A 70,495-nucleotide genomic window follows, 5' to 3' on the forward strand; every position below is an offset into this window, starting at 1 on the left:
GTAACTGGTGGTCTCAGAGGGCCTGTTAAATGGATAGTTGTACCTTACTGCTCTGAATGTATTTTTGGTGTTGCTTTTGTTTTATAGTAAAGTATTTATTCGATCAGTTTTAGTATGTTTACTCATTATTGTGAGTGGGGTAAAACATTTTGATAGATAGATAGGTTTAACTTTTATTCACATTAGCATTGCATTCGTCACACTTTTTGTGGCTCCTGAAAGGCCGATTGTTCCAGGCTGCTTGGAACTGCCGGTACGACCATCTTTCATGCTATACTTTTCATTGTTGCGTCTGTGTTCACAGTGTGTCTACGACATGACCTATACTTCCCGTGTATTTATTTTAAAGAAAAGCCTTCTGTGCTTTTAGACTGCTGGGAGGTGAAATAAAACAATTTCATGAACATTTGGCACCTTTTGTTAGTTTTAGGTTTGGAATTAAAAAGAGGGGATGATATTTTGAGACGTCACCTTGACTATTGGTCGGGTACTCGGGCAAGCTGGCTACTCACCCGGGATGCTTGACGATCACTGCGGTCTTCTGTTGAGAGGCACCCTTGGCCAACCTTGTAACATCTGCTCTGACTGCCAGCCTCAACAGTTTGCGATTTTAGGTGGCATCCTTTCCTAACCCTCTCTGGAGATACTCTGGCAGCCACCCATCTTTTGCTTTAATCAGACCCAACCCTACTGAGTTTCCACAATCAGATGGAATTGGGACTTATTCAGAGCAGCACGGCGATTTACTGAGACTTAGGGTCCAATATCTGTGGAGAACACTGGGTGGGGGAAAGCAGCATCAACTCCCTCAAACAAACACACTGTGGGTGTGCATTCTCCGACACTTGAAATGTGTGGTGACGTGGACTCTGGTTCCGCAAGAAGCTATGGCTTAATCAGGTACTAATTTATTTTAAATTCTTGGTCCTATATTACAAGATACGTTTTACTCCTACCCTGTTTCTCCGAAAACAAGACCTAACCTGAAAATAAGCCCTAGTACGATTTTTCAGGATGCTCATCATATAAGCCCTACCCCAAAAATAAGCCCTAGTTAAGTGAAACCCTGCCCTCTATTTATTTATTTATTTATTTATTTATTTGATTTATACCCGGCCTATCTGGTCCGAAGGACCACTCTAGGCAGCTAACAACCATAAAAATAATATAAGACAACGAAAATAGACAATTCTAAAAGAAGAAAGCACTACATTAAATCATATAATACACAAAACAAAAAACAAAAACAGAAAAGAGGAGGGTTAAGAGGTGTATGATGGGAAGGCCTGCCGGAACAACCATGTCTTCAATTGCTTCTTGAAGACACCCAGCGAGGGAGACCTGCGGATCACAGGAGGTAAGTTGTTCCAGAGGCGAGGAGCCACCGCCGAGAAGGCCCGATTTCTTGTCTTCTCCTTCCGGGCCTCCCTCGGCGTCAGGCTCCTCAGCCTCACCTCCTGACTCGCACGAGTGACACGGGTAGATCTTGGTGGGAGTAGGCATTCCGCCAAGTATCGAGGCCCTAAACCGTTTAGGGCTTTGTACGTGAGCATCAGCACTTCGAAGTCGATGCAGAAACAAATGGGCAGCCAATGCAAGGCGGCCAGAGTGGGTGAAATATGTTGGTATTTTTTCACACCGCTGATTAATCTGGCCGCCGCATTCTGCACCACCTGTAGTTTCCGCAGCAACCCCAAAGGTAGCCCCACATAGAGCGCATTACAGTGGTCTAATCTCGAGATTACGAGCGCATGTACCCTTGTGCAGCAACCAGAAGAAGGTAACACGACTGTAAAATAAAATATCTCCTGAAAATAAGCCCCAATGTGTTCTTTGGAGCAAAAATTTAATATAAGACCCTGTCTTATTTTTGGGGAAACACAGTAATATAAAGCTGAGGATAAAGGCACTCCTCGTTTATCCCCAAATTTTATACCATCTTTGCCAGATGAAGACCTCTGAAAAACTCAACATTTTACCAGCGCAATAAAGGGATTACCCAAACCAGAACTGCTTCTACGGATGTCCCACGGCTTTCTTTTCTTCCTGAAGAGATGCAATTTAAAGGTGACAGTAGAACATAAAAGCTGGCCTTCGAACAGGATGCTACTGCCACCTGCTGGAACGTAAAACCAGCCAGCGGTGGACCCCACAGCCTCCGAACCTCCACCATCCTTCTCCCAGTATCCTCACCTACACCTCTCCAACTGTGGCACTTTGCTGGGGGAATCCCATCGAACCTGTCCTCCTTTAGGCAGGAAACAAAATAACCCAAGTTTTGATGCAGACACAAATCATCTTGCTATATTTTTTTAGTGGAAACTCTTCACCACCCCCATTTAGTTTTTAGATAGTTGGGAGTTTGTGGAGCCCTAAACTCATTCCTCCTCTGTGATCAAAGAAATGTTTGTATGGCATGAAATAATGAAAGAGCAGCAAAATATCTGCCCAGATATCCTTGGCTTCGGACAGCTTGGTCCACTCTATAAAGAACCACTGGACTGCACCAAGAGAGCCACAACCAGGTCTGACTCCTGCTGCCACCTAGTAGGCCCTCTTCAGAAGGAAGTTCATGACGTGGCAGATGTGTTCTGCCACAGTAGCCCCAGTTCCTTTCCTGCATGCGCTGGAGTGCCCACCAAACGTTTCCCTCTATGTACTATGCTTTCCTGCCTGATATTTATTCCACCCCGACCTTCATCCTTGGTGCCAAAACTTTATTCCTGCACACAAGTTGAAAAATGAGATACTAGTACAGTGTTCACCTTAATCACTCCTCGTTTTTTTTTTCCGAGTGCAACAATGCATGCCCTGGAACCCATAGGCGCTGTGAGGTGTAAAATGCATGGAATGTACCTGAACACGTGATAAAGGTCTGGAAAGAAGCCAGGACAGGAACTGTTTTCACCCTAATGGATTGGATGAGGGTGAACAAATTTAAACTTAATCCAGACAAGGCAGAGGTGCTCCCGGCCAGCTGAAAGGGAATATGGATTCAGCCTGTTTCGGATATAGTCTCCTGCCTCATGCTCCTTGAAGCAAGAGGTTCTGAGCCACTGCCGAGTTGGGTGTCCAGGGCTCAGAGGTAGCCGGAGTGCATCCGCTCTGTGAAAACTTGTGTTCCTGGCGATGCTTCATCTGGAGTTGCTGACATATGTCCATTACAGTAATCCAGATGAGATTCTACACACTCTTAGATCTGTGAAGATTCTCAGTCATATCCAGGTGAGGTTATCTGGAAGTCAAGGCATGGCAACTGGACTTCTTTCCTATTAAGTTGAAAAGTTTCGCTACTCGTCCAAGTAACTTCTTCAGTCTGAAGACCCACACTCTTATGTGGGCTTACCATTGAAGACAGTTTTAAACATTCAACTGATGTAAAATGCTGAAGCTGGGCTCCTAACCAGAGCAGGACGCAGGGAGCAGGGAGCTCCCTTGATACAACCACCACACTGGTTTCCAAGCCATTTCTGAGCCCAATTTAAAGTGGTGGTTTTGATGTATAAAACCTCAATGCAGCTTGGCTTCAGGCTACGGGGAAAAAACCAACAACTGTACTTCCATACATGAGCTTCCACAAGTGTCCAGGTCAACAGACTCACCACCTTCACTAATTCAGGTAGTAAGAACACAAGAAAGTTGGCGGCTTTGAGATTATGGAATACCTTCCCACAGGAGGCTCAGCTGGGCCCCTTCTTTGCTCTCTTTCCATTGGTATGCAAAAACATTTATTTATGTATTTATTTTAAAAATTTATTTGATTTTTACCCTGCCCCTCTAGCCCCTCCTTTCCAAACAGGCATTAGGCATCAAAATGTTGACTCTTTATGGGATGTTCGGTGGTGGTTACAGCATTTTAGTGTTCATATATCCTTCCATACGTCCAACTACAGTGGTGCCTTGCTAGACGATTCTTCGCATAACGATGAGTTCGCTTTACAAGGTTTTCGGAGCGATCTTGCGCTTCGTATAACGATGTTTCCTATGGCGATATTCGCTTTACGATGACAATCCGTTCTCATTGGAACGGATTATCAGGTTTTCAATACATTTCAATGGGAAAATGTGTTTCGCAAGACAATGTTTTCGCTTAACAGCAATTTTCCAGGAACGAATTAACATTGTCTTGCGAGGCACCACTGTATTTAATTGCATCCAAATGATTTATTATATTTCTTTTGCCTGTTTTTAAATACTGTAGGACCATCATATCTGTGGGACTGGTGTTTGTCGTATCCTGAAGCCCTAAGACACACAAGGGTGCCCCCTTGTGGCATCTATCCTGCCCCTTTGTACGTTGCATATAGGGTTCCCTCGTATCTGCAGTTTCAGGCATCCATGGAAGATCATGGAGCTGGTCCCCTTGTGGATACAGGGGTCCTTGCTGTATTGCAAACTGCCTGGAATTCCTCAGGTAACTAATAGGAACAAATAAAGGAAATCATAACAAGTACTGTACCCAGTTTGCAATGATTGCCAGAGACAAATAACACAAGCAGACAAGGATAAGCTCAGTCACGGTCCATTCTATTTCTTTTTGGTTAACAGCCATACACACTGATTTATTCTCAAACACTGGTTAACAAACAAAAGACCACGATCTGATGTGTATTGAGACACACTGGTAGCAACAGAGAAAAACCAGACACATGGCACACGTTTGGCCGATGGCTACAAGGCTTCTGTGCAAAAGAGGCAGTGCTCGGCAACCCATGCTAGCCCTTGCAGCACCCCCCCCCCAAACAAAAACGGCTGGCAGGAGCAGGGCTGACTCCCTGCAGTCCACCAATGCGGTTCCAAACAAAGTCCTGCCCTGCACAGTGCCAGATGGAAGGGGGGCATTAGCTGGCCTTGTGCGTTCTAAGCACCCCCCCCCCCAATCGCATCCATCAGGCAAGTTACTTGCTCGCACCAGGGCTTCTGGACAAACTATACCAAACATACCACAACGGAGGGTCCCCAAAGGCACGCCTACATGGTTCTTCCTCGGGAGGTAAATACTGGTGCCTTGAGTTGCGTTTGCAACCAGTCAGCGCAGCTGATAAGGAGCCACTGCTTTGGGTTCCTCTGGCCATGTGGTCTGCTATATTCTGCTGTTGCTGATGGAAAGGCCTAGGGCTGCTGGCAGCTGCTGACTGGGACAGCCACCCACGAACTGAACTCTTTTAGCCTCTCCTGCTGGAGAGGAACTACTGTATTGCTAAAGCTACTGCTTGTCTCCAGAAGCTGTGCCAAGCATCTGGTTCCAACCACACTTGTGGGAACTAAATCTAGTCCCCAGAAACAAAAGTACCCAGAATGGATGCCAATCATGGGGAGAGGAAGGAGAGAAAGGACCTGCTGTCAACAGTGTTCCAAGATGAGGGAACATCTCCACCATTTGAAAAATAGAAGATGATGGCTGTCTGGTCTCTGCTGACAATTAAACCAAGTGACTCGTAGCAGAACAGCTTCAGCGAGAAGGTCTGCTATCTGTCAAGAATGAAACCTGGAAAGGGCAAGCAGAGCATTTTCAGCCTTTTAATATTCTGGGTCTGCCTCCACAACAACTATGATTCTGCTTAGGAGGAGGAAAGATTTCTTCAGCGGAAACAATTCTTGAAAGGAGAACAGAGGGGTATTTGTTAGGAAGGAAATGCCACTCGGACTAAAGCTGGACAATCTTTCAGATCCTTAACAAACCCAGACAGAGCCAGAGTTATCATGGGCCGATTTGCAGGCCAGGACGAGGAGCAAGAGGTGTCTGGCAAGTGCAGTGATGTTTGAGAGAAACAAGGAGGTGCTTTTACTGATGCCAAACACGAGTAAGCTCTGATCCTTTTCAAATCAGTGTGATTGCTCCTGCCAAGATACCTCTGGGTTTGGCCTGCCTCTCAACTTTCAGCCTAAACATGGGGACATTCAGACTCTGAGCCCAGATGTATCAGGGACCAGAGAAAAATGGGCTTTGAGAGAAGCATGTGCCAAAGCAACTGAACCCGCAAGACTCTTGCCACAGGGCTGTCAAAAAGCAGCCCCGGAAACGGTTATCACCAGGCATCCTATATCAGATACATCGACACGAGGAGGTATATACGTATGTACATGCGTGCATAGCTGAAGAGGCCACCAGAGTAAGGCTCTAAGTTAAGGCGATGACAGGTGGCGCTAAACATTATTGGATGAGGTCCTCACGGAACGTGCGATCCATTTTGGTGAAGGAAAATCTGTCCACCAACATGAAAAGGTACAGGGAAGATCAGGTTGCAAACACAGAGTTAAAAGCTAACTACCCCACACAGCAGGTACTGATCCCAAGAGCTTAACTGCAATCGCATGTCCTCACGCAGTGAGAGCCAAGAAAAACACAGCCAGATCATGTTTGCCTTCCCAGAAAGAGAGCAGGGAGGTCTTTTCCAATACCTCCTCACGGGGTGGCGTGAGGTGAGTGGGTTGTTCTTTCCAGGTGAAGAAACACCAGGCAAGTCCTTCCTGCTGAACAAACAAAATGCAACTTGGGAGAGGCCAGATCTGTTGTCCTTTTTGCTTCACACAATGCTCTAGGAATTGGTTATTATGCCTACAGAGCAAGTGAAGCACAGCAAGACAATACTAATTCCGACTGGGAAATTCAGCGGGGTTCAAAAGAGAGGTGGGGAAAACAGGCAATTCTCCAGGAAATCTTTATAATCTGTGATACACAGTAAGGCAAAGATCTACTTTCTGAGAGTTTCATTTTCCACACTTTGCTGCTGGCTGGCCTCCCCTCAGTTTGGGGGGATGTCAAGTCACACCCCGTCTGAAAATGCAGAGACTGTGCATCATCCAAACCTTTTTTGGGGGAACTAGATTTTAGGGCATCCCTTAGTGCATGTAAACATATTAAAAGAATTAATCTCCCTCTTTCTCATCTATGCATGACCTCCCTCCCAGACATCTCAAATGCTCGATCTCCTTACTTCTAGCAGACGTCCAGTAATTGCATCATAGAGCAGGGCAAAAGACAGAGGACATATATTTACAAAACTACATGAGAGAAACACATTCTGGCCTTAAGAGATAATGAACTAGGATGCAGTCTGCTTGATCCATCCTACACTTGTTGGAACACGTACCACACTCCCACCCTCATCAAGGTGAACAAGTGCGAGCACACGAGATGCACCGCGTCCTCTAGAAGACAACACAGCCAATGGGGGGAAGGAGAGAGGCGTTGCTTCTGTTTCAAAGGGGGCAACGGAAAGAGAGCTGAGGGACAGGCGCTCACTGGCTCGTGTCACTGAAGTAGGTGCTGGCTTCCAGGAGCAGCCCCTTGACATAAACTCGCACGGTGTAGAAGAGCGTGAGGAAGTCCTGAGTGCTGAAGACTGTATCAGCAAGAGCAAAGGGGAGTGTGGACGGAATGAAGCCCCGACCGTACTCCACCATCCACGTGCCGGCGCTCCACTGCACTGATGTAGCTTCTCCAGACTGGTGCACAATGGTGTCTCCTATAAAGACAGACGGAAAGACAGCACGTAAGAGTCTCCCCTTGCCCCTCCCCCTCCCGCAGACACCTGAGTCTATAAGGAACACTCCACTCACCTGGGTAATAAATTTCACTTTTGGTTGTTCCCTCTTTCCACTGACGGAATGTCCCTGAAATGATTGTGTCGTAAATATCAGCCCAATATCGCCCTGTGAGGGGGGAAAAAAACCAGCATCATGAGCTCTGAAAAAGGCAAGTGGGGGGGGGGGAGGCCAGCCTGAGTCTGTAGCAGGCCATCGCCTGTTCTGAAGGATTTGCTCTGCTGTGACAGCTTCTCTCTTTTTCTGAGGCAGAGCCAATGACAAAAGTCCTGCTTTAGAGAATGGGAAAGTGCTTCACAATATCTCATGACTGCTGCTGAGCAAGAGACAGGGAACGCACAGGAAGCTGCATATGCTGAAAAAGTGAATCCTAGATTCTCGTGGAAGCCCTGCTTATGTCCACCTCTTCACAACATCTAAAATGATTTTTTCCATAGCCAGGTCGTGTGTGTGTGTGTGTGTGTGTGTGTGTGTGTGTGTGTGTGTGTGTGTGTGTGTGTGTGTGTGTGTGATGTCGCCATCCCCACCCAAAAAGAGACCACTGATATCTCACAATTCACAGGATGCCTTTCTGCCAAAACACACCACCTTGCACAAAACACCAAAACCACAATCCTATGTGCATTTACCCAGAAATAAGCTTCTTTCTTTATACAGGAACTTCTGTACGTGAGGATTTCAGGAAGTAGGTATTTGTTTTCATATGCAGTGGGAATGTGAAAATTTATTAAAATTCTACAAGTCAGTGTCCAAGGAAATAAATGAAATTAAGTTAAATGTAGAGGTTGGCCTCTGCATCGCTCTATTATTAATGTTCGACAAGCAGCAAGAGCAATGGAGAAGGGTAATGAGATAATTAATTCCAAATATATTAATAGCAGCAAGATTAACAATAGCTTGGAATTGGAAAGTGAAGTATGACTTTCTATTAGATGAATGGTGTAAAAAACTTTGGGATATAACTATTAACAATAAGTTAACATGTAACATCAAACTAAAAAAGGCTGTGATAAATAAGCACAATTTGTACTGATATTTTGGGAGACTTCATCAATTTTGTGTTAATAACAACAAAGAGTTGTGTGTCTTTGCAAGAATCAATGCAGTTTTGGAAGGGGAACAAGGCTTGGTAAAGAGGAAAAAACGGTCCTATCTCCAGATGGTCCTGGTGGAGGAGAGTACACTATGTATTATTGCATTCATTGTGTGATGTTGTTATTAATGCTTTTAAAAGCTGTTTTAATTTTTTCGTATTTTTCTGTGTCTTTTATAGGAACTAACCAACAAATGCGATTATGGAGAAGATGTCACAAGCCTAGATCCAAAAGCATTGTGATAAGAGCATCAAAGTTGCCAACATTTTAAATGAGCAATCACGTTTGTCTGATTTTTGTGGCTCCATGAAGACTATGAAGTTCTATCCAGCAAAAGATGGTGTCAACCTGTTGGCTTTGCATCTGAGGTTGCTTTAGTGAAAGAAACCTCATGCCAAACAAATCTTGCTAATCTTTAAGGTGCCACAAAGCTCCTTTGCTGTTTTCACTAGAACAGAATGGCAGCTGAGCTGAAAACACCACTGAGCTTCCAACAACAGGAGCTTCTTCTGGCCTACATATATGCAACAGAGAAATGTCACTCCTCTGCCTCAGCCCACATCAGCTCCTCAGATGGTTCACTTCAGCTTACCCGAGTGTCCTCCTGTGTCAACAGCTGTGCCAAAGAGCAGGACATACTCAGAGAACGAAGCATGGAGCAAGCACATGGAACCCATCCAGCCGCCAGCATTGACAAACACCCACTGCAAGTCCTCATCTGGCAGGATGTGTCCTGGATGCTTCTTGCGCAATTCCACTATGATCTTGGAAAAGGCCAGTTCATGGTCTAGACCTGCAAGGAGTAAAATTGTCACAGTGAATCAAAGGCTTCCCTTCCCTTTTTTGTTCCAAAAAAGAGCAAAAAATAGTGGGCAACTTAAGAAAATGGCAGCCCGAAAGCTCATTCTCCATCAGTGGGTTATCACGGCAATGCAACTTTTACAGTAGGATGGCTAGCAGACTGTCAACACCACCAGAGTATGACTTTATTTTTGCCTTTGTGGGCAGAAGGTCAGTACAGTTTTGAAAAAGCAATCAGGACAATACTAAAAGATCAGTCCCTCTCACTGCTCCCTGTAAGGGCAGCCAGCCAGTCTTGATTAAAACAGTCATTCCCTGATGAATGTCTTTAACAGTTGGCAGAGGTACGGTGCCACTGAACACAATGTTCTATTGTCACTGCCAATGCAATTATCTGGTGCTGCTACAAAGGTACTTTCTAACCTTATTACTAATACATATATCTTCTATGACTAAAACAATTGTGGGGATTTAATCTTTAGGTTACTACCTTGCTGCAGTTTGCAGAGCAAGGAGAAGTCTTAGAGAGAGATTGGAGAAGGTTTTGTATAATAAAAGGTTTTTGAAAAAGGGAGGAAACTTACTTTGCATGCTTTTGTTTGTGAGCGGTGCACATAAAAAAGATTAAACACTAAAAAGGCAATCAAATTAACATCCTTTTCTTCAGCAGAAGCCTTTGTTACACAAAACTTTCCTATCTCTTCAGGACTTTCAACATGAAGGCAGTAATGGACTAGTGACAGCCCAAACCAGCCAATGAAGAATAGAGATGTAGAATATTTGAAATCTTTTCAAAATGAAAATGCACGCCCGGTTGCCCACTGATGGGACTTTCAGAGGGAAGAGTAGAATCTTTGAAAATTAGGGAAACTCTTCCATTTGGATGAGCATTTAATTTCTGATCTGTTTTTGAAATTATAAACTCAGAAGCCACTGGACGGACAAATCTGTTAGAAAGAGACGTTTCTCCAAATAAGAACAATGCCACCAGCCAGATAGGTTTAGAAAGTCAACACCACTTCCCTCCTAAACTGGATCCTCTCTTTTACTCGCAAGGTAGCTGACCCGAATGTTTTTAACAGCTGTCCTCAAAGCAGGGAAGGAAGGACCACCTTGCCCCTCAAAAGATGCAGCACTATCAATAAAATACCACAACACACATGAATTAAGAAGAGAAACTTTAAAAATCCCAATCATTGAAACCATTGCTGAGAGACGGGTTTCTTCAGAGGGACGTTTCTTTCTTTAATTTGGTTATATTTATATCCCGCTTTTCCTCCAGTGAGTTTTAAGCTTTTTCCAGGATTTATGCTCACACCAGGCTGTGAGTGTGTGATGGGCCCAAGGTAATTTAATAAACGTGGCCGCCAGGCAGAGACTAGAACCCAGATCTCCGAGTCCCACTTCAATCATCTCAGCCACTGCTTTCCCCACACCCAGGTGTTCTTGGACTACAACTCCCAGAAACCCCGTCCAGCGCAGCGAGTCGTGGAGCCCCTTTTGGTAGGTGTAGTCCGAGAACACCTGGGGGGGGGACTCAAGGTGGGGGACCCAGAGGTCTTAAGCAGTGGGTCAGGTGGCTGACGACGGGCTTCTCCCCCGCCCCCCCAGTCCCGGAAGGAGAGGGAAGGGAGGGCGGCCGTCGTCCTCTTATGCTCAGGAAGAAGGGTCCCTTCCCTCCTCCGTCCTGTCCCGCCTCGTCGGGCGAGCTTGCGCCACAAGGCGGTTTGGCCAGCCAGAGGCTCGGGAGCCCATCCGGCCCGGCTCACCAGGCGAGGCTCTGGCAGGGCCCACCGGAACACTCCTCCCCCCCCCGGCCCCGACGGCGTGCTCCCTAGGGCAGGGCTTCCCCCGCCCGGGGCGGCTGGACTTCCAACTCCCAGGAGCCCCGGCCAGTCCAGCGAGGGGCGAAGGCTTCTGGGAGTTGTAGTCCGAGCATACTCACGGCGGGGAACCACAGGCCTGGAGGCAAAGAAGGCGCACAGAAGAGCCACCAACGGTTCGCCCCCCCCCCGCCAGGAACAGAGAAGGGCGGCGGAGGCAGCAGCAGTTGCCGAAATTTGGCAGCGTTCCTTTTCTTTCCTCCCCCCCCTCAAGGGAACCCCCCCTCCCTCTGGGCCCCGCGCATGCGCCCTCCGGGGAAGGCAGAGGCCGCGGCCTGCCCACTCCCCACCACCCGGAGGCTCGACGGGCGACCCCCTTTTCCCTCCCCCCCCCGACCGAGGCCGCGCTCACCGGCGTGGTGCTTGGCGAGGCGGGCGATCTCCTCCGGATCGAACTCGAACCGCCGTGAGGCCAGCCAGGCCGGGCTCAGCCAGCTCCGCACCGCCTGGATCAGCAGCGCCACCGCCGCCACGGCCAGGCCCGCGCGCAGGCCCCGCCCGGCCCAGCCGGCGCCCGACTCGGCGCCCGGCAGCCACCGCATCCTCGGAGACCCAGGTCCGAGCGGCGCGGGCGAGGCAGCGCTTGTGGGGAGCCCGGAGCCGGGAAACGGGGACGCTCTCTCTGCGCGCCAACGTCCCCTCACGGCCGCCTCACTCCGGCGGCCAATGGCGCGTCGTCTTCCCTCAGAGCGCCTGGCCAATGGCTCCCCGCGCTCCTCTCCGGCCCACCCCGCGTGAGCGGCGCGGCCAATCGCCAGCCCCGTGGCCGGAGGTCGACGCTCCGGAGCTCGACCAATGGCCGCAGACGCCCGATCGGCCTCGGGCTTCAAACCGGCCAATGAGGCGCCCGCCCGAGAATCACCCTCTCCCCGTCCTTCCCTATCACGTGAGACGTGAGCGTGGGCGGGGCCTGGGAGAGGCGACGGGAGGCCAGAGGCACCATGGAGCGAACGGCGAAGAAGTTCCAGCCCAGCGGTGAGGCGGCGAGGGGCCCTCAGGGAGCCCCGTCGCCCCTGGATACCGGGGAGGGGCGGGGCGTCGCTGAGGAGATCACGTGCCCACGGGGAAGGGAGGGGCCTGTGCACATGGTGGGCGGGGCCTGCCAGGGCCCGTTGAAGGGGGCCAACGGTGGAGGGAGGAGCTTGTCCCCTGGGTGGGAGGAGCTTGGCAAGGAGGGGAGGAGCTTCTCTCTGGGGGGCGGGGTCTAGAGGAGGGCTGGGGGCGTTCCCATTGATTGATTGATTAATTGATTGGCAGAGGGGCTCAGGGCAGCCCCACAGATGGTTGACACAGCCACAAAATTAGAAATACTGTAGATACTGAGGGGAAAATCTCATGAAATATGAAATTTATATTTCCTCATCCATTAAACTTCTAGGCCAGAGGGCCCCTCTGGGTGAGGTATGCAATGGTACGCCAAAAGATATAAAGATATAAATGCAGAATATACAGATATTCAGAGAGCTCAAGTTAAAGGAAGCCAGATTTCGGTTGAATAGTTTTCAGGAAAAAAAAACTTTCCTAATTCTTACGACAATGGAACCCGTGACCTCAGGAGGTGGCGAGCGGTTCCAACCCTGGAGGCCTTCAAGAGAAATTCAGACCTCCATCTGTCAGATCTGCTTTGATTGGGATTCCTGCCCTTGAACAGGGGGTTGAACTTGATGGCCTTGTAGGCCCCCTTCCAACTCACTGTTCTATGATTTAAAAAAAAGCAATCTGGAACAGCCTCTCCAAAATACCATTAAAATCAATCGGATGGCCACCGAAGGCTAAGCTCAGATGTTGTTATTCAGTCGTTTAGTCGTGTCCGACTCTTCGTGACCCCATGGACCAGAGAGCACGCCAGGAGTTGGGTCAGATTCATGTTGGTTGCTTCGATGACACTGTCCAACCATCTCGTCCTCTGTCGTCCCCTTCTCCTCTTGCCTTCACACTTTCCCAATATCAGGGTCTTTTCCAGGGAGTCTTCTCTTCTCATCAGATGGCCAAAATACTGGAGCCTCAGCTTCAGGATCTGTCCTTCCAGTGAGCACTCAGGGTTGATTTCCTTTAGAACTGATAGGTTTGTTCTCCTTGCAGTCCAAGGGACTCTCAAGAGCCTCCTCCAGCACCACAATTCAAAAGCAGCAATTCTTCGGCGATCAGCCTTCTTTATGGTCCAGCTCTCACTTCTGTACATCACTGCTGGAAAAACCATAGCTTTGACTATGCGGACTTTTGTTGCCAAGGTGATGTCTCTGCTTTTTAAGATGCTGTCAAGGTTTCCTTCCAAGAAGCAGGCATCTTTTAATTTCGTGGCTGCTGTCTCGATCTACAGTGATCATGGAGCCCAATAAAGTAAAATCTGTCACTGCCTCCATATCTTCCCCTTCTATTTCCCAGGAGGTGATGGGACCAGTGGCCATGATCTTAGTTTTTTTTGATGTTGAGTTTCAGACCATTTTTTGCACTCTCCTCTTTCACCCTCATTAAGAGGTTCTTTAATTCCTCCTCACTTTCTGCCATCAGAGTGGTATCATCTGCATATCGGAGGTTGTTGATATTTCTTCTGGCAATCTTAATTTCGGCTTGGGATTCATCCAGTCCAGCCTTTCGCATATGTATTCGCATATAAGTTAAATAAGCCGGGGGACAATATACAGCCTTGCCGTACTCCTTTCCCAATTTTGAACCACTCAGTTGTTCCATGACCAGTTCTAACTGTTGCTTCCTGTCCCAAATATAGGTTTCTCAGGAGGTAGATAAGGTTATCAGGCACTCCCATTTCTTTAAGGACTTGCCATAGCTTGCTGTGTTCCACAAGTCAAAGGCTTTTGCATAGTCAATGAAGCAGAAGTAGGTATTTTTCTGGAACTCTCTGGCTTTCTCCATAATCCAGCGCATGGTAGCAATTTGGTCTCTAGTTCCTCTGCCCCTTTGGAATCCAGCTTGTACTTCTGGGAGTTCTCGGTCCACATACTACTGAAGCCTACCATGTAGGATTATGAGCATAACCTTGCTAGCGTGTGAAATGAGTGCAATTGTCCGGTAGTTGGAGCATTCTTTGACACTGCCCTCTGTGGGATTGGGCAGTGTCTAAGGACACTGTGGCACTTTAAGGACTCACTGCTACAGCATATATGTGTACATCTGCTATAGCTGGCCAGCTCCGTGGATTCGGCAAGTGGCTGCAGCGCCAGAGGTTTGGAGGTTCAATTCCCCCACTGGGTCTCCCAAGAGAAGAGCCAGCCTGGGTAGCCTTGGGCCAGCTGCACAGGAGTCCCAGAGCTGCCTCCAGAAGAAGGGAAGGATAAACCGCTTCTGAGTATTCTTTATTTAGAAAACCCTGAAAAAGTTTTTCTTGCCATCAAGTCAATTCTGAGTCAGAATTGACTTGATGGCATGCAATTATTAGATTGGTTAGTCTTTAAACTGCCACGATATCTTTCTTTGCTTTTGTTTTGTTTTGGTGGTGGTTGTTGAAATAAACGTAAAAAGCACCTAAGGGCAGTAGACACAGGCGGGATCTTGCTGGGTTATAATATGAAAAGCTTGCCCAAGCCATTTCTCTTGTCTTGGAAAGGAGAAGCAAAAGAGAGCCAGCCAGCCAAGCTTCACGGGGCGGGGGGGGGTGTCTTCCGTAATCTGGGGGCAGCCCTGGAGACGGCCCTGCCGTTAGACCCGTGTCAGACCTACCTATGTCAGTGATGAGACCCAGAAGAGGGCTTGCCTGGAAGATCTTAAGATCTGAGGAGGGTTTTATGGGAAGTTTTGGCCTGCCCACTCGCCCAGACTGGAGCTATCTAGAGTAATATTTTTAATTTTCCCCTTCTTTGACCGTGATTCCTCCTATGGCTTTTCACACAGAGCACCAGCACCTCCGGTACAACCCCCTACGGGACGACTGGGTTCTGGTCTCTGCCCACCGCATGCGGCGCCCGTGGCAGGGGCAGGTGGAGAAGCCCCCCCAGGAGGACATTCTGCGCTGCGACCTGGCCAACCCCCTGTGCCCGGGAGCCACGAGAGCCAATGGCGAGGTGCGTTCCTGGCTGCAGAGATGGGGTGGGTGGGGTGGGTGGGGGGAAAGCAAGCCATGGGGCTTTCCTGCAGTCGTTCCCCAGACATGAAGCGGGCCACACTTTAGTTCACAACCTCGGGGAGCACAGACCTCTGAAGTGAACCTCACTGTGTTTGTGTGTGTGTGTTTTTTTGTTTGTGTGTTTGTTTGGTACAAAGCCCCTCCACTTTCCTTCCTTCCTCATCTTAGCAAAATGCTGTAGGAGGGACGAAGAGGCCAAGAGAGGGTGGCAAATGTTTTTTTTTAAAAAATTTTTGCTTGGGTACCAAGAGTTTGTAGTTCTGAAATGGACCAGTGTGTTGAAGCATTTTTTAAAAAAAGACCTGTTGCTCCTTCCTTTCCCCAGCAACTGAATTTCTAATCTCTCCCAGGCGGACCATATAAAATGGGTTAAAAATCCTCCAGATAGCACTCGGAGGTTTATGAGCAGTTCATTTCTGGAGAATTAGAGCAAGGTGCATTGAAGTTGGCCGTTCTTCTTCCCCAGGGGAACGTCGGAAGGGACGAAAGCATGTTAAACCACTAGCTCTTACGTGGTCTTTGCTCCTTATCACTTTCGTTGAGCGCCTTTTGCTGAATAATCATTTAAGCTGCCATTATATCAGCTGGATTAGCCTAGGGGGTGTATCTGTGTGGGGTGTGTTTCTCAGCGATGTTTGAAATTCATGGGAAGGTAAAGTAATCTGCAATGTGATTTTAGTAGCACTTACCACATGTGGCTGAGTCACAGTAACAGGTGTAGAAGGAATAGAGGACTGCGAAGACTGTGCAGTGGAGAGAAAAGCTGTAGCCCCAGGTGCTGTAGGTGTGGTTCCTGGAAGGCTTAAGCACCAAAAGTAGCCTTTCCAGATTATTTTATTAAGTGGCAGCTGGAATTTTGTCCTTTCCTGCTGAGAGCTCCTTGGTCTCTCTAATCGTTTTAATTTCTGCTCCTGCCCAAACCCTACCTTGCATCCTCTGCTTCTTTGGGAACGTATAGCTTCTCCTTTCCATTAAAGTTTGTAAACCTGGAGGTTCTTTGTAGTGGATAAAAATCTGAGCCATGTCACTGATATTATCCAGCAGGGTGGCAAAGTCTGGGAACTCAAAAGGCCTGGGTCTCACTCTGTCTTTTTTTCCACGCAGGTGAATCCTAACTATGAAGGTACATTTGTCTTTGACAATGACTTCCCTGCTCTGCAGCCGGATGCCCCTGAGCCTGGTAAGAGTTCCCTTTGCAAAGAAACACTAAGTTTATTTATTTTTATTTATTTAATCAAAATATTGTCACCCCGTCTTTCTACTTGAAAGGCCCAAGGTGGCCATTCATGAGCCGTTGGGGAAGCAGGAAGGAAAAACCAGCTTGGTGCCAGCTTCTTAGAGAACACTAGAATGAAAATCAGGGTAGGGGCGACGAGCAGGTTTGAGGGAGATTTCCATGGCTGTTGATTTTGCTTTTAACCAGGCTAACTGCAGAGTAGTAGGAATTTGAGCAGCAGAAGGTGTAGAATTCTGCTGGAGAGGGAAGAAGGCATGATAATGCCACTTGACATTTTCCCACAATCTGGGACATATGCTTTTGTGAGAGGATGTTGGCTGAACAGAAAGATGTGCACAGTCCTAGGATTTTAGAGATGTGGAGGAGAGGGATTAAAGGGGAAGGAAGAAGAGGCTCAAGTCTGAAGAAGTGTCATGGCTGGGATAGTTTTGGAGAGAGGTCCTGATATGTCAGATAGTCATAGTGAACTCCTGTCGTTAAACAGGGCGCCCGTTAAGCGAGGCACCACTGTATATATTTCTAAAGATGAAGTTACTAAAACTGGCCGCTAGAGGGAGCCAGAGACCATGCTATGCATAGTGTTTGCTAGAGAAATATATTTTCATGATGTGATGACCAGAACTGGCCACAAGAAGGAGCCAAACACCATTCTATACATAGCATTGATTGTTAAAACAACATTCATTGTAATTTGCATTTTTTTAGCATTCAAGGGGGCTTGTAACCAATCCCCTGAGGATATGGGGCCCCTAAATCTATAGACATACTTTTCTCCCCACTCCACACTTCCCCTCCTCAGTCGGAAATATTTTCTGGGCTGCAATTCCCAGAATACATTTCTCATGTGAGGTGCAGGTCCATCTGTGTCCATACACACATTGTTAGATGAATTAAGTCTCCCTACAATATTTGCGTTTTACTTGACACTTTCAAAGATCTCAGAAAGGTTTGTTCATTGTTGCTGATTATTGTTGTTATATCACTGTTTAATTCTGTTTTGCAAACCGCCCAGAGTGGCCTTGGCAGCCAGATGGGCAGTATAAAGTAAGTAAGTAAGTAAGTAAGTAAGTAAGTAAGTAAGTAAGTAAGTAAGTAAGTAAGTAAGTAAGTAAGTAAGTAAGTAAGTAAATAAATAAATATGTATGTATGTATGTATGTATGTATGTATGTATGTATGTATGTATGTATGTATGTATGCATGCATGCATACATACATACATACATACATACATACATACATACATACATACATACATACATACATACATACATACATACATACATACATACATACATACATACAGAAAATAAGTAAGTAATGGCTTGGACTATCCTAACACTCCAGCTATTTTTCTGCCTTGTCTTTTCAAGTAAAGCAACCCTGATGAGAATAATTGGGTAGTTGTTTCAACTGTGCCCTTCCTGTGCTGCGGAGAGCAACGCTTTGAGTCCGCGAAATAATAGGCACCACTCTGTCTGTTTTGATGCTCCTTAGAAACCAAACACGCCGTGGGCCCTGGCTCTCCATTCCTAATTTGGCAGGGCGCACCAGCACAGAAGTCGTGTGCGTGCGTGCGTGCGTGCGTGCGTGCGTGCGTGCGTGCGTGCGTGCGTGCGTGCGTGCGTGTGTTTGTTGGGGGGTGCAGATTGGCCACGGCTCCTGTTCATGGCTTTCTCATAAGTAGGGAAATTGAGTTACACCTGATTCATTTGTAGAACTGTCTCCCTTGATTCTGCCTGTCTTTGAAGTGGGTACTGGAGCTGAACGTCGCTCGGGAAATATCGCTGTTGGATGTTAGTGGTGATGGTGGGGAGGGCCAGAAGGAGAAGCGGTGGGGATCCTCCGGTCGGGGTACAGGTGACCACTGGGCAGATCTTAAGTGTGCTGAGCTGACTTCTAATTCATGCCTTTTGTTAGCTTCCTGCGTCACCGACTACATGCTTCTCACTGGGTTTCCTCTCCTTCCCCAGATGCTGGTGACCATCCCTTGTTCCGCGCAGCATCTGCTCGAGGCGTGTGGTAAATCTCGGTTTCCAGTCCCTCGCTGTCTCTCCTAAGCCAAGTTAGGACTGCCTGGCGCTGTTCTTTTTTTCTTTTCCCTTGTTCCTTTTGCACAGAACCCTTATCATCCTGGCTTCTTCTGCCGGCCCCTGCTTTTCAGAAAGCTGAGAGCAGCTTTTGTGGTACAGATATTCCCAGATATGGTTTGCCAGGCCTCCATGTTGATTCGATTTGAAACAAGAAGCCTGGCTTTCATTTCTATGGCTTTGCCACTAAAATTGCAGCAGTTATGGCTGCATCCGAAGGCGGTTTCAGGGCCCTATGCAAATTCTGGGTTTCGTGAGGCTTGGTGGCTCAGCTGTAGCCGGCCACAAATGTAGTCCATTGCAGAAATTCTTGCCATGTTCATTGGCGATCCGCTGAAGTTTTTCAGCCTCCAGCAGTACTTGAGTTCTCCACCTCTCAAGGCAGTGAATGGAGGTGGGCACCCCATTTTGGAAAACCTCAAATTGAGCTCTCTCTCCTGACCTGTCCCCTTTTTCCTGTTCCACTGTGCTTTGTGGTGATCTTTCTGGCGAGATGTCTGAAACAGCCGCCTTACTTTCCTTTGCCTCCCCTTTTGCCATATAGTGCGACTCTTGTACCCGCACGGGATCAGTTCCAAGCCCCCCTCGCAGGTACTGAAAAACGCAGATGATGGGAAACGCTATTTTAATACAGGCCCCATAAGTAGTATGGTGTCTTCTTCCATCTAGTGACCGGGTCTGGTAAATTCATTGTTAGAAATACATATTTCCAAGAATTCCTCTTTTGATATTTTTAATATTATCATACTGTGGATAAGTGAATCAGGGGATACCGATCCTTCAGATACGGGGGCTCCACTGTATTCTCCCCCTTCTTCTCTTAATAAAAGCTGATGGTCCATATTCATTAGATGCTAACGGAGGAGACAAGGGGTAGGCATAGCCGTCTGCCTTATTCTTTCTGCTGCTTGTCAAAGCGAGGGTCATCCGTTCCCTCACTGTCTTCTCTTCATTCAGAAGAACAAGAAACCCCGAGGAGGGATACCGTATTTTTCCGTGTATAAGACTATACTTTTGTCTAGAATCTTTAGACTAAAAATTGAGGGTGGTCTTATACACAGAAGTAAGCTGAAGTGAGAACAAACACAAGTGGAGGGGAAAGCAGGGATCAAAGCGATCCTGCAGTGCTTTGATCCCTTCCCCCCTACACTTGCTAGATTTCTTAATTTGGGGTTAGAAAAGTGGGGGCGTCTTATACACGGGGGCATCTTATACACTGAAAAATATGGTAATTGAGGAGGATGTGGGTGAGGAAACTGCAACTGTGGTGGCGTATAGGTCTTGGTGTGGTGCCTTGTTTTGGCATCACAGATGATCCCCTTTTCTCTCAACCCTGTCTTTTTGTTGTGTTATCCTTTGTGGCTCAGTTCTTGGAGGGGAGGTCTCTTTGTACGGCAGGCCCTGGTTTTACAAGGAGGGGGTTGCTTGATGGAAGCAAGGCCACTCCTTTAGCGCTCCATGCTAGGATGTTCTAATGATTTATACCTTGGAATAGTCATGTGGCCCCTGCAAGATGCGCTGGTTTTCGACAGAAGCGTGCTCCGGCTTCATGGTTTGTGTGGAACGGTGGGTTACAGGGACCGTGCAGGTGTTTGATGCTCCGGAGACTTTGGGGAAGCTGTTTCAGGGCAGGCCCAGGCAAATATTTATTGCCTGCCTTTCTCAAGCTTGTATCATTAAATTTGGTTGGTGGGCAAGACCCAGCATTTTCTCGCCACTGTCGTGCTGGAAGAGGCTGATGGGGAGCCCTCATCTCTCGGCATCTGGAAGATGTTCTCTGGGGTCAGGTGGGCCAGCTGCTCTGGGGGAACATATTGTTCACCCCCCACGTTCTGCAGCTATCTGTCACTGCGGGAGGTTTGATTTGGGGGCAGGGTTGGATTTGGGCAGCGTCCTGAATCCCTCCAGACTCTGGGCTTTGTGATTTGTTTTCTGCTTTTTTCCTTCCTCGCCCACCCATGCAGCAAAGTGATGTGCTTCCACCCTTGGTCCGATCTGACTCTGCCCCTCATGTCGCTGGCTGAGATCCGTGCCGTGATTGACAAATGGTCCGAGATCAACGTGGAGCTTGGCGCCAACCACGCCTGGGTGCAGGTCGGTATCTGCAAAGCCCTTGATTGATTGATGAGCCCTCCATGTGCGTCCCGCGGGGTGTCATTTGTTAGGAGGTGAGGGCCTCGGCAAGCCGGCTTTCAGTCTATGCAGAACTTTTGTTCCGCCGAGGTTATCCCTGTAGGAGAGGATTAGGAAGAGAATTGGGAGAGCAGCTGGTGCAGTTTTGGAAGAGTTCTGGAACAGGAGCCGGAGTATTCACTTCTGCCCGTGGTCGTGTTCTAGATCTCCATCCTTACAAATGCCTCTGCTCATCAATGAAGATGGGTATGCATTCCTCGGAAGTGGTTCTGTTGGAGTTCACAAAACCATATCTTGCTCTCACAGCCCCAGAGGACTGGTCTGTTATTTGGATGGTCTGGAAAGGACTCGATCTCAGAATCATTGCAGCATTGAATCATGGAGTCAGGAGGGGGCTAAAAGGCCATCGTGTCCAACCCCCTCCTCAAGGCAGGAATCCCAATCAAAGCAAATCGGACTGAGGGTAGCCCAGTTTTTCTCTTGAAGGCCTTCAGTGTTGGGAGTGCTTGCCACCTCCAGAGGTCTTTGCTTCCACTGACATACTGCTCTAACAGTCAAGAAGTTTTTCCTGATGTTCAGTCTAAATCAGGCTTCCTGTTGCTTTCAGCCCCTTCTTACATCTCCTGCACCCTGAGATGATCGAGAACAGATCCTGCCCTTCCTCTCTAGGACTGCCTTTCATTTCTTTGTCTGCTCTCCCCTCATTAGTCTTCTTTTCTCAAAGCTAAACAGGCCCATTTCTTTCAGTCTTTCCAAACAGGGCTTGGTTTCCAGTCCTCTAATCATCTTGGTTGCTATCCCCAGGCGAAAACTCCCCAAAGCCTTTACTCCACCCCTCGCTGTGCTGATCAGGATTTTCTGGGAGTTGTAGTCCAAGAACATTTGGGGTGACCCAGCATTGGGGACCCACTGAGCTGGAGCGATGATGCTGGGACCTAAACTTTGTTTGTGACCACCCTGTAACCCATTCATTCTCAGCCTATGATTCTCAGCTTCACTGGAAATGCTAGGCAGCCGCTGGTGGTCAGAGCGGATCCATTCTGTTTTCCGTAATGTTCTCACTAAAAGTGGAAGGAAATAAAGAGCTTGACTTCTGTTTGAAAGAGATTACAGCAGATGTTCCCAACCCCCGGTCTGTGGCCCGGAGCTGGTCTATGGCCTGAGCCGGACCGGGCCACGGAGACAGACCTCCCCCTGCCCGCACTCCCCCCCGCACAGATTGTAGATCACTTTGCGCCTGCATGCACACGCCTGTGCCCACATGAGCACTTCCCCCCTTTGCGCATGCACAGGAGCATGCCCGCACGAGCACCCTCCCACTCCTTTGCGCATGCGCACGAGCGCAGGGGTTCCTTCCCCAACCGGTCTGCGGGGTTAAAAAGATTGTGGACCGCTGCCTTACAGGACAGTGCCATTTAAAATGCTTGAAGGAAGAGCTCAGGATTCTGCCTAGGAGACCCGTTTCCTGCTTCAGTATCCATGCATTTCAAGAAGAAATGCGAGGGGAAGCCATGGATACGCTGAGAGATCCTTTCTTCTTTCCTTTCTGCAGATTTTTGAGAACAAAGGAGCCATGATGGGTTGTTCCAACCCCCATCCTCACTGCCAGGTAAGGAGGATCTCCTCACACGGCCAGCCGCAGAGTTTCGGGGCCAGACGAAGCTAATATGGGGCTGCCACCCACTGACGGTCCGGGAGAGAGAATATCCTGCATACACACAAAGGGAGACTTGTTGCTATAAGAACTGCTCAGTCAGGTCAGACATGGGGCTCCTGTCTGCGCAAGTCCTTGACCCCTTAAGGATCAGGCCCTGGTGTTCTTGCACAGCTGAGCAGTCCTCCACAAAGCCCGGCCTCTGGCTAGAAAATAGGAATCAGTTCAGGAAGAAGTAAACAGGTCTAGTCCTTGAAGGAGCCTTGTAGCACAATGGTTGAACTGCCGTACTGGCAGCCAATACTCTGCTCACAATCCCGGTTCGATCCTGGGTGGCCGACTCAAGGTTCTCTCAACCTTCCATCCTTCCGAGGTTGGTCCAACTGAGTTCCCAGTTCGCTGTGGAGGCAATGCATAGCCTGCGTAATTAAATTGTAGATCACCCCCGAGAGTGCTTTAAGCACAACGGGGCGATAACAGAAACAGAACACTGCTTTTTCTTTTTTGCTTTGATTTGGGGCCACTCTTTGCACTATGTATTTTAGGAAAGATTCAGTGACCTCTTTGGTTGGAAATGCAAACTGACGCGAACCTTTGGTTCCCTGTGGTCCAGAGGGCTTGACTGGCAGAGCTGTTTGACGTGTCTCCTGAAACCCAAGGCCCACACAGCTGACGGTTATAGGTACAGAATATTATAGGGTTTGAGGATTGGCTGTTAATGTCTTTTGTTTTGTGCTTGTGCTGCAATTCAGTTTGGATTGTGGTTGGTTGGAGGCGACAGTCATTTGGATGAACAGCTTGGAGAATAAACAGCCATAGAGTCCCGGGAACACTTTTGAGACCTGACTAGACTGGTTTACTTCTTTCTGAAATGCTTCTTCTGCCAAAGGTTCTATCCTGTTGTAATTTGCTGTCTGGCTTATGGAGAATTTGGTGCCAGCACCTGTATTCTGAGGTAGCTCAGCATTATTATCTGGAGGGGCTTTCTTGGTGGCTTTACCACAAGCCCAGAGAACATATACATCCTGTCCTTGAACAGGCGTCTAAAATAAGATCCTATTCACAGGGATTCCTCTGGCTGGGACCCTCCAGTGACTCGTCTCGTAAACGTACAGAGTCGTTAAGCAAACGAGAACAGCAGTTTTCTGACTGACCGGCAGCATCTCTTGACACCGGGAATGTCACAACACCTCTGTGATTTTGTACTAGGGGGTCTGGTATTCATCTTTTGGGGTGGCGGCTCTTAACTGCCAGGATTTTGGGAGTTCTAGCACACAGACACCCCCCTCCCCGCCCACAGACACCTACATTTCACTCACCTGAATGGGACCTAGCCTTGGAGGCTTCTGAGGCCTGTGTTTCCTGTTTTTAATGAAAAAGAAAACTTCCCCAGTGCTTCTTGGGAGGCCTCGGTCTTCATGGGAGGTGTAGTATCACTGACCATTCGGCTCTATAAAGGTGCAGCCCCATTGAATTACACCGCCCTCAACGGGGGCAATTTCCTTTTCAGCCTCCTGCTGTCTCTTAGCTTTGCCCCTCCGCCCCGAGGTGGGTTTCTGCAGTGGCAAAAGATCATGCACCCTGTTTCTGTCCAAAGGGGTCTTCATTGGGGGGGGGGTTAGGGTTCTTTTGGACCGTGCCCTCAAGCTGAGCAGCAGGAGGCAGGTGGGCCTGATCCAGGTGTGGATCGGTTATGGCGTGCCTGCCTCCTCTAAGCCTGGTTCTCATCTGCTCTCCAGTCTTCTGATGCTGATCGAGTAGGGACTGTCACAGCTGGGGAAAAGTCAGAATGAGCCTGTGGGTCCAGCACCCCCCCCACCCCCCCCGGGCCGAGCGTCTCCTCCTCTTTTCATGAGCAACATCTGAACAGGTCCAGAGAGGTTCCTACTGGATATAATCGGAATGTGTTCCTTGTAGTTAACCCGGTAGTCACAGGGTGGCAGTGTACCCTTGCAGGTAGCCTGCTGTGCTTCTCGGGGGACCCCACAAGCCGCTCATGTTTCTAAGTCAAGCTGGTGTGGTTGGATTTAGATCATCGTCACCCTCCTCCTCTTGGAACGGCAGAGCTGGAAGGGACCCCTAAGGATCATCAAGTCCACCCGTGGGGTGGGTGGGGTGGATTTGAACTGCCAACCTCTGTCTCTGCAGCCAGAGAGCTCCACCATGGAGCAGTCCAGCAGTTCCAGCCAAGTTTTTTGACCTGACCAGCCACCTAACAAGCCACTAACGCTTTATTTTCTGTTTTCCTTAAGGTCTGGGCCAGTAATTTCCTGCCCAACGAAGCCTCTCTGGAGGACCGGATGCAGCAGAAGTACCTTGGGGAACATGGCACTCCCTTGCTGCTGGAATATGCCAGGCTGGAGGCTGAGAGGAAGGCAAGTGATCTCAGGGATATGTGTGTGTGTGTCGGGGGGGGGGAAGGATGGCTCTCAGGTGCGTCGAGGGGGCTGATCCGTGTTGTGATTGCTTGCAGGAGCGGATTGTGGTTGAGAATGAGGACTGGCTGGTGGTGGTCCCTTACTGGGCCGTCTGGCCCTTCCAGACGCTCTTGTTGCCTCGGCGACACGTCTGCCGCCTCCAGGACCTACAGCATCACGAGAGAGACAGTAGGTGCTCCCCTTGTGAAGACACGTCCCTTCCACTCTGGCTTGTTTGCTGGACCACAGAGTTTTTGGTGGGAGAGAGAGAAAGGTGGCTGCCAAGGGTAGAGAATGCATAGGCTGAGCTGCCCTGTTATGAAGCCACGGCACCCTTTCCCCGCCTTTGTATCGCTGCTTGACAGTGGCTTAGCCCTACTGGTTTGGGGAGAAAAGTGGGAGAGGAGCTTTCTTGTTCCCAGGGTGAAGAGAGGGATGGAGCCTGGGCAGTAGGACCCCTGTCTCCATGGGGGACTGGTCCTGTGATCTACTGTGGATGCCTGAAACTGTGGATACAAGGGGACGCTATAAATAGCACACAAGGGGGCAGGACAAAGCCCAGAAAGGAACACCCTTCTGTGTTGCAGAGAGGGCTGCAGCACACCACAGAGGCCAAGCAGTGACCCTCCCCTTTCCCCCCCCCCCCCAGGGAAGCCCACATGTCAGTCACGACGGCCTCAGCAATGCCTGCCGTAGTGAGACTGAGGACGACCCCCCCTCTGGCGTGGGTGATCCTGAGAGCTGCGTGGAGCCTTTTTTGGTCACCACTAGTAGCCATCGGGAGGCAGTCTCCAGGAGGCAGTGGAAGACAGGAGGGCCTGGCGTGCTCTGGTCTATGGGGTCACAAAGAGTTGGACATGACTTAATAACAACAGTAGCCATCGGCAACCTCCTCCTCTTCCTCCCGTCTGTCCAGCGTCAGCCCATTCCGTAGGCGAAACCTTCCCTGGGTGAAGAGGTGCAGGTTTCCTATGAATGATGTTGTTGAAGCCGGCTGACCTCTCTGAATCCTCTCTCATATCCCCACAGGCTTGGCTTCCGTCATGAAGAGGCTTCTCACAAAGTATGACAATCTCTTCCAGATCTCCTTCCCTTACTCCATGGGATGGCACGGTAAGCCACGGGAGGGGGGGAACTGGTCCCTCTGTCCCTCTGGACGGCCCTTTGACGTCACTGGCCATGCAGGGGCTGCTTTCCTGGCCCCCCCTTCCATTCCCCCCCATTTCTTATACTTTCGAGGCTTCGTGTAGAGGCGGAGCAGCAGGCGGCCCACCCGATGCTGCTGGGCTCCCATCATCCTAGCTGCGCTCTGTCCTGTTGGCAGATTCCCCACCCCCTCCTCCATAGGTTCCGTAAGATGACTCCGTGGTCACTTCTGTGCTTGGGAGCCCACTCGTTCCAGGGACCCAGGGCACAGATTTTAGAAGAAAAAGCATTCCCCCTAAAGGGATCTTGCATGCTGGGTTCTTGCTGCTGAAATTTTCGGTAAGGAAAAGCCTTCAAGTTGGTTTGGACAGAAGATCTGTCTCATGCTAGTGGTCCGCTAGGTGCCTCTGGGAAACTCAGAGACAACGCTGGGAGCTGTTTTTTATAATCTTCAGCTTCTATGGAAAACTTCTTAACTGGTAGAGCAGTACGACAGCGGAACCCATGACCTCGGGAAGTTGGTGAGCTCTCCCAACAGTGGAGAGGCGCTCAAGGGAAACTCGGAGAACCCTCTGGCCGATCTGCTTTGACTGGGATTCCTGCCTTGAGCAAGAGGTTGGATTTGATGGCCCTTCCAGCTCCATCATTCTGGCCTGGAGGAGAGGGTGATTTCTCTGCTCTTGATGCCGGTCATTTGCCTTGCAGTTTTCAGCAGCAGGTCCTGGGAGGGACCTCCAGCTCTCTGTGCCCCTTTCCTAACGTCTCTCTCTGTCTGGCTTTATTCAAGCAGATCAAGGAACTGCCTCCTCCTCCTCCTCCTCCTCAGCTTGTCTTTGTTTTGCAAGCCCCCCTGAACCTTGAAAAAAGCAATCCTGCTGAGGCTGTTTGAGAACCCTGTCCTCCACGTTTCCCTTTTGCATTTCTTGTTTGGCTGGCTGTGTGTGTGTGTGTGTGTGTGTGTGTGTGTGTGTGTCTTTGCCCGGCCCCTTGGGGATCCCTCTCCTAAGCCTTCTCACTGTATGGAAATCCTCCCTGCTGTCGCCTCCCTGGTGAGGCCCCAGCTTCTCATTCTGGCCCTGCTCCACCTCAGTGGCCTCCCTGTCTCATTACTTTCCCCTTTTCTCTGACAGGGGCACCTACGGGGTCGTTCCTGGATGCGGACTGCCACCACTGGCAGCTGCACGCCCATTACTATCCTCCGTTGCTGCGCTCGGCCACGGTGCGCAAATTCATGGTTGGGTACGAAATGCTGGCTCAGGCCCAGAGGGACTTGACTCCAGAGCAGGTGAGCAGAGCTGGTGGGGCTGGGGGGGTGGCGTGATCCCTGGAGGAAACTCCCAGACCGGTGGCCCTCCAGAGCAGGGAATGAGACCCTGCCCTTCCTTCCTTCCTTCCTTCCTTCCTTCCGTCCTTCCGTCCTTCCGTCCTTCCGTCCGTCCATCCATCCATCCATCCATCCATCCATCCATCCATCCATCCATCCATCCATCCATCCATCCATCCATCCATCCATCCATCCATCCATCAGCAACTCCTTCCCTCCCTCCCTCAGGCTGGTCTGAGCTGACGGTAAGGGTCCCGGAAGGGAGGGAGGGAGGGCAGGGTCTCATTCCCGGCTCTGGAGGGCCACCAGTCTGGGAGTGGGTGGTGGGAAGGAAGATGGTCTGTGTCCCAGTCCAGATCTTCCAAGGAGGCCTTGTTCTGTGGCCTTCCTTGGCCTTGGCACCTGTGTTTAACACAGTGATCCATGAACGTTTGTGCTGCCGGTGATGTTCCCAGAAGGGATTTGCTGACGGTCACTCCAAAAGCGTGGTGTTCGTGAGATGCCACAAGACGAGGGCAAAGCTTTCGTTGAAATGATAAAGGCAAGAGGGGGAAGGGGGTTTGAGGAACAGACTTGTCCTGAGGCTCCTTTTCTTCAGGCTTTGCTGAAATTCACTTGTGGCCTTGCTGGGTCCCCCCCCCCCCCGATTCTCCTTTCAATTGAGGTGCCCATCCATCCATCCATCCTGCTCTTCTCTCCGCAGGCTGCCGAGCGACTGAGGAACCTGCCTGAGGAACACTATCGGCTGAAAACGAGGGATGCTTCGTAGGGCGGCTTCTGTGGAGCCTGTTCTGTTTCTGGTCTCCTCTGATGCCCTGCACAAGCCCCCTTGCTTCAATAAATGGAAACTGGGGCAGGGGAATGACTCCTGGCCCGGTGCCCACGTTGAACCCTTCCACGGACGGACCACTTCTTCTCAACGGTTGCCTTCCCAGCCGTGGGAGCGCGCGGCCTTGAGACGAACCGCCATCAAGGAGGGAGGCTATGGGATCTTGGTGGACCCCCCGGTTCTCCTGTGGCCTCCCAAGGTAACGACCACGGCAGGGTTGTTTCCATGGTCAGTTTATGGGAGGATTGCCTTTGCTCCATTCCATCCCTTTTGAGTTGAAGATCTCTGTGGCCCTTGACACTAGTCTCATGTTATGAAGATCCTTTGGAAGGAGGGCAGGAGATTGGCTGAAGGTGCCGGCCAAAGAACGGCTGTTGTGCGGTGGCCAGACGGGAACTGGAGCATGGCTGGTCTGATCCCAGGGTTCTGCTGTCTTATTTCATGACCTGTGCCTTATCCTGTGCTGAAAAGTCATCCTCTTTGCCTGGATTGTGTTGACTTGTATGCTTCCCACCAAGGCCAGTGGAGAGGTCGCCTTGGTCACTCACTCACGACGAGAGGGTGCCGGCAGGTCTCCTGATTAAAAGTCAGACGGCCTTGTTTATCCCCCCCCCCCTCCGCGGACCTTCAGATTCGTGGGATCCGGCGTTTCCTGCCTGCTGTTCTTGGTGCTTTTGTGACGGAGAAGGTCGTTCTTGGATCCCTCGCACTCTTTCCTCTCTCCGTCTCCCTTCGCGTGGTGTTGCTGGTTCACAAGAAAGGCCAGCGTGAGCAAAATGAGGTGCCTTTCCGTGGAAGGCCTTCCACCCCTTGGAGTCAAGCAGAAGCTCTGCGGGAAGAGGGCTTGGGCATTTTGGCCACGGGTCGGGGTGGGCCTCTGTGCACAGCCTGATGGCAGGATGCAGCCCTGCTCATCATCCCCTGCCTCCCACTTTGGACCTTTTTAAAATATAGTGTTTGCTTAGAAGAGATCCCTGGTGGGTGTAGGAGACCCTTTTGCCCTGTTGGGGAGGAGCACTCCTGCGCCTTTCCTCACCCCCCCCCCCAATATTTGTAATTTTTAAAAAATATTTTTTCTGGCCACTAGAGGGCATGAAGGGACTTTTCCTATTCATTAAAAAAGCCATTAATCTGTACGTATGTTTGTAGGTAGATAGGTATGTATACGGTATGTATTTGGGCTGGACAGGGTATGGGGGTGGGTGCACCCTGCCTGCCAAGGTCTGGGGCAGGTGAGGGTGGCCTCAGAGCTCTGTAGGTGGCCCACCCTAGTCGTAAACACTGTTTCCCTCTATTGTCCCCCCATCCCCCCCAGTTTAATGGTCCAAATCTATTCAAACAGTAAATAAAGGCAATCTGTTTGACTCCATTTAGCTGCTCCCGTTGCTTTCTTTCACTCAGTTCCGGCAGGAGCCAGGGCTGGAATCGGTGGGTCCTGTCCACTTTCTGTGGACGGCCTTTGCTTCAGAGGGGTACCCCATTTTTGTGTCTGGATTCACCTTCTTTCATCCCCTTCCCCCAGCTGAGTTTACTTTTTGGGAAGGGATGCTTTTCTTGGGCTTGTTAAATTAATGATTAGTTGCACGACGGTTAGCAAACCGATGTGTACCTTTAAAAGATATGCAGAATTCCCCAGCAGCCTCCAAGGCCCCATAGTGGTGTTTCCCTTTTTTGGGATAATGCATTCCTGGTAGCAAACGCTCTCGTAGAAGATGCATTTCCCTTTGTGGGTGAGGGAAGAGGCAATGCCTCTCCCCATAGCATCCTTGTAAGCATTCTGCTTCGAAATGGTGGCGTCTGACACTCAGCGGGAACTGTACTCCGTGGATCTCCAGCAAGAATGCTGCGTGAGCCAAAGACAGAGGTGCAAAAAAACACAACAGTGGGACTTCCCTGGACACCCTCGGGCAGTGAACATCCTCTTGTGCAGTGGTTCTTAACCTTTGTTACTCAGATGCTTTTGAACTGCAACTCCCAGAAACCCCAGTCAGCACAGCGTGTGGTGAAGGCTTCTGGGAGTTGCAGTCCAAAACTCCTGAGTAACCCAAGGTTAAGAACCAGTGTTCTTGTGCACATCCTCCAGAAAAGCACAACTGATCGTGCAATGAACTTTTGTATGGACAGGAGAACTGAAGAGAGAGAGTGTGTGTGCGAGCATCTGTCTGTCTGTCTGTCTGTCTGTCTATGTATCTATCTATCTATCTATCCATCCTATCTATCTATCCTATCTATCTAATCTATCTATCTAATCTATCTATCTAATCTATCTATCTTGCCTGTTCAATCAGAAACAACTTTTAGTTGTTCAAAGTGTCTTCAGTTAATGTAGCTGATGACAAAACACTGTGGTCCTTAAAAATAAAATAAAATCTACGGATGTCTTTAAGGAGTCCTTTAAGGAGCTGGAAACTAGGTATATAAATCTTGGCTGACTTTGCTCTTGCCAATGAGAGGGGAGGAAAAAAACTCTCAAAAGTTTTGCTCCTGCATATCTCGGCCTTTATTGCCAAAAAAAAGTGGGTTTTTTTGCACAAAAATCTTGTCGTGTGTGCAAAACGCAAGGCTTTCTAGGGCAAAGTACAAGGTTCTACACAGAAACCATTAGTTTGTTTTTTAATCTTCTGCTAATGTTGCTGCTACCAACAAAAATTGGTCTGTTTGCTCGTGGTGATGTTACGTGCTGTCATCTTGCCTCCGACTTCTGGTGACCGTAGGAGTGGGCAGTCGCCATAATGTTGAGGCTGTCCTCCACAGCCCTGCTTATTAACTCTTGCAAATGTCAAGCTTGCGGCTTCCTTTGGGGAGTGAGTCCATCCCTGATTTGGTCTCCCTCTTTTCCTGCTGCCTTCCACTTTTTCCAGCATGATTGTCTTTTCCAGAGAACCCTTTGCCTTCTGAGGATGGGCCCAAAGGAGGACGGCCTCAGCTTCAACATTTTTGCCTCCAGAGATAGTTCAGGCTTGATTTGCTCTAGAACTTGTGTGTCTTTCTGACCGCCGAGGGTATCCACAGAGCTCTCCTCCAGCCCTATATTTCAAATGAATCAGTTCTTTTGCTTCATCTTTCTTTACTGTCTGGCTTTCGCACCTGTACATGGTGATCTGGAAGATGAGAGTGTGAATGAAATCATCAAAAAATCTTGCAGCCGTTAGCTGCTTTCTCAAGGGAATATCTGCCTTGAGGTATGACGCCATTGCCTTTCATCAAGGATGAGAAAAGTGGTGAATGCAGCTGCTATTCCCAGGCCTTCTCAAGCTCGCCCCTTCCGGGTGCCCGGTCCCTCTTCCTCTGCTTCGACTCTACACGATGCCTTTCTCCGTGGCTTCTGCTGCTGATCACTGGACAGAACAGCAGAGCGTTGGTACTGCAACAGTGTGAAGAAGAGATCCAAGGGGGTCTCCATGCTGGGCCAACACCGGGGCCTTCGGCATCAGTCACGCACCCCTCCCCCTTGTGATCTACCTGGGGCCACCTTGTCTCTGGAACGTGGCTGTTCTGCTGGCACTGAACTTGCTGCCCCCCTCCCCCCTGTGTTGCTTATGGGTGCTGGAGGCTTTGGCAGGAGGGATTCACCCTGAAGGTGCACAGGGCGAGGGACCTTCCAGAAAGGATGAGACACGGAAGGTGGAAGGCTCTGGAATCGAGGAGGGGGAACCCCCAAGGGTATGGAAAGCGGAGGGAAAGAGCAGAAAGAGGGGAGGACCAATGGCCATAGACAGTCGAGGAGCAGAAGGGCATGGGAGAGGATGATAAAAGGGAGACCTGGGGGAAGGCGTAGGCATGGCCCCAGACTCAGTGGTCTGAGGAGACCCTGGAAGGCTTGGGTTTCAGCTGCAGGACTGCACTTTAACCACTGCATCATGAGGCTCCAGTAGTACTCTAGTGGTAGCAAGCCGTTCAAATGGGGCATCTTGTGTGCATGTGTTTGTGGGCTGAATGTTCCAGAAATGCACACGTGGCCCCAAACTGGGGTCTCCTTCTTGATGTCCTTCGAGGTGAGCAAGAGGCTGGGAAGTCCAGGAGAGATCCAGAGCGGTTTTCTCTGCCGCTTGGCATCCGATTCATTACGTCAGTCGCCTGACCTGTGCATGGCTCCCCCCCCCCGGTGTCCTCTAGCCTCCTCTGCTTTCCCACCCCCTTGAGGCAGCCGGCCTGGCTGTTAACACAGTGTGTTTAGAAGTCATCTGGTTCCTAATGGGAGTCACAGCTTTATTTCTCCCTCCCCTGCCTCTGCATCTAAATTGTCAAATTTATTTTTAAAGGCTCATTTGTAATTAATCTTTACACCGCCTGGAGGAATAGAGATTCTGTTCCTGCGTCCGAACTATTGCTTTCCAGCAGAAACAGATGCCTGGTGTGGAGAGACACCCCCCCCCCGGGTGCAGGGAGGCTTAAAACTTTGGGGACGTAAAACAGCTAAAGGGGTGATGAGGGAGTTGGGTGGGTGTGCATGGGTGGGAAGAACCAAAATAGATTCGTTTGACCGTGAAGAAGTCCTAGACAGGCTGTAGCCATGCGAGCAAAGAGCAACGCAGGAGGATGTGGTTCAGGGACCAGCCTGCAGCAAAATGGGTTTATCAAAATCCTGGCCAACCCGTTTGAAAAACGGGGGTCCAGAAAAGGTCCTCCCCCACCGAGGTTTCATTTGCATCAACCTTTGCTTCTTATATATATGGTTTATTCCAGTCTTGTTCCTGCCTTATACTTATATATAGTATAAGGCAGGAACAAGACTGGAATAAAACATAAATAGTCCAGAAAGTGCAAAAATCGTAAAATATCAAAGCATTAAGGCAAGCAATTAAAAAGAATACCAATAGGTTGAGGTCTTTCCCCTCAACCTATTAAGTTCAACCATAGGTGTCGTTCCAAAGTGTTTGTCTACCTATTTAAAACCATAAGAGCCAATGACAGCTAATTTGCTTCTTGAAATAAAAATTAAAAAACATATGTTTTTTAATGAAACAGTGATTTTGCAAACACGTCATTTCTCCTGCAAATTAGTATGACTTGACCCTTTGGTTTGCCCCTAAGCATAAGTGTTGCTGAGAAATAAGAAATGCAGTATTAGAAGGATAACAGTTACTGCCTATGTTTACACAAGTTTAAAAACGCAGAGGATCTGATTCAACACTTGAAAGAATAAAACATTCAACAGAATGAATGCAAACAGCTTTCGAGTCTTTGCCGCCTTGACGTATGTTCCTGGATTGAAAGCACATGGAGGCTGTGTGTAGGTTGCTGAGGGATACGCATACAAAGCAGCAACGAAAACCATTTTGCATGATGCACAGCGTGGGGGCTGCATTCATCTGCATGTGTTTTCCATGCGCGCGCTCTGCACGCAGCAGGTCGGGTTCACTACCAAAGCCAACAAATCCTTCATGTAAAGGTGGAGAATTGGTGCCAGCCAGATGTTTTTAGATGGTACCCCCCCTCCCCGTACCCCTCGTCGTTGCCTGCAGGGCGAGGGCTGCTAGGAGCTGAAAGCAAAAAAACCCCAACTGTGCATTGAGGTGTACGGTGTAGATCAAACAAGTATAGAAAGCTGCCCCTATGCCAGGGTAGGGCATCTTCCAGAGATTCAAGGGCCCCACCTGCCCACCTCTGGAGTGTGGAGGGCTGTATACATTCTCACACCACCCTTCATTTTTTTAAAAAAGTTTTTTTTAACAGTGCAAAATGCTCTCTTGCTCCCTCTAGTGGCAAATTATTTTTTTAACAAAAATAATTTTGAGTTGCGAGGCCTCTGGAGGTGCAGCGGTTCCCCAGGGTCTCAGGTAGAATTCTATCCCAGCCCTGCCTGGAGATCCCTTGGGATGAGACCCAGAACCAACTGTGGGCAAAGCTACCAGGAGTGGCCGCCCTCCCCTATTCAGCAGCAGGTCAGTTTGCAGCAGCTGCCCCTTGACCTGACCCCCCTACCAGGTCCCCCAAAACCTTGAGTGCCCTCTGCAACTGAGGAGAGGGCCCGCTGGCCCTTTCGCTGTCTTGCCCATCATGCCTTGAAGCTCCAGCCCGTGTTGCCAGCTGGAGGGGATTGTGGGAGCTGTAGTCCAACACATTTAGCAAGCCAAGGTGAGGCCACCTCAAGGGGGAGAATCCCCTGCGTCTTCCCTGGATGGACACTCCACCTGCCAATGTTTCTTCTGAGTGGAAAGAAGCATGCCCTGATCCCTGCTGTGCCTTCTGTTTTGATTTGTGATCCCTTTTCACCCTTGAACGGCTGCCGTGCGATTCTGCTACTTGTTGTACTGTATCAGTCTTTTGGAGCAACTGGAGCTGCGTATTCCCTCCTCTTCACTGCTCTGACCCACCAGGCACCTTTTCTTTCTGCTTGTGTTTTCTGAAAAGGAAGCCACCACCACTACGTACTTGAGAGGCTCTTGGGAAGACGGTCTTCCCCAGGCACCTTTTTCTGCATGCGAGGAGAGAATGCACAGCGATTTTCATTTTCAATTAGCTGCTTCGAAAAACAGCACACAGTTCCGAAAGTAGGATCGTAGACTTGTCGTGCTAGAAGGAATGTCCTCCGGGGCGCATCTTGTCCAGCCCCGAGCAAGTACGAGAAAGGCAGGACACGTGGGAGGGGAGATCCTGAAAGTGATGCCACGGGCAGCAAAGAGGGCTGATGTCATTCTGCACGGCATCAAGCGATGCAGAAAAATAAAGAGTCCCCCCGTCTTCCGCTTTGGCCAGACTTCACCTGGGGTGGCTTGTCCAGTTCTGGACAGCACAATGTTCAGAAGAAAACCAAGAAGCTGGGATGGGGTCAAGAGGAGGCCAACCGAGACCATCAAGACCTGTGAGGAATGGCTCACCAACCTGCAAATGCTGAGTCTGGAGAACAGAGCAGAAGGCTGACAGTTGCTATGGTAGCCATTTTAGAAGATGGAGCAGGCTTCTTTTCTGCTCGTCGAGAGGGTTCAGAGAGTCCTCAAAATGGCCAAATGAAAACGATTGTAACTGAACCCTCGGAAGGGCTTCTTGAGTAAGATGCTCTTCAGCCACGGGAGAAAGTGCCTTGGGAACTGGTGGACTCTCCTTCATTTAAAGGGTTTGAAGAAGATGGTCGTTGTAGGTTTTTTGGGCTGTTTGGCCACGTTCTGAAACATCCCCAAAAAACCTACAACAACCCTTGGATCCCGGCCGTAGAAAGCCTTCGAGAATACGTTTAAAGAAGAGTTTGGATGATCCCCTGCAAGGCTAAGCTTTCTAGTTCTGTGATTCTCTGGAGAGTGGTAGAAGGGCATAAGGAGCGGATATATCTGGTTGGGAGCAAAAGCCGGAGTGGGGTTTTTGCAGCCCTAGCCTAGGAGGCCTGGACCTCTGGCCTTGGAAGGCCCTCTTTGCCACCACCTGACTTCATGCATCTATCATGGTGGCTGGCTTAGGCCCTTTTGGGAATCCATCCACTCTTGGTTTATGATGCCGGTCTGCTCCACGACTTTGCTGAATCTGTGGAGGAAACCCAAAGGATGAACAGGGGCGATTTAGCCTTACATTTCCTGCTTCTGTAGCTTAGAGACAAATCTCTCAACAAACGTTCTTCTCGAAGGCCTCGGCTAGAACGTCCTGAATCTAGCTGAGCTGCCAAATCCGATCTCCACAGTGCTCAGGGCCGTTTTGGGTCTTGTGGCTGAAGCACAGAAGCCAATAGTGTTTTTTTTGCAGTAGATCCAGTCCCAGATGTTTTGATCGGCTCTGTGTTGTGGCATTGTCTGTCATCATCATCGTCACCTTAGAACGGCAGAGCTGGAAGAGACCCTATGGCTAATTGAGTCCAGCCTTTCTCAAGGAGGACCAGTGGAGAATCAAAGGGCCAACCTCTGGGTCCACAGCCAGAGATGTGAACCCTGGAGCCCTCCGGCTGTTCTAGGGCTTGCACCCCCTCCGCCACTTCCAGGACTTTGCAACTGTGTGGGCCACTTATCAGAACCTTCCTAAGTAGCCAACTAGCGACCTATCCAGGATTTCAGGTTAACTAGGGGGGGAGGAACTCTGCTTCCAGGGCCCATTATAGGGGGGACATAGGGTGAAAGGTCTTCTTGATGGTGGCACCCATGTTTTGGAACTCCCTTCCACGAGACCTCTAGTTGTTCTTTATACTCTTATCTTTCAGCCGCCAGTTAAGAAGACATTCGTTTGTACACGTTTTGGTGGAAGAAGTAACGTGGCCTGCCTTTTATTACTGCTTGCAAGTATTATGTTTCGTTGCGTTTTGGCAGATATTTGCAATTTATGATTTGGGGTATTTTGAATTTCGGGCTTTCGTGGCATGTTTTCGTTTGGATTGCTGCTCCCTCCCATTTCTTATGAAGAAGGGTGGGGTGTAAGTTGTTTAATTGAAGAAGAAGGAGATGACAATGCTGTCGAAGGAGAAAAAACAAGAGCCGACCTCGAGACACGGGACTCTCTTAAGTATTCTTATTTCTGGGCTCTCCCCCACCCCTTTGGAGAATAGTAGAGATGTGCAGATGTATGTTTTTCTGGTCTACAACTCCCAGAATTCTTCGGGAAGTATAGCTTGCTGGGGAATTCTGGGAGTGGAAGTCCCAAGGACACAGAACGGCACACCTCTGAGAGAAAATACGGTCCCTGAGGAAATAACAAGCTCACCACGTAGGGTCTGGCGTAACCAGCCTGGTTGTGTCTCCTTAGCAGTTCTGTATCAAGTTGGGATTCTCTTGGGGTGAATGGTTAGGCTTCTTGCTTACGTGTAAAGGGAGGATAAGAAGCACCCGTCGCTGACTATGAAAGCAAGGGGACCCCTCTCTCTTCTGTTGTTGTTGTTGTTGTTGTTGTTGTTGTTGTTGTTGTTGTTGTTGTTGTTGTTGTTGTTGTTGTTGTTGTTGTTGTTGTTGTTGTTGTTGTTGTTGTTGTTATTGTGCCATCAAGTCACCTCCAAAAGGTCCTTTCATCTGGCCAGCTCTTGTAAACTCAAGCCTGTGGCTTCCGTTACTGAGTCAGTGCACTTCATGTTGGGTCTTCCTCTTTTCCCGCTGCCTTCCAACTTTTCCCACTCCCCATTGTCTTCCCCAGAGAATCCTGCCTTCTCAGGAGGTGCCCAAAGTAGGACTGCTTCCGTTTCTGCTTTTTATTCCTGGAGAGAAAGAGTTTGGTCTAATTCCTTCCTTGCTGCTCTTCCGAGTCTCCATCTTCTGGCTTCTTGGCTGCCCTCTCCCTTTGGAGTGATGATTGAACCAAGGTAGGAAAAAAAAACACCTTGAACTCCTTCACTTTCCACCCTGTCCTCCTTGAAGCTGTATCGTTCTTCTGTAGTCATGATGATGTCTGTCTTCTTAATGCCCAACTGCAGTCCTCCGTTGGCCCTTTTCTCAAACGCCGGGCTTAGATCATGCTCTGAAAACTCAAGCACTATCCCACCAGAAGGCCATTTAGGTACAATTCATCAGAGTTATTAAGAAGGAGCAGAAGTGGAATAGAATGGGGAAGGGAAGGGGAAAATGGTAATGAGTTTTACTCGAAACCAAAGAACCCCCAAACTGCAAAGAGAGCGAAAAAAAAAAGGATAACTCTCTAACTGGGGCCTCCTCACCAGGTATATCCAGAGCAGAGCTGAAGAACAACCTTCATTTCTCAGAGCCCCATTTGTAAACATACCTCATCACGACGTTGTGTGGCTTCTGTCAAAACTCAACTGTTATAGGAGGATCTGAAGGATTGTGGGTCCATTGAAAAGGAAACTTAGCATGCGCCTGGCCTGTCCGTGAGGTGATCCGTCTTTTATCCTGTCTCCATGACCATGGATGGATCTCGGCCAGTGGTTCCCAGATGTTCTCGGACTACAGTCCCCAGAAGCCTTCACCCTTTGCTGTGCTGGCCAGGGTTTCTGGGAGTTGTAGGACACTTGGGTGACCCAAGGCTGGGAACCATAACTCGAGGGGAGTACCGACGGCCACTTTGACTTACCCAAATGCTTGGTTCAAACCGGTTTGGGGACTCAGGATCCCAAAGGCCTGGGTCCCAGACTGGCTTGAGTGTGAGAGGTTTACCGCCCTGAGCAAATTGGCAGACGTGACCCTTGTGCAGGCTGGCGGGTGGTTGCTTTGCCTGCCACCTCTGCAGGTTTTCCGGGCCCCAGGCTAGAACACTGGCGTAAGTTACCGGACCAGCGTGAGACCATCAGGATCAATTAAAAATGGACAGATCAAATTCTAACGTGGCCAGCCTGCGCCGTCTCCCCAGGGGTGCTTTCCAAGTCTTGCTACATAAGGCGTGTTTTTCATCTCCTCGTTCTACATCTGTCATCAAGGAGATTTTCACCTGTTCCTTAATCAGAATTGCGTTATTGTATCTAATTGGTCTCTCGGAGGGTGGGAGTATTCTCCAAGGACACAAAGAACGGGGCCAGTACAAAGCAATTGGCTCCCCTCTAAAAATGAGAAATGCAAATCGTCCTTTCCTCCACCTACTTCACTTTACAACTTCTGCCAGGTTTCGAAGGGAGAACTCAAAATCTGGATTTTGGGAGAGCGAGCAAGCCGGATATCTGCAACATTCAAGAGTTGTTCATTTTGGGGAACTTTTTAAGGAGAAAAGTGAGATAGGCTGATCGGACACAGTCTATTACAAGGTCAAGATGCTTTTGAATTGTGGTGCTGGAGGAGGCTCTTGAGAGTCCCCTGGACTGCAAGGAGAACAAACCTATCCATTCTGAAGGAAATCAACCCTGAGTGCTCGCTGGAAGGACAGGTCCTGAAGCTGAGGCTCCAATACTTTGGCCATCTCATGAGAAGAGAAGACTCCTTGGAAAAGACCCTGATGTTGAGAAAGAGTGAAGGCAGGAGGAGAAGGGGATGACCGAGGACGGGATGGCTGGACAGTGTCTGTGAAGCAACCAAGATGAAATTGATCCAACTCCAGGAGGCAGTGGAAGATAGGAGGGCCTGGCATGCTCTGGTTCATGGGGTCATGAAGAACTGGACATAACTAAATGACTAAACAACAACAACATTACAAGGTCATAGAACTGTAGAGTTAGAAGAGATTTCCAAGAGGCATCTTGTCCGGCAACAGTTTGTAGCTAAAGCATCCCTGGCCGATGGCCATCCAGCTCCTACTTCAAAAGGAACAAGAGTGAAGTTGCATTAACCCAGCTGGGCATCATCCATAGAGGCCTTTACACAACCGAACCTTACGACAGAAGCGAAATTCTTAAGATATAAAGATTTATTTAAAAAAGGATTGTGCTTTAAGGTCCAAAGAAGAGTTAGAAGTGCAAAATATATATCTAGCCTGGGGGGGGGGTTTGCAAATGTAATCTAGGTACACAAAAGACAAAATAGAGGGCATCTACACAGAATAGCAATATTTGATAAACTTCTGTTGGGTTCAAATAAAAAAAGCAATTAAGATGTATGATTATCTCCTTGAAACTAAAAGGTAAGAATGTATGATCAAGTGGGCACAAAATATAGGACATAATATTGATCAATAGTTGCAAATATGGAAAAATAATATAAAGCTCACAAAATCGGTAAATTTTAAGGAGAACATATATAAGATGTTTTATAGGTGGTCTATGACTCCGAAAAAATGGTCAGAGATTTATACAGAGGTGCCAAATGTGTGTTGGAAGTGTGAAGCACAAGAGGGAAGTTTTTATGATTTGATGACAGTATCTTTTATATTCTCCTCCTCCTCCTCCTTGCATTTCTCTGTCCATTCCCCTTACTTCTGTACCCCTTACCATATTCCTAGCTTTTAAAAAAAAAAATAAAAAAAGAGAGAGTGAAGTTGCATTACCGTTCCACTACCCTCAGCCTCTTCTGGGGAAAACAGAAGTTGTAATCCAGTGCATCTTGAGGAGGCTTTAGAAAAGACAGATGGTTTCATTTTTCCATGCTGCCTAGTGCTATGCTTCACTGAGCAGCCATTTTCTGTACGGAAAAAGTGTGACAGCTTTTGCAAAGTGATGTCTGCCATAAATGCTCACACTTTCCAAGCCTTTGGTGAGGTTGTGTGATGTCAGGTCCTCTTCACAACCTATTTCTTTGGCTGAAAGTTGGCCCTTTGAAAGTCCGCTAACATCACTTGCACCTGTTGATTGTGGTGCTGATCTTGTAACTAGATTACTTGATTCAGCCCAACGGATACAGTAGCATGGAAGAAAAAGGAACCAAGAGATTTTTGAGCCACTGTGGTTACCAAGCCGTGTGTGCCTTATAAGGAAAGCTATGCGGGATTGTGAGTTGTGTGCTTTTCCATGAATTTTTAAAGTGTTTGATGATGTTATTGGGCTTCACAGGAAACTCTATGCACTTCATTGCCAAGTAAAACTGCATAGAGTAGGAACCCCTTATCCGTTGGATCAATATACACTGATTGACATATCCACAGTCTGAAAATATTAAAAATATTGAAAGAAAAAATCTAGAAATATACTGTATATCTGTAAAGGTGAAGCTTCTAGAACTGTCCACTAGAGGAAGCAAGAGGATCAGGATTAGCCATTCTTCAGTTCCTAGAGAGATTATGGTGAAGTGCTCTGAATGGAGGACTTGGAACAGCGTCTAGTGTGGCTGAGAAGGCCAATGCAAGAGTGACAATCTCTTCCACACTGAAGAGAAATACAGTCTGTACCCTGTCTGCCTCCCTGATTTTGCTGCTTTTGGGACTTCCTCTTTGCCTCGGCCTGCTGGACAAGGGTCTCTTCAAAATGAGAGAGGCCGTGATGCACCGCCTGCCTCCAGGCTGAATGCTCAGATGTCAGGGTTTCCCATCTGTGGAGGTCCATTCCTAAGGCCTTCAGATCTCGCTTGCAGATATCCTTGTATCGCAGCTGTGGTCTCTCTCTGGGGCGAATTCCCTGCACTCATTCTCCACCCAGGAGATATTTTGGAATCCAACTGTCAGCCATTCTCACGACATGCCCAAGCCAACGTAGACGTTGCTATCATGCCATGTATAGTGTTCACTAGAGAAATATATTTTCACAATGTCATTACCAGAACTGGCCACTGGGAGGAGGGAGAGACCCATGCTATGTAGAGTTCATTATTAAAATAGTGTTTGCTTTTACAGTATCTGCATTTCCCAGCATGTACGGGGGTGGGGGCTTGGAAACGATGCCCCCACAGATGCAGGGAGTCCAACGGTGAACATTTTAAGATGGCAGCTGGGGAAGGGGGAGGACAACAAGAAAGAATCCCAAACAGAGGAATCCCTCCGCCTGGCAGAGGGATTATGGGAGATGTAGTCCAAAACAATAACAACACCTTAATGTTTCCAAGCTTTGGTGATGAGAATGGCCAGATCCAGCCCAGGAACGTCCTCGCTCAGGCTCTTGGCTCTTCCGCCGTACCAGCAAACAAGAAAGAAAAGGTTTTGTTGAGGGAAGGAAACGAGATGTTGAATTGCTGGAGCATCCTGTCCCTGCACTGCCAAGGGGTGAACGGGGAAAATGTCAGCCAACTTTCTCGGTGGCCAAGAGATTTGGATGTGGACTCAGCTGCTCCATCTGTGTGTAGGAGATGTGGGCCGAGGTGGAGCAGGGCGGGCGGCTGTTCGCTCCCGTTCTTCTCGGTGGCCTTTCGGTGCCCTCAGAATGCCCTCCTTCCCTTGGCTGCTCGCTTGGGCATGCCTCCCTGGGGGGCCATCCTGCAGGCCTCCCAAACAGTTCTCCCTGGGGAGGAGAAAGAAACCTCGCTGGCTGGCCAGCCGTGGTCCCTCCTTCCCCACCGCAGATGCGCTCTCTGGGAAGAAAAGACATCTCTCCTCCGTTCTGCCATCTTGCACCTGCAGAGCACCAACCTTCCCTTCAGGTGAGGGTGAGGGAGCTGGGGGGGGGCAGGCAGTGGTTTCTTTTGTGACCCTAAACCAGACGCAAGAGGGCATTCTCTCTGTCAAAGTTGGATGGGTGTGATTGCAGGAGTCAGTGGAAGCTACTGCATGCTTTAAGCATCTTCCTGTCAGTGCTTGGCAATATTCTCTCTCTCTCTCTTTTAAGGTTGTGTGTGTTTAAATACCATGTGGGCTGGAGGACTGGGAGTTGTTGTTGTTTAGTTGTTGTGTCCGATTCTTCGTGACCCCATGGACCAGAGCATGCCAGGCCCTCCTGTCTTCCACTGCCTCCCAGAGTTGGGTCAAATTCATGTTGGTCGCTTTGATGACCCTGTCCAACCATCTTATCTTCTGTCATCCCCTTCTCCAGCCACACTATCTGGGTTGTCCGGAACATCCACATCTTTCTGGTATAATTCCTCTGTGTATTCTTGCCACCTCTTCTTGATGTCTTCTGCTTCTGTAAGGTCCCTACTATTTTCGTCCTTTATCATGTCCATCTTTCACAAAACTTTCCTTTAACTTCCGCAGTTTTCTTGAACAGATCTCTGGTTTTCCCCTTTCTATTATTTTCCTTTATTTCTTTGCACTGTCCATTTAAAAAGGCCCTCTTGTCTCTCCTTGCTATTCTTTGGAAGTCTGCATTCCATTTTCTGTAACTTTCCCTATCTCCCATATATTTTATTTCCCTTCTCTCCTATTTGTAAGGCCTCGTTGGGCAGCCACTTTGCTTTCTTGCATTTCCCTTTCTTTGGGATGGTTTTTGTTGCTGCCTCCTGTACAATGTTATGAGCCTCCATCCATAATTTTTCAGGCACTCTGTCCACCTAATCTAGTTCCTTAAATCTGTTCTTCACTTCCACTGTGTATACATAAGGGATTCGGTTTAGATTATACCTGACTAGCCCAGTGGTTTTTCCTACTTTCTTCAGTTTAAGCTTGAGTTTTGCTGTAAGAAGCTGATGATCAGAGCCAGGTCTTGTTTTTGCTGACTGTATAGAGCTTCTCCATCTTTGGCTGCAGAGAATATAGTCAATCTGATTTCGATGTTGCCCATCTGGTGATGTCCATGTGTAGAGTCGCCTCTTGTGTTGTTGGAAAAGAGTGTTTGTGATGACCAGCTTGTTCTCTTGACAAAACTCTATTAGCCTTTGTCCTGCTTCATTCTGAACTCCAAGGCCAAACTTACCTGTTGTTCCTTTTACTGCTTGACTCCCTACTTTAGCATTCCAGTCCCTTATAATGAGAACATCTTTCTTTGGTGTCAGTTCTCGAAGGTGTTATAAGTCCTCATAGAATTGGTCAATTTCAGTCTCTTCAGCACTGGTGGTTGGTGCATAAACGTGGATTACTGTGATGTTGAAAGGTCTGCCTTGGATACGTATTGACATCATTCTATCATTTTTTGAGATTATGTCCCAGTACAGCTTTTCCCACTCTTTTGTTGACTATCAGGGCTATTCCATTTCTTCTATGGGATTCTTGCCTACAATAGTAGATATGGTAATCGTCTGAATTGAATTTGCGCATTCCCGTCCATTTTAGTTCCCTGACCGATGTCCAGGATGTCGATGTTTATTCTTGCCATCTCCTGTTTGACCACCTCCAGCTTCCCAAGGTTCATAGATCTTACATTCCAGGTTCCTATGCAGTATTTTTCTTTCCAGCATCGGACTTTCCTTCCACTTCCAGGTGCCTCCGCAGCTGAGCGTCCTTTCGGCTTTGGCCCAACCACTTCATGAGCTCTGGAGCTACTTGTCCTTGTCCTCCGCTCTTCCTCAGTAGCCTGTTGGACGCCTTTTGACCTGAGGATCCCATCTTCCAGCATCATATCTTCTAGCCTTTTGTTTCTGTTCATGGGGTATTCATGGCAAAGATACTGGAGTGGCATTGCCAGTTCCTACTCCAGATGGATCGTGTTTAACTCTCCACTATGACCTGTCTGTCTTGGGTGTCTCTGCATAGCATAAGCCCATAGCTTCTCTCTGAATATGAGATGGGCTGACTCCCTCAAGGAAGCCACAGTCTTACGTTTGCAAGAGCTCAGTTGGGCCGTTCAGGACAGGAGGTATTTCAGATATTTCGCTCATTCATAGAGTCCGCAAATGTCAGAGTTGACTTGACGACACAGAACAACAAGGACATGTCTCGGTTGGTGTCGTGGCGTCACCCCCTCCCCTCTTTTATCCACACTGAGTGATCCCTTCCTGAACCTGTCATTTCTTGCCCTCCCCACTTTCAGAGAAACAGAAGCACTGTCCTGATCCGTCATGTGGACTGAAAAAAGGGCCTAATCGGTCAACCCAGGGCTGAAATCCAATCGTAAGTCGTCACTTAAGTTGGCGTGTTGACTCCGTGGAGCTTCCATAAGTGTCAACTCACCAAATCTCCACCAATTCTTCAGCAGTCTGACTCGAGTTGGGACATCCTTCTGGATTTCAGCCATTGCATTAACCATCACGTCTAATCAAGTGTCTCTGAGCATGCAGAGAGTATCCCATCCCCTTCCTCCCTTGAGTGACTGGAAACCGTCACCCCATTTCCAGTCTGCTCCTTCACCAAGGTGTGGTCCCGGTCGGGGCAGCTGTCCAGCTCCTCTCCCTGAAACCCAACGGATCCCAAACTCCCTCTTGAGGCCGAGGGAGAGCTGAAGGGCTCCCCATGGACGGTCAGGTTCGAAGGGAAAGGGGGCAAATGGGCTTCGCCTTGAGGTTCCGGGCTTCTGGTCTCTTCCAGGGTGCAATTCAAAGCCTGCCCTGTTTTAAATTGCTTTAAATTGCTTTCAGGCTCTTTGGCGTGCTCCAGATTTTTCACTCTCCTTTGCCTTCTGCACCCTGCTGGGATAGCTTTTCATATTTGCTGGAATACAAATATTTACGTTCACAAAGCAAATGCTGGTTATGACCTGCAAATGTTAAGATGTTAAGATCTCCAGGAGAGGCCCTCCCCACCCAATGCCACCCTGTGCAGTGGATCATCCAACAGGCCCAGGGAAAAGGGGTCTCCCCCCCACCTGCCCCCCCAGCCTGTGGAATGCCACCCCTTGCCCCACCCGGAAAACACTCTTCTTTCTTTCAGGAAGGGGGTGAACAGTTAAAGACCTGTCTTCTTGGACTGGCTTAGGGTCGTGTTGAATTGGGATGATTTTAACGATCTATAGATGTATTGATTTCATGGGTTTTTATCTCTGGTTCACTGCCCACTGGAAGGACAGATTCTGAAGCTGAGGCTCCAATATTTTGGCCATCTGATGAGAAGAGAAGACTCCCTGGAAAAGACCTTGATGTTGGAGAAGAAGGGAAGGGGACGACAGAGGATGAGATGGCTGGACAGGGTCATCGAAGCGACCAGCATGAACTTGACACAACTCCGGGAGGCAGTGGAAGACAGGAGGGCCTGGCATGCTCTGGTCCATGGGGCCACGAAGAGTCGGATACCACTTAACAACTAAACAACAACAACAACAATCTCTGGTTCATTTCTTTTTTTGATTTTTTTATGATTTTATGATTTGATCCCTATTGTTCTTACATTTTATGAATGTAAGACACCTTGAGCCCTGCCGAGCATTTGAAAGGTAGGGTGTAAATGTTGTTGTTGCTGTTAATATGCTGAGTGGAGAGAAAGGGTTGGACTCAGGAGACCGGAGTTCCAATCCCTGCCTGGCCATGGACATCTCCGGGTGGCTGGCAATGTTAAGTTACGTCACCGTAATGTCCGAAGTGATTTGACTGGTTGGGTGCAGATGACGGGAAGAATCGCCTTCTCCCGTTCGATGCTCTCCTGCATTGGAGAGTGTCAGAGGAGGCCTTTCTCCCACTTCCGCTACTCTCCCCAGGAAGAACCCGTTGCTCCATTTTTATGATGGTGTTTGAGATGGAGATTCAGATGCATTTTTAGGTTTTAACAGCCTTTCTATTTTCAACCGAATTTTGTTATTTGTAGGCTGCCTCAAATACCATTTTCGACAATAAGGCAATCTGTAAAATTAATGTCTAAGGACAGAAACACATGGGACATCAATGGGACAGTTAGGGGCTAAACCATCATCTCTCCAAACCCAGGTCAGCTTTGTTTCCCTGCTGCTCTGTCTTCTGTACCCACCAGCTCACCAACTAATTAAGGAGGACAGGAGTATTTTACCTCCCAAAGAAGTCTCAGTTCTAAGGGTGTGTGTGTGTCTCAGTCCAATGTGGGGGTGGGCAACCTGGCCTGGTGGCTAAGTTTTGCCTAAAGAGCTGCTGCAGGCCACTCTGGCCCGACAAATGAATGGTTTCAGCAACCTTTTGAGATCTGTTTTGTTTGTTTGTTTGCTTTTTTTGGAGAGAGGGGGAACGAGTGATTCCTGGGAGTATTGTCCTGGGAGCACATACTGCTCTTCTTGGAGGCCTCCTGGCAGAGAAACAGATTTTGAAGCTCCTTCTCCCATGCCTGGTGGCCTTGAGGGCTACCACCATGTCCTTGGCAGACCATATGTGGTCGGTGGATGGCATGAACGCCAGTGTGGGATAGAAGGGGTGTAACTCTTTGCCCCATACTAACTTAACACAGCAAGAAATGCCTGATGTTCAAGCTGGATCCTGAAAAGGAAGAGACCCACGAGGTCATATTGCAAATATCTGCTGGCTGCTGGAGCATGCCAAAGAATTCTAGGAGAAGATTAGTCCTTGCTTTATAGACGACAGCAAAGCCTTTGATTGTGTGGATCATGAGAAGCAGTGGGTTCTTCTGAAAAGAATGGGTGTCCAAATATCCACAAGCCATTTTGGAAACAGCTCCCTCATAGGCGCGCCATAAGTTGGAGGTGGCTCGACAACATGTAACAGCAACAACGGCCAGCTTAACTTACGCTGATGAGTATCAGCCATTCATTGCCAACATTGCAACCATTGTACTTCTTCCTTATTCTGAACAGAACTTGGACATTTTACTTGCTGACAAATAAAACCCCCTAGGGATGGAAAATAAAGAACTGATAAGGTTTATAATTATTGTTCAGGGCCACTGTTAGACTTCCTGTTTATTGGAAGCAGAGCTTGGAAAACTTCTGTTGCCTGGAGAATTCTGGGAGTTGCATTCCAAAAAATGTTCGCAAGCCCTGATTCCGAATCATTCCTTGACTTCTATTTCTCACCAATAGCATATTCTGAAGGATCAAAATGGCACATGGCGATGGCTCCCTTATTAGCCCACGAATGCATCTCATCAAAGGCAAACCATCTGTAATGAGTTTGATGACACATATTTCTATCTGGGTGTTGGGGCTTGGAATCATATGTTTTTGATCCTCTGCCCTGTAATGTTTTTTTTTATATTGCGAGTAATCTCAGTCTTTCATGATGAACGCTCTGCATCAACAGTTCATGGGTTTCCAGTCGTGTCAATACATGTTTACTGTTTGAAGAGTCTGAGCTTTCCGTGGCCAGATCCTTGCGCCATCTTCGTCTGAGAGGGCAAGATACCAATGCAAACAAAGCTAACCTTAAATACAACAGGATGCAATCAAAACCAGCTGAGTTAACATTCAGACCAAACTCAGGCAAATTAATGTCAACGAGCCAGTCCCCCATGCTGGTGAGTACTATTATTTAAGGGCAACCTGGACAAGTATGTCCAGTTTACAAACCAGAGGCTTCCAGCAAGCACTGTTGATGGAATGTGGCTCAAATTTTATTGAGAGAGTCTCAATAATAATTCTGTCCCAGAATTGACTGGTAATTGTACCCCATGCTATTGGGGCTGATGACCATCCTTGATACAATATTCAGCCAGTCCAGATTTTTCAAGCTGTTGTAATCTAATATATTGTAAATGTTCAGATATTCTCTCTGTAACAGATCTTCCAGTCTGGCTGATGTAGGCTTGATCACAGCAACATGGAAGGAAGAATGATGGGAGGAAATCGATATTCTACTAGGGACATTAATTGGGCGTTGGATAACAACAACAGAAAAGTGAAACAAAGGGATGATGATGAAGAAGAAGAAATAAAAGGAGTGGTCATTCTTCCTTTTAAAGGACACATTTCAGCAAAGATAGGAAGATAGGCTCGTGAGATTATTTTCAAATCTGTTTTCCATCCAATTAGCAAAATCAAACAAATGATCCATCAAATTAGACCCTCTGGGACTCAAATCCCCAGGCATTTATTGAGTACCATGCTGTTGTAGTCAAGACGGCCAGACTGGAGGATCTGTTACAGAGAGAATATCTGGACATTGACGATGGATTACAACAGCTGGAAAAATCTGGACTGGCTGAATGTTGTATCAAGGATGGTCACCAGCCCCCAATGGCATGGGGCATAGGTACTGGCCCAAACCAGTCATCTCTGGGAGAGAATTATTATCAAGGCTGTCTTGACAAAACGGGAGCCACATTCCATCAACAGAGAGAGAGAGTGGCGTTACTTTTAGTGCTTGCTGGACACCTTTGTTTTGTAAACCGGATTTAAGGGCAGGTTGTCCTTCAATAATACTGGCCAGCTTGGGGTACTGACTCTTCAATGTTAATTTGCCTGAGTTTGGTCTGAATATTTACTCAGCTAGTTCTGATTGTACCCTGTTGTATTTAAGGTTAGCTTTGTTTGCGTTGATATCTTGCCTTCCCAGACGAAGACGGTGTATGATATGGCCGTTGAAAGTTTGGACTCTTTAAACAATAAACATGTATTGACATGACTGGAACCCTGGGAGGTGTTTATGGAGTTTTGATATTGTGCTGTGCTCTGTGGAAAGCAGTCCAGGTCTCCGGTGGATAAAATATACCTGGGAAGCAGGCACCACACCGTTAACCCATTAACAAATCCACCATGCCATGAGGTGTGCAATCATAGGTGAAAAGTATATGACAAATTGAGGTCTGTCCCCAGCCAGGTCAAGGGAAGGAGGTGAGGAAAAGAGGCTGCGATGGGACCGCAGCGAACATCACTCAGAAACCCACTCCACTGAGGACACAGAAGGCAAAAGGTTTCCTCTGAGCAGAGCCGGGAAAAGGTGCTTTTAAAGACTCACATTCCCAGAATCCATCAGCGGTTTTTCATTTGAGACACACGGATGACATTTCGTGCTCATTATTTGGGAGGGAAAAGAAAGACAATGACATAGGTGGGGTCGATTTATTTCCAGTATGTATGCCTGTTGTTCTATGACAATATTTAAGGCAATGAACAGGGTGACATTGCAAAAATAAAACGAAATTTCACTGTCATTAAAAAAAAAAAAACCATTAGAAGTTCATTTGAATTGGCTTGAAAATCCCCAAAGTTAAAAACAGTGGTCAAAGTTTCCTTCCTTCCTTCCTTCCTTCCTTCCTTCCTTCCTTCTTCAAAAAGAGCATTACCCCCACAGCCTTTGTTCCTTGTTGAACAGTGAGCAGGAATGTAGCCGTTTCTCTTGCAAAAGTGTCCCAACTTTGAGTTTTCAACCATTCAAAGGTGTAACAAGAAAAACAAAACAAAACAACAAACCTCGCAGAATTGCAGCGTTGCAGTGGTTCTGTGGCCCTCCAAGATCATCTAGTCCAGCCCTCTGCCAATGCAGAAACCCTGGACGTCCCTGCCTGGAGCAGCCATGTAGCAAAGCCACTTTTCTTTCTCCCTTTAAAGTCTTCTTCAAAAGCCCTCATTTGGTGCAACTCGGAAGGACATGTGCCAATGAAGAAAGCTGCACTTTCTTCTTTCATCATCATCATCATCATCATCATCATCATCATCATCATCATCATCATCATCATCATCATCATCATCATCATCATCATCATCATCATTTTTCCTGGAGCAGGGGACATCTTTCCTTCCTCCTCCTCTGTTTCTTCTCTTGCATCTGTTTCGGTTTGCAGAGCACCCGAAGGTGCAGCCCTAAACGCAGGAATAACAGATCCCGGTGGGGTGCCCTGGACCGCTTCCGCAGCAGCCAGCCAACGCCCAGGAGAAGACGCGGTTCCCCTTTCGGTCCTTCCCGTTGCCTCTTCTGGGGAAGTTCTCCCGGAGTAGACTTTGGGCCCATTGCCTTGTTTTCTTGTTAACAAATTACACGGCCACTGGAGGACGTCAAAAACAAGTCTCTGAAGTTTACCTGCTCCTGACCAGTCATTGAGTTCTCCTCCTGGCGGAGGCAGCTGAATTTAATTAGACCTGGAGGATTGACAAAAGAGTTAATATATTGCAGATCCACTTATTTTATTAAGCAGCGGATTAACAGGGGTGTTCATAATACAAAGCATTCTATGTAGCTGTTCCAAAGGCCTTTGTTCTGTAATAGAGCAGCCCAATTACGCCAGCTGCCCTTTCTCCAAAAAGCGTTTTAAATCTGCCTAAAATCTAGAGTCCTTTAGATGCTTGACAACCTCAGCTGAGTATGCTCTGGATGGCCTGGTTTTCTTTTGGTAAAATCCAGGAAACCCTTTATTTCATGGCATTTACAATCTCTGGGCTTGTCTACACCAGTCCTTGTGGACAGGCTGGTGTAGGCTAAACAGACTCGGTTTGGGAGTTGGTTTGAGCTGCGATAGGCCAATTTTTATTTATTTATATTTATTTATTAAACTTATATACCATGGTTGTTCTGGGTTTTTCGGGCTCTTTGGCCGTGTTCTGAAGGTTGTTCTTCCTGACATTTCGCCAGTGTGGCTGGCATCTTCAAAGGACAGCAACCTGTGCTCTGACCAGCTCTGTGCTCTATGTTCTGGATCATCTGAAGCTTCCGCATCAGTCTCAAAGGAAGCCCTATGTAGAGAGCATTACAGTAGTCTATTCTTGGGACTATGAGTCCATGGATCAATGTGGTGAGTGCCCCTGCGTCTAGATAGGGATGCAGCTGGGCAATCCGCCGAAAATGTAAGTGGGCAGACCGAGCCACGGATGCTACCTGGGTCTCCATGGTAAGAGCCGGGTCAAGATGAACCCCCAGACTGTGAACCGAATTCTTTGTGGTGAGAGTCATTCCCCCAAAAAAGAGGGAGTTCCTCAAACTGCTGACATTGGGGGCCCCCACCCGCAGGACCTCCGTCTTGTCCGGGTTCAACCTCAGTCCATTCAACTGCATCCCTTGCAGGACGGCCTCTAGACAGCACCCAGGGGATGGAACGGCATCCACTGCAGGTGGAAAAAAGGAGATGTAGAGCTGGGTGTCATCAGTGTATTGCTGACACGAAGCTCCATGTCCCCGGATGACCCCCCCACGGCCTCATATAGATGTTAAGCAGCATTGGGGAGATGATCGAACCCCCAAGGACCCCACAATTGAGGCTCCACGGGGCCGATCCATTCTCCCCAAGCTGAATTCTTTGGGGACGGCCCTCTAAGAAGGACCAGACCCAAGCAACAGCCGGGCTACCGATCCGCAACTCAGAGAGCCTCACCAGGAGGAGACCGTGGTCGACGGCATCAAAGGTGGCTGAGATATCAAGGAGGACCAGCAAGGACGTTTTGCCCCCCATCAGCCTCCCTCAGTAGGTCATCCAGCAGGGTGACCAATGCCATTTTCATGCTGTGGTGCAGCCTGAAGCCCAACTGAAATGGATCCAGGATCCAGCTGGTGTAATTCTCTCATCCAAATGGCATGGTGGACCATGAGTCCCTTCCAGCTCTGCAATTCTAAGAGGATGAGGATGAGGATGATATTCCTGCCTTGAGCAGGGGGGTTGGACTTGATGGCCTTGTAGGCCCCTTCCAACGTCACTTTTCTATGATTCTATGATGATCACATCATCCCTGTTGTGCTGTGCCACTTCCAATTTTTTTTTTTAAAGTTTTCTGAAGAGCTAGTGAAGAAACTGCCTGCAGCTGAATCTGTGGATAATAAAATATGGTGTTTACATCTGGCACTTGGGAGAAATGTTTGGATATCCTTTTAAATCTTCTGCTTTGAAAGATTAGAAAAGCTCAGGTTTCGGCTTTGCGTTCAAGGGGGGGGGGGTCAAAGTGGGAATCCCCGACCTTCTCAACCCCTTGAATCCCGAAAGAAGTTCAGCCTATGAAGTCCGTGGGGGGTGCCAGGCACGAATAGCCGTAATTTTGGCCCTGTGTTTCTTTTAGGGCTTGAAACACTTCTTTGAAAAACAGACGCTGCGGGGCTGGAGAGCGTCACAGGCCTTCTTTTTCCTGGGAGGGCAGGCGGTGGTCGCCTGGGTGTTAGATAGGGAGTTGGCTCGCCATGGTCTGGGCGAGGGCAAAAATTGGCCCCTGCATTTTCAGAAGTTGCCAACCCCAGGGAGTCCAGAGAAATGCATCCAGGGCAGGTCCATCTCCTAGAAAACGTGTGCCCCACAGATTGGTTCAGACCTTCTGCTCTCTGGGTCCTGGGAACAGGCGGAAGTGAGTCTGGGCTTAGAGACTCCCATCCGGACCTCTGTGAGCGCACTGACTCCACCTTGAGGGTCTTGCCCTGGCGAGGCGGAGTGTGCACCCACGCACCTCCTCCTTCTGCTCAAACACAGTTTATGTAGGTCTAAGGAACTCTTAACCGTGCGCTGTTTCTGGGCACAGGAAGGCCTGTGCTAAGGCAGCCGTAAGTGCACAGAAGTTCATTCCAAGCATTTCAGTGACCAAGCAGGGAACCGTTGAAGAGCCCTGGGTCGCCACGGCAGTTCCAGCTATTTGAAAGAGACAGGAAGCAAGGAGGCCAGGGAAGGTCGGATCGTCATCATGGCCCTTGAAAGAGAGAAGGTACTTCAGCCTAGTGTGAGCTCTCCTGGATTGCAGCCTTCACTATCACGGCTTCAGAAGAAGCGGGTTGGCGGGTGCAGATGCTTATCGTGTGTCACACTTGTTGCTCTCTCTTAGGTGCCAGAAGACTCTGTGGGTTTTGCTGCAACAGACTCTGGGGGTGATGACACAGCACAGGGAAAATACACCTTGCTTGGGCTGTGATCCACTGGTTTTCAAATCCTTCCTTCCTTCTCTTTTCCTTTTTCCATCCATCCATCCATCCATCCATCCATCCATCCATCCATCCATCCATCCATCCATCCATCCATCCATCCATCATCAGCCTGCCTGCCTGCCTGCCTGCCTGCCTGCCTGCCTGCCTTCCTTCCTTCCTTCCTTCCTTCCTTCCTTCCTTCCTTCCTTCCTTCCTTCCTTCCTTCCTTCCTTCCTTCCTTCCTTCCTTCCTTCCTTCCACTCTTGCAGTGCAGACTGGTTTTGACCTCCTTTAAAAAAAAAGAAATACTGTTTAGAGATCACAGGCAATCAACTGAGGGGGAACTGGCACACACATACACACACTGAATTCTTCTTTGTATTGGGCCATGAGATCACACAAGGCACAAAGTGGAGAAAAGTCATGCTACGAATTAGGAATTAGCAGCAAAATTAAGCCACCTCTGCCAGCTGAACAACAACAAAAAGCTAATTTCCCCATTCAAAAGAGGCATTTCTGCAGTGGGCTTCCCTGCATTGAGCTTTACGTTGTGCAGTCACCATTTTTAAATTCCGTTTCACCCGTGCCTTTTACTATGGGATAAATGGCCAGCGTAACCGCTCCCTAAGACAGCTACTCCTTGGAACTCTTTTCTGGATAGGAATGGTTTCTTGGTAAATAAATGCCCTAAAATGCAGGTGGGTGACTGCTAGCTTGATGGGATTGCTCTCCCTTCCCCACTCCTTGCACCCCTCCTGTGCCGCCCCTCCTGCTGGATGGTGTTTGCAGCTCCCTGGAGCAGGTTTTGAGGAAACAGAGATGCTGGCAGGGTGGGGATCCCTCCCATTTCTCCTGAAAGAAGCAGATCCCTCAGCAGAACGACTGCATTGGATTGACACACATAAAAGGATCGTGGCCACGGGGCAAAGCATTGCTGGATCCCACACCACCATTAGCCGCACAGAACCTGCATCTGAATCTTAGGTGAAGGTAAAGGTTCCCCTTGGCATTTAGTCCAGTCATGTACGACTCTAGGGCGTGGTATTCAACCCCGTTTCCAAGCCGTAGAGCCAGCGTTTGTCTGAAGAATGTTTCTGTGGTCACGTGGCCGGCGCGACTAGACACAAAACGCTGTGACCTTCCCACCGTGGTGGTGCCTATTTATCTACTCGCATTTTTACATGCTTTTGAACGGCTAGGTTGGCAGGAGCTGGGACAAGCAACGGGAGCTCCCTCCGTCGCGTGGATTCGATCTTATGATGGCTGGTCTTCTGACCTTGCAGCCCAGAGTCTTCTGTGGTTTAACCCACAGCACTACCACGTCTGAATCTTACTTGTATCTAATTGGGGCAGGGGGAAGGTTCCTAGGAAATGCTGGTGACTGCTTAGCTGGCATGGAAGCAACCTTTAATAAGGAAGGTTTGTTTCTTTCCAGCTTGAAAATGCCTGGTTTTCTTGCTCTGTGGTAGGTCTGGACAAAGCAAAGGAAGAAAGGAGGGTTCAGGACGCGAGCTGCCCTTTGCTTTGGAGAAGGAAGGAAGCCCCGTGATGTACAGGTTTCTCCTGAAGAGACAAGTTAATTCCAGGTTTTGCTGAGCTTGGAGCTGAATCGTTCACTGGCGAAGCCGGCCCCAAAAATGTGCCGGTGATGCACCTCCCCACCTCTTTCGGAGAGTCCCGGCGAAGCAGCAGGGTTGGATTTGCACAAGTGTGTAAATCCAGATCGTAATAATTACGAAGCTCATCATCTATTTCTGTACGGGCAGTTAGCATTGATTTAATAGGCCAGCGGCGCTTTGCTTTGGGTTGGGCAGGACCAGCATCTGGGAGAGCGGTAAATGAAAGTTGCAATAAGTCAAGCCGTATTAAACTTTATGGCTGCCGTATTTAAAAATGAGACACTTTCCCCAATCAATCAGAACGAGTGGAATTGTAAATATCAAGGCAGGATCCATATTGCTTAATTAAACGGCAGCTAACGAGCACCGTGATTGTTGGGCTGTGATTTAGGACAGGGATGATGCAGATGGTGGGTGCTGAAGAATTCAGCAGGAAGGTGGTTGAACATGGCGCTGCCGCAGGTCTCCTCTCGTGTGTAACTCGTTCAATGTGTCAAAAGCTGGCAGAGCCAAACTAGAACTGGAATGATCCTGAACGCCGTCCAAATTCAGAATTGCTGCATCTGACAGCAGGCTCAGAATTTGGGGACTGGGGTTCCATGCGGAGTGCTTAAATTTTCCTTTTGTCTGTCTGTCTGTCTGTCTGTCTGTCTGTCTGTCTGTCTGTCTGTCTGTTATGCTGCTGAACAATGGAAGGCAAGACTTGATTCAGTGGATAATGGCACCATCCCAAGTGATCACTGACAGGGGTAAATTTATTTGCCTGGTTATTTACAGTACAGTTTTAAAGGGATAATTAGCCAGAGGCAAACTTAGCTGATGCTTGGGCAGCTGAAACTGTATTGAATCTAAACCCATCCCATGTTAGGGACGCTGGAGATTAGTTAAGATGCTCCCATCTTGACTTAACTTGGTGCCACCTTTTGGGCAGTGCCGTTGGACTGAAAAAGCTTTGGCTATGATATTAGAAGGTTCCTCTCCATCACTCCCCCCACCCCTTGTCTGTTGGCAGATCTTAGGGCCTAATCCCGTGGACTATTTGAATAATTTCTTTTGCTTCCTTTTTTTTTAAAAAAGTGACTTATTTGTTTGTATAGCCACGTGGTATATATGCTGCAGTGTCTGTTCTCAATCAGTACATTTCTTGCTGTTTGTACCAGCTTTGTGGGCTACATGTACCATCCCGTATAAATCAATCCATTTTCTGTCCTGTTCCTGGTTCCCCACTGCCCTAAAATTTTCTTTATAAAAAAAGTGATGTATCGCTAAAGCGGCATATACATTCATGCGCAATTCTATAAAACTCTAGAAGGCAATCTTTGAGAAAAGCCACACAAAAAGTGTACAAATGTGGTGGCCATGGCGCCCCAAAGCCCAACCTGTTCACAAAGTAAAATAAAAATAAGTAAAATAAAAATAAGTAAATAAAGTAAGTAAAATAAATAAGTAAAATAAATCAACAGCAATATTCAGATGCACCAAAACAGATAAGGATTGAAGCAATGCGGGGATTGGATCATTTTAAAAAGGCCACGCTGGAGAGGTGGAAACAAAATCCCATCGCCTGGCCAAATGAACTGATGTTACTCATGCGTCGTGTGAATGGAAATTTATAAAATGATTTAAATAATGACAGAATTGATATACTGGGGTTTTTTTCGGCACATGTAATTAATCTTTTGGCACATGAGTTAGCAGAGAAGTTTTATCTGGTATCAGTAGATCCCCGAGAAACCTCTGTCAGCAAACCTTCTGTCCTTTTCAACGTTGTGCATGCGGTCTGCACTGTGGATTTCCACATTTTTGAGTCACTTGTTCTAGGCATGATCAATTCAGCCTGTGTTGAGCCTTGCCCGTAAATCCAGGAAGAAGCAGAATTTCAGACAACATGGGACGTTACTCTGTTCCCAGGGGAGCCTTGGAAGCTAGAGCATGAATATTTCTGCGTGTCACCACAAGGCCAACACCCACGTTCTCCATCCTTAGTTGCAGTTCAAACAAGGCTTGTAAAAGTTCCTTTTTTGTGGACTTCAACTAAAACAGCTGGCGTAGTTCAGAAAGCAGAGGTCTTTCCTGGCTTTCAGTCTGACACAATTGGAGTGAGCCACCTGGGGAAGGCAGCATTTGCCCATCTTTGGATTCTGAATTTTCTTTCAGCCAACATGAATCCTTAGTCTTTTTCCATCTCCCTTCTGGATGAGGCCCCACTGGCTGGTGCTGAGGGACTCGAAGGTGGTTGCCTGTGGTTGACCTCAGTGTTGTTAAAGTTCCAGATGGAATCTCTGTCCTGTTTTTCTTATGGAAGAAAAGTTCTCTTTCTGTCATGTAGGAAACTGCCGTACTACATTGCCCATGTTCCACCTCATTACTAATTTATTAGAGCCACAAATGCAGATTGTTGCAAACTGATTGGTAACTGACAGGCAGGGGTTCGCCAGTATTAGGGACTGTTCAGCGTGTCGTCCCAAATGGAGTTGACGCATTGAATCATTGGTGCTTACATAAGTGTTGGTTCTGTTGCAGTGTTTTGAATTTCTGGTTAAATTCTTTTAGGTGCACAGTAGAAGTGTAGGAATTTACAGAGCAGAATAGCTCCAAATTCCCCTCTTTTCCTCCTTAACTGGCATTTAGGATAACTCACTCTGAGGCCACAGGAAGAGAAAGAATAAAAGGATTACTCATCATTACTTACAATTGAATGGATCGAACAGCAAACTGAGAAACACGACTGCTTTAAGCAAACAGATTTATTTATTTATTTAAAATATTTTTAACCCACCTTTCTCCTTAAAAGGACCCTAGACTCATTTGCTTTCAGCAGACCCTAGAACGGGGGAGGGGGGGAGAGAAAGGACTTCGCAGAGAGGCGGGGCTCTCTTTGAGTTCAGAGGCAGGAGGGAACAATTGGTGAATGGCTGATTGACAGCCACCCCAGCCCAAAAAGGTTCCGCCCAGCCAAAACTTACTAAAGGAAGCATGCGAGGTTGCAGAAACTCCAACGGATTCCCCCCTTTAGCCATTGATTCAATGGATCTAATTTTGGCTGTGTTGATCAACTGGATTTAGACTTCCCTTGTATTTTAAGGATGGCCCTGAAATCTGAAAAAAGCGTTTGTTGGCTTGAACGGTCCTCCAGAGTGACCACGGCTTAGGATGGATTTGGGGCGCACCATCAGTGTCTTCCATGCTAAACAAAGTAGGGGAAAGGGGGGGGCACCCTCCTGATCTGGCTGCACCAGGCCTCCCATGGACAAGGTCTAGAGGTCAGTGGTGAACAATGGCAAGAGTTGCAGCCTAACAATATCTGAAATATGGCTTTTGTCCTGATACAGGGATCCGAGATGCCTCAAAAATAGTTAAAGAACAAGTCCAGTTAAAAGCACAAGAAGTTATAAAGGCAATTAAACATGGAAGAGTATTTCAGAAGCGTTAATAAGCCTGGGCAACCCTCATGGTAAACACCGTGGTGCCTGTTCTTTTTCTGCTCAAGAGAAGTCTGTTGTTGAAAGCTGTCATGTTTATCAGTTTACTCTTTGCTTTACTCAATTGTAAGCAATGAAACCTTTTATTTTTGCTCCTATTAATGTCTCAAAAGCGATTTATTGAGACTCTAAGTGCCAGTTAATGAGAAAAAGGGGGGGGGTTGCTCTGAGGAACTTGGAGCTATTCTACTCTGTGAATCTCTGCCCTTCTGTGCAGCTAGAGGAGTTTAACTAGATATTCAAAACTCTGCAACAGTTTCCTGCTGAACTCTTTGTGAACATTGTTAGGCAGAAAGAACAATTATGTTGCAAGACCCACAGTAGTGGAAACCATATGCACAAAATTATGCAAATGGTTGGCAGTGGGTCGTTATTGATGGGTGGTCAGGAGAGAATGCGTTTGCAGAAATTTGCTGTAACTGCAAGAACAAAACGAGAGCACCTCTGGTATTAAGTTTAATTATGATGGATCAGAAGCTGTGGGAGAGTTTCTGTTCAGAATGTTCCAGATGCTGTTAGGCTGCAAATTTTTCCTACTGGTGGACTGACTCGTTCGGGGATCTGTTTGGGATTTCTAATTCTTTCAAATCTGAGATTGGGGAGAACGCACATCATCCTTGGTTTTCTAGCAAGGCAAGGAGATATATAAACTCTGGGGAGAAATCTGATGCTTCCTTGACAGGACTGCAAAAACTGAAATACATCTCTTGTGTCTGGAATCTGTATTTTATTTCAAAGAATCCCATTAAAAGTCTCAGAGCACAGAGAAGCAGGCAAACGGCTGCGTCGGAGCCAAGAAGAAGCTGAAAAAACACCAGTCCTTTGGAGAGGGTCCGTCCAGCTGGAATAAAGAAGCACAGGTCAGGAGCTGAGCCCAGTTCGACTGTGTTCACTGATCTCTCCGCACCAACTGGAGGTTCGAAAAAAAGAGAAAACATGAGTGCTGTGCACAGCAGTTGCAGCGTAGGTAGCAAATAACTCCTGGTTTCCTTGGGAAACATCCCTCTTAGAATCTGGAAGCTGAGTCATGGCAACTGGACTTCTTCGTCATCAGGTTGAAATGTTTTGCTGCTCATCCAAGGACAGTTGGGAGGAGACCCCGGATAGATCCTCCACCTTGGTTTCGCTTCCCCTTGGTCTGACTGGGCTCCTTAGATGGACAAAGGACCTGGGGGTGAGGGATAATCCCACCTCTGCAGTCCTTCTCCACCCACTGTCATGGGTCGTTAACAGTCATTAACAGTGGTCCTTCTGATGGGTGTGGTCCTGACTCCTGATTTTTCTAGTGGGGAATGAAAGGGAAGCATCTGTTGGGATTTTCACTTCCCTCAGTCCTTTGTCCATCTAAGGAACCTATTCAGACCGGGGGGGGGGGAGTGAAACCAACCTGGAGGATCTATCAGGGATCTCCTACCGACTCTCCTCAGAGTGAAGAAGCTACTTGGACGAGGAGCGAAACGTTAGATGGAGAGAGCGTGGCCGACCTCTCCCTTTATTGTGTTCTGTATGTAAGCTGTAGTCTTGCCTTCTGAGCTTTACACCACACTGGTGTCACCTTGCCCTTCAAGAATCTACTAAACCTCCCTGGGGTGACCATGGGTGAGTCCCACTGCCCTCCTCCTGTGCCCCCCCCCAAGGGCTGAGGAGTCCCCAGGCAATAATTTTGTGAGTTCCAGCCTGGTTTGGTCACTCACCGCAGCTTTTGTTAAACCGCAAACCTTCCCCTGCGTTCCCAGGGGGTTGAGTTTCTGGCATCACCCCGTGGGCCCCGTCTCTCCAACTGGGGCCCCAGGTGACTTCACGGGGATCCCCAAACGTCCAGGTCCAGAGAAGCAGAGATGGGAAGTACGAGTCTGGATCCGGGACACTGTCCTTTTCAAAGGGGGCTGGTGAAGGCAGGGGATGGGGAGGAAGCTCTGTCGTGCTGCTTCTCTCAGATTCCCCTCTTTCCCACTCCTGGTGCTGCTCTCGTCTCCAGCGCCAATCCTGGGTGGAGATAGGCTCTACAACTCTTGTCGGGTGGTGAGTTGGGGGCCTGTCATGGCTGGATCAGTTGGGGGCTGCATGGCCGGAGCCGAGACGCCTCAACCCCTTCTACGCCAGAACGGGCTGAGCTGGAAGAGGGGGGTTGGTTCCTTTCACCCCCTATCCCTGTTTGTCCCTCCACAGTGGTGCAGAAAGTAGGGTCCTTGGGTGTCCTCCCACATCTCCCCTCCCTCTGAGGTGGCTAACAAGGACCGTAAGCTCTGCAACCCCAACCCTCTTTTTTCCACTCTCATGCCATCATCCAGTGGGTCCTGGACGATGGGTGGGTGGGTGGTCTTTGCCCCCTGTGGTGGCACATCCCTTCCAGCTAGGGCCCTGGGAGACTGACTGGACTGACTGGACCCCCCCCCTCCAGGTTTATGGGGTGGCGCCTGATGGCCTGCTGGGAGTGCTCAAGGCAAACCTCTCGCGCTACAAGACGCCTCGTCGTGATCATGAATATTCCAGGAATTTAATGGTGTCTGTTTTGCCACTTCATTCCGAATGTTTTTTTCCATGCACGCTGCCTTGCAGTGCATTCTGCCCATGGATGGATTGCCAGCTAGAAGGACTCTGCTGCCATATCGCATTTTTCGGTCAGATAATAGTCTTTCTGCAAGACTTTTAAAGAACGGGGGGTGGGGGGGTGGAAATATGTTTATTAGAATATGGAAAATCTTTAAAGTCAGGGTGGGGGGAGGGAAGAAAGAGGAAGAAATGTTTTTTTCCCTTGAATGTGGAGCACATTGGAACAATCAGAAATTTAGTTCTGTAATTCTACCCTGCGTGATAGATTTCTCTATAGGGTTCACGTCTCGAAGAGTTCAAGCAAAGCCTCCTTCTGTCTCTCTAGAAAGAAACACCAGAGTGAAAATGAATTAATATCTCACTTTATGTGACCCAAAGCAGAGTCTTGATTCAGATTGATTATGCCATCCAGGTGGCACTCAATTCTTACCCAGTTTCTTTAAAAAACTGGCACAGAAATGGAACTCTGGCAGATTGCTAGATTGCCGCGGTGTTCTCTGCAGAATACTATGCTTATGATAAAGTTGATGCCTTTTGTACTTTAAAAAAGAGATGCATTTATTAAAGGAAATGAAGTTACTCTGAAAACACAGGAAGGCACTTTCCGTCTTCACTATAAATGCAGAATTGATTCTACGAAGAAGAACATGGAAGGACTCCTGGCAGTAGATTCCCTGCCTTCCCCCTCTGCCAACTCCTCCTCCAGCTTCCGGGTCCAACAAGAGACTGTACAGATAGACAGGAACACAGGTAAAGGTAAAGGTTCCCCTTGACAATTTTTTGTCCAGTCGTGTTCGACTCTACGGGGCGGTGCTCATCCCCGTTTCCAAGCCATAGAGCCAGCGTTTGTCCGAAGACAATCTTCCGTGGTCACATGGCCAGTGCGACTTAGACATGGAACGCTGTTACCTTCCCACCGAGGTGGTCCCTATTTATCTACTTGCATTTGCATGCTTTTGAACTGCTAGGTTGGCGGGAGCTGGGACAAAGCAACAGGAGCTCACTCAGTTGCGTGGACTCGATCTTACGACTGCTTGGTCTTCTGACCCTGCAGCACACAAAGGCTTCTGCGGTTTAGACCACAGTGCCACCACGTCCCCTTGGAACACAGGGAGCACACATAGGAAAAGGGGGCATGTCAGACAGCCAGGAGATGCTGGACCCAAAATATGTAGGAACACAGGGAACACACATATTTTGGGTCCAGCATGTCATGGCTGTCTGACATGCCCCCTTTTCTTTCACCCCATAGGCAGGTCAAAATGTTTTGGTGCCGGAAACCATAAACCGGTCCCTTGTGACTAAGAGGTTCTTAACTTTAAGCAGTTGTAAATCTGTTCCCCTCTAATGTGTTTTCCCAACATTGGCTGGATTGCTTAGTGAAGTGGGTCTCTGGCTGTGGAGCGAGAGGTTGGGGGTTCGATTCCCTCCACTGGGACTCCTGAGAGAAGAGCCAGCCTGGCTGCACGTTAATCCCAGAGCTGCCTCCAGAAGATGGGAACGGGAGATCACCTCTGAGTATTCTCTACCTGGAAAACCCTGAAAAAGGGCCGCCGTAAGTCTGAATTGACTTGACCGCGCACATGGACATACAAGGGTTTTCCATACAGCTGCCACCAGCCACGTCTCCTAGGGTTAGTCCCTTCTGCTCATGGCACCCACCCCAGAACCTACCCTTTCCTTTCCCCGTAGCATAAACGGAAAGGTCTCCACCTGGTTCTGAGCAGAGACTGGAAAGGGTTATTCCCCATCATCCCCCCCCTTGTTAGCTAGGCTGGCTGGAGGATTCTGGGCATGGTAGTCAAAAGGCAGGTTGTTAAGCCCTGGCTCTTAGGATCCCAGCTTGAGGGGCAGCAAGTTTGCAATGGAGCTGAGCGATGGGACTTGCGACCCTCTTGAGCAGTGATCCCCAAACCTTGGGCCTCCAAATATTCTTGGACTACGACTCCCAGAAGCCTTCACCATCAACTCTGCTCACCCGGTAACATAGATGGGATAAAGAGTCATCCAGTGACCTATGCAGCTTCCAAAATTAAAAAGCAATATGTTAAAAATCTCAAGAAAGGAGAGATACTGAAACAAGAGAAACTTATTGGGAAAATATGGGAAACGACAAAAATGGATATCCTGTCAGATGGGCTGAAAGAATGTTCAATTCAAAAGGAAACTGAACAATGAGATGTATTGTATAAATGGGTGCAGTTACCAGATAGTGTTGGAGTAACATGGAATTAAACTAAAATTAAATGATATGATGAAAGGAGGACGGTAATCAAACTGTGAAAAAGCAAAAAGTTGATCTGTTATTGTAATATGAATTGATCGGATGATGGTATACTCTGTGTTCTCCTATCCCCCTAACCTTTTCCCCCCCTTTCTCCTATTCCCCCTTACTTTTTGTATACCCTACCCTGTTCTTAAATAAATATTCAAAAAACAAAACAAAACAAAACAAAAAAAACCCCCCCAAAACCGCCAACTCTGCTGGCCAGGAGTTCTGGGAGTTGAAGTCCAAGAACATCTGGAGGCCCAAGGTTGGGGGGGGCACTGCTCTTGAGGTGGCTGGACTACAGCCAACGGAGCAGCAGTAGCTGACGGTGAGGGATCCTGAGGGAGGCCAATCCAATGACATCTGCCACATTAGTCCAACTGACACGCAGAGCTTGGAAAATATACATTTTGGAGTCTGTCTTCCCATCAGCAAGAGGATTCTGGGATTGGTAGTCCACGAAGTAGCCGTTCCGACCCCTGTTCTCCAGCGCTCTCCTTGCCCTTATGGAAGTGTCCGTGTGTGTTTGTGCAGAGTTCAAAGGAGTAAACAGAGGCCGAGACTCTTGTTGATTCAGATAAAGCTCGATCCGCTTAAGCTCCTCCATAGCCGAGGAACATCATGAATGATGGATTTTTTCCCCCACATCCTTTTTTTGCCATAGCTTGTTTTCCTTCTGCTTTGGTCTGGTGCACATGGTCCGGGTTACCTATTAGAAGCGGCGCCTCTGAGCCCCCTAGAAGCCATTAGCGCCGTCAGGGCCCAACGATCAGCAAATATTCTCGGCTGATGGTTGCGAGCGCATGGTGAGCAGGAATTGTACACATCCCGTGTTGCCACAACAAACTGACAACACACAAAATATGCCTTGTGTATGAAAATGAGACTCCCTGCATCATTTATAGCAAGATAAGAGACAACTCCGAATTCCACGATTATATTCCAGGCTCCTGCTTGTACACACAGCCGATCCTCTCAGACGCTACAATGAAAGCACAGTTCAGATGTTGGGAAGCATGTTTCCTGCCCATCGGGGATTTTTTCCTCCCCTCCGATCCACTGAATGAATCCCAGCCAATGGCCAACTTCTAAGGGTCAATGGAGAGCCAGTACGGTGTGTGAATGTCGGAGGCCTGGGTTCAAATCCCAGCCAGGGAATTTTACTGGGGGTGGGGTGGCAAAGGTAAACAACCACGTGGGTGTCTTCCAGAATGCTATTAGGGTTGCCACGGCTTGCCCTTCTCCCCTTCTGTGACATACAGGTAGTTGGGGAAAGATCCATATTTAGACTGGGGCTGCTCTCCATTAAGCACGAACCCCCTTCTCCATCACTGTGGCCCCTGCCGAAAAGGTTCCCCCATGCCTACTTTTGACCAGATAGTCATGAAGCTGTAGGTGCTCCATGGCACCAAGGCTGAACTGGAGTAGACCTTTGGTCTAGATGGGCGGGGTATAAGTCTAATAAAACAAATAAACTGCAGTACTGCAGTCAAGCCTCTGCTCATGACTTGAGTTCAGTCCGGACAGGCTCAGGTAGCTGTCTCAAACTCGACTCGTCCTTCTGTCCTTCCAAGGTGGTAAAATGAGTACCCAACTTGTGTGCGTGTCTGCATCTCTGTGTGTGCAATATGTAGCCTGCATGATTATATTGTAAATCAGAGAGTGCGATGGGGTGGGATATAAGTTGAAACACCACCACCGCCGTCGCCACCAGGCTGCTTCTCATTCCTGGAAACTCCCTCCTTTCTCAACCTGTCTTTCTCCACACTCTGGCCAGGACGCTCTCAGAGTTCCTGGCAGCCGTAAAAACAATTTATTTTAGCAAACAATGTCTCCCACTTTGAGCCATTTTTATTACAGCTGACGGAAGGTCTTGCCTATTGACACAAACTCCTGTTTCCATCATTTCTCGTAAGCACATCTGACAAGGTGAACCAGAAACTTCTGCTTTTAGGTCAGACTCAAAGCAGCCAGGTCAGAAGGTGAAGAGAGAGAGCGGATTGGGGGGGGGGCTTCTGTAGGTCCTTGTTGGAATGCTGCAAGGATCAATATACCCTGCGTGTGGCACCTCCGTGGCATTCCACTATCTTTCTTCCCCTCTTGAGCCCTCTCCCCCTTTTTTGGTTGTATTTCTCGGCTAGCCCTTGGCTTGCCCATGGACCAGACGCCAACTCGGCTTCCTGCTCCCATGCACGGAACGATGGCTTGGTCTGCCACCGACAACCGGTGTCTGGTTTCTTGCTGCACAAAGATGGATATTGTCGCCTCTTGAAAGCTGCACCTGAAGCTGGTGGGTGTCGCAGGCTCGGCAGCAGGGATGGGCAAAACGGAGAGAGAGAGAGAGGAAAAAAAAACATTAAAATGAGCAAGCCTGTTTGGGGATGAACTCACTATTCTTTTCTATTCACAATTCTTTATTTCTTCATAGAGCGACCACAAAAGAGAGATTATCTGTGACCAAAAAGGAGAAGAAATGTTGAATGCTGAAAATGCCACTTGCAGTTTTAAATGGACAAATGCAAAATTAGAAATGATATATATATTGCTTTCGTGGGGGAGACAGCGTGCCTGATACTGAGTCAGCAGCTATCCAGGTGCTGTTCATGGTGGACGATGGGTACCTTCAGGGCGGCTGGCCTTCCCACCTTCTGGTTCCTGACGTTTCAACCAGCCTCGGATGGGTCCCTGCTTCAACGGGAGGACCCGGCTTCAAAAAGAGGACCGCCCTCTTACAGGTGCTTCAGATGGAGAACCACCTACACGCTTTCACACGTAACAGCGGCCTGATAAGGTTTAGATATAACGAAAAAGAAGATTGTCTACATAATCAATAAGTAAGCGGTGGGGAAAATCACATTACTTGGTGCAGTAAACTGCATTTGAGTAGGCCCATTAAATCTATTAAGTCCTCTGTCGGTTCCATGGATTCAAATGGGACCATTCTAACTGTGACTTGATTTAGTCATTAATAGAGTAGGCCCACTTGAATCCATGGAACGGACAGGGGAGTTGACGCACAAGATCCCCACTGACCCAATGGATGTATTCTAGTCCATTTTCTCATGTTGTGCAACAGGATTTTAGCCCTTTCCCCCATTTATGTGAATAATAATAATAATAATAATAATAATAATAATAATAATAATAATAATAATAATAATAATAATAATAATAATAATAATAATAATAATAATAATAATAATAATAATAATAATAATAATAATAATAATAATAATAATAATAATAATAATAATTCCATCCTCTTGACATTGCTGGCTTTCATGATTTACACCAGCGTCGTATTTCAGCAATGGAAAGCTGAAGGGCCGTTGCATCCATATTTCCTGTGATGGATCCTGCAACCAGGGTGTGGAGCCAGCCAGAGCACAAGTGGAAGGATGCTTATGAAGTGGGGTTGTTGGCCCCGACTTTATTCTATATAATAAAATGGAAACAGAAACAACATAGATAAAGTAGTGTTTGGAGACGGATGGCCTCCATCTCTCTCTCTCTCTCTCTCTCTCTCTCTCTTTCTGGGTCCCAGAAGCAAAATCATTCTGGCAATCCTGCTGTAACAAGACCCCCCCTCAACCCTCCACGTTAACGTCTTAGCTGCCCCCCTGGAGGAAAAGGCAATTATGAGCTAGAAAATTGTGCGAGCTTATCAGAGTGAGTTAAAGCGCTAACTGTAAATTAATCATTTAATTAACACTTACAAGAAAAGATTGTGACTGCACCCACAAAGAATCAGGGGTATTTCCCTATGGGGAGGGTTCTATTCCCCCCTCCCCCAAGAAGGAGATTCTGAAATTAGTTTTATTGGGAGGTAAGCACCAAAATATTAGAGTATGTCTAATATATATCCTGTTCACACAGCTACGTATGCCACAAAAGGCTGACGATGCCATCAGCCACGGCCATTTTTTCGGAAAGGGATTCCATGGTCATCGCCGCCCCCCCCTTCCAAAATTCCTCAAGCCTTTCGTTGAATCCCCTTCATCTTGGGGAAGATGTTGGGGGCCACATGATGGAGGGGGGGGAAGTCTTTAGTTTCATAACATTGCCACCCAGAATAGACCTGCTGTCCAGATTAGACCTTTGGTCTAGATGGGCGGGGTAGAAGTCTAAAAATTACATAAAATTCCAGCTGGTGATAAAGTTATCCTGATTGTGGTGATTTTCAGAAACCTCCAACAGCTTCCTTATGGTGAAAGGGATCTGACAGAAGCTTTGGAATTTTTTTAGGTGGTGGGATCAGATATACTGTATTTTATCCCTCTCCCAATCACTGCAGTTATTGACATCATCAGCCGTACGCAGAATAGCTGAAAGAACAGAAATTCAACCAATGAGTGGGTGAATAGAATTACACACACACGCACGCACGCACGCACGCACGCACGCACACACACACACACACACACACACACAAAAAAAATTCTGGCCGTGTTGCATTCAGACAATGAAAGTCTACGGGAATGGTGTGCGCTGTTGGCCTCCAAGTCTCGAATCTCTTCCAGATCAGAAACTCATTGCTGAAGATCTGTCTTTTGCATCGGTCCGTAGATTGCAGAGGTAGGAGAATCACATGCATGAGTGCTGGTCTTCTTTCCCTTTCTAACTTTCATCAGCGTTTTTTTTTCCCTCCAAAGCGTAGGCGCTGGTGTTTGATATAGTAAAATAAAATGGAAAATGGGCTATAATGTTCTCCTCTTCATGCAGATTCTAGAGAAACCTTGTCGTGCCTTGCCTGTTTGGCATCCCAGAGCAAAATGCTGGCCGTATGATGAGCAATATTGCAGTGGTGAAAAGAGACCCACGTGTAAAATCCCAACAGGACTTTGTCACTGTTTGGGAAAATTTAATTTAATGCTTCTTCATATGTTTCAGTATCAGTTATAACCTATTAGCCAGGGATGGAGATGAGTTTCAGGATTCGGTGTCAAGCTGGACTTAATTTGCGCAGCTGACTTGACTTGGGTTTGAGTTGGGTTTTTTCTTTTTAATGACTTGGACTTGACTCAGAACCTACCCACTCCCTTCCTTTTTTTCTGGGGGAAAAGACTCTGACTTGGTACTAGACATTGACATGAATCAGAAAAATGGCGATTCATTTTGATCCATGATTCATCAAAGTTGAGAAATCACAAATTACAAATGTACAATTTTTTTCTGACAAATCGATTTGTCAATTTATTTTTTACTTGTCTATACTTGGAGGGATTGTGGAGGAGACTCAAAGGAAGCTTCCCTGCAATGATGGAATCTCTAGGTGCTTTGAAGGCCATTTTATAGCTCAACAAAATAACAAATAAATAAAATAACAACTAAAAATTCATTGTTTCGTGATTTGTCGGGACATTGATTCATGCCAATACAAATCAATGAATTAGCAATTTATGAGTGAATTTGGTGATTCATTTATTAATTTATGTGCATGTCTACTTGGTACTAAAGACTCGACTCTAGACTCAGACCCAAAGATTTGCCAATATCCCTTGATATTACCCCCAAGCCACAGTCTGCAAGCTCTAGACTGCTTGAAGAAATTCAGCAACATTCTGCTTAAAGCGACCAGTGGGAAGAGAGAACAGCCAGGAGGGACCGGGCATTTGGCTTCTCTTGGCTTTCTGTAAGCGATGACATGTTGATTGTTGCCCATAGGTCACATCCTCCTTCGCTCCCTTTCCTCTCTTCAAGGAAATAGCGTTGCTCTTTGTTCTTCTTCCACAATGGATGGCCAGCTGATCGCACACTTCTGTGCCTGCCTTCGGCATTCTTGTACAGAGAAGCCAGTCCTAGAGGCTGCTGCGCTCCAGTTTAGATTTTAGCCTGTTTCTTTGTCCTGAATGGATTTCTTGGAACATTAAGCACAGTTGGTTTTCCTTCTACCGTGCTGGGGGGGGGTGCTTCCTGAGCGATTACTCCTGCGGGTGCGACTACGTTGCAAAAATACATTGGGTTTTGCACAATGCAATTCGGACCCAAAATTTCCCAACTACACAACATTATTGCAAGTGCAGGGGAAACTCACTCTTTTCTTTGAGAGATTGTGGGTTTTTTTTTTTTAACACCTGTCAAGGGACTGTTTATTTTAAATTGCTCTACATCATGCTGCTTTTTGATCTGTTTTGTTTGAATGGCTCTGTCATTGTATTCTGTGTGCGGGGGCAGTCCCTCTGCTGATGTCTTGGTGATGTGTTCGAAATGGTGCGGAATATTGTCCCACTGGGAAATCAGGCCTGCTGTCCAAATTGTTTCCTTTTAATTTTATTTTTCTAAAATAAACTGTTTTATTTTAGCCCTGCATCACATAGGCACTGGAGTATTTCTGTCTGCAACACTGATGCAGTGCTATGCCACTTAGAATAAAAAAAGACAGAAACCATTAATCTCTGGACAAGGCAGTTATGAACAAGGACAGAATGCAGGTGGAGTCAGGAGAAACCATTGGTGGGTCAAAGGGACAACGCTGCGTGTAATTCCCTGCACAGGATCAATCTGGTTCAACTGAGGCTGCTCCATAAGGACAGGGGTGGCAACACAAAGAGGACGTGACATGAATCAATACAAGAATGCCCCCACACCACAGTCAGATGATTTGGGCAGTGTAGCTGCGCCCTAAGTCACTATGGCCAGCTCACTTTACCAGCCTGCTGCTCTCCGCTAAAACTCCGACATGGAAATTGCCAATGCACTGCTTGAGCCATTGTTCCTGGTCTCACAGCTGAGCTGCCCTGACTTTAATGGAACCTACTTCTATGTAAATGAGCACACAAGGGGTCTAGTAGATGAGCATTGCAGCTACTGCTTTACAATTCTACAATTCTTATCCTCCTTTATTCCGGCCCAGATTTCTCAACGTCTTGCCCAATGTCAACCATCAGTGGAGGTGGGATCGGCCCATCTGTGGCGGCTTTATTTATTCTCCAAAGAAGTCTTTTTTGTCCTCCTCATCACCAGGCCAGATGGTGCGAGTGGAACAAGCCTTGGAGCGCATGGACTCAGTCGTAGCCAAGGTGGCATCAACGTGGTGATACCTTGGCAGCCAAGGACGCGATTTGGCTGCCAAAAGGAAAGGAAGTGAGATTCCAAAACAGGTTTAGATTGAAATGGAGCCCTGCTTGACATAAGGTGGCAAGGTAGCAAGCGATGTCTGGGGTGGCATTTCAATTAAAACATTTCCAGGACCCCTCCCAGAAACCTTTTGGAAAAACGTGACATAGAGCACTAATAAAAACACACACAACAACAACAAAGAAAAAGTGGAACAAAGGGTGCAATTAAAACTGTTCTGCAACAGGTGGACCGTGGAAAGCCAGGGGAAATGGAACAGACATTGTCTAGTGCTAGAAACGTGACAGAGCGGACAGCGGTTGAATTTCCTTTAGGACAGCAGTCCTTCCACGAGGAACCACAACTGAGAAGGCTTGCTATAAGGCAAGTTAGCATGCCAGCGTCACCCATCGTTCATTACAGGCACCTCAGCCTGAGGCTGTGTTGTGTCTCTTAGATAAGTCCGGAACGCCTGTCTCCACAAGGGAAACTAGGCTGATTCCTTTCCTGGCAGAAACCCATGGCTGAAAGTTAGGTTGTTGGACATTAAGATGGTAGCATAAGGAACAGGATTCTGAAATGCATACTGTTGGAAAAAAAAAAGGAAATGGGT

The 70,495-nt window shown here is 48.0% G+C and overlaps 2 protein-coding genes across 3 annotated transcripts; one reads left to right on the forward strand and one right to left on the reverse strand.

Moving 5' to 3' along the window:
• Positions 1 to 4,506: 4,506 nt before the first annotated feature.
• Positions 4,507 to 12,058, reverse strand: SIGMAR1 (sigma non-opioid intracellular receptor 1). Its single transcript, XM_072993028.2, has 4 exons — positions 11,679 to 12,058; positions 9,235 to 9,435; positions 7,564 to 7,656; positions 4,507 to 7,469 (listed from the first exon to the last, which is right to left on the reverse strand). Exons 1-4 carry the CDS (start codon positions 11,866 to 11,868, stop codon positions 7,243 to 7,245), a joined length of 711 nt encoding a protein of 236 aa, XP_072849129.2. The 5' UTR covers positions 11,869 to 12,058; the 3' UTR covers positions 4,507 to 7,242.
• A 106-nt stretch (positions 12,059 to 12,164) lies between these two features.
• Positions 12,165 to 29,604, forward strand: GALT (galactose-1-phosphate uridylyltransferase). 2 transcript variants are annotated; one of them, XM_072993029.2, is made up of 11 exons: positions 12,165 to 12,301; positions 15,176 to 15,345; positions 16,512 to 16,587; positions 18,616 to 18,664; positions 20,697 to 20,826; positions 22,418 to 22,474; positions 24,772 to 24,894; positions 24,993 to 25,125; positions 25,966 to 26,049; positions 27,213 to 27,367; positions 28,110 to 29,604. In XM_072993029.2, exons 1-11 carry the CDS (start codon positions 12,268 to 12,270, stop codon positions 28,173 to 28,175), a joined length of 1,077 nt encoding a protein of 358 aa, XP_072849130.2. In that variant the 5' UTR covers positions 12,165 to 12,267; the 3' UTR covers positions 28,176 to 29,604. The 2 variants fall into 2 exon arrangements, with proteins under 2 accessions (XP_072849130.2, XP_078240309.1); XM_078384183.1 differs by lacking the exon at positions 15,176 to 15,345 and having other exon boundaries at positions 12,282 to 12,301.
• The last annotated feature ends 40,891 nt before the right edge of the window (positions 29,605 to 70,495 follow it).

This window comes from Pogona vitticeps, chromosome 2 (genome assembly GCF_051106095.1).
Source record: "Pogona vitticeps strain Pit_001003342236 chromosome 2, PviZW2.1, whole genome shotgun sequence".
In the NCBI taxonomy this organism is placed as follows: Eukaryota; Metazoa; Chordata; class Lepidosauria; order Squamata; family Agamidae; genus Pogona; species Pogona vitticeps.

Coding starts and splice junctions, on each gene's coding strand:
- SIGMAR1 (XM_072993028.2), bottom strand. CDS start 11,868: ATGCGGTGGCTGCCGGGCGCCGAGTCGGGCGCCGGCTGGGCCGGGCGG. Junction 9,436..11,678: donor CCTCGCCAAGCACCACGCCG/GTGAGCGCGGCC, acceptor TACTCCTTGCAG/GTCTAGACCATGAACTGGCC. Junction 7,470..7,563: donor AAGTGAAATTTATTACCCAG/GTGAGTGGAGTG, acceptor CTGTCTTTATAG/GAGACACCATTGTGCACCAG.
- GALT (XM_072993029.2), top strand. CDS start 12,268: ATGGAGCGAACGGCGAAGAAGTTCCAGCCCAGCG. Junction 15,346..16,511: donor CCACGAGAGCCAATGGCGAG/GTGCGTTCCTGG, acceptor TTTTCCACGCAG/GTGAATCCTAACTATGAAGG. Junction 20,827..22,417: donor CCAACCACGCCTGGGTGCAG/GTCGGTATCTGC, acceptor TCCTTTCTGCAG/ATTTTTGAGAACAAAGGAGC.